We start from the raw sequence: 61,849 nt of genomic DNA, 5'->3' as shown, positions 1-61,849 counted from the left end.
TTTGGGCTAAATTCTCCATTTAAATACAAAAAGATTATAGATTTAAATTTGGTTTAAATCTAAATTCATTTGTTATTATAATTATTTTATATTTTAAATTTTTTTTATTTATAGTTATTTAAAATTATAGCCACTGTAACTCATGTTCTTTTATGGTTTTCAAATTTATTTAATTTGCCCAACCTTATTTTATTTATCCAAAATTTGAAATTCTAAATTTAATTATAAATGTGTAACTTTTGCCTAAGAAAATTAGAATGGAGTTTTATGATCTTTGATCTTAATCACTCGTACATTTTAAACCTTGTGTTGATAAGATGTGTCAAAATATTTTTTATAATATATTTATTTACACGGTTTTTTTATAGCCTTTTATTCAAAAAAAATTTATTTTACATAAACAGTTTGACCACGTTTTTGGCAATCAAATTCTTGGGCTTCCGCAAACATGTCTCGTAGGCCTCCGCACTTGCAAGTCACAAGCTGGTTGGCAGGAAATAAATAAATAAATCTCGAGCTCAAATGAAGGAATTAGGCCTCTACAAACGTCTTAGCTTTGTCAAAGCCCAATAAAAAAAAAAACTAATGCAAATAGTTTTTACAGTCTAAAGTACACTGAACCTTGTTCTCGGTGCCGTCAGATGATGGTTCAGTTTGATTTGATCAATTAAATTTTTGTTTTATCTCATCTTCCTTTCTTTTTAAAGATAAAGTTTATCTCATGTTCCAAAGCTATTTGTTGCAGGTCTCAAGTGTCGGCGTCTAGAATCATAGATCTATGATATTAAGATTGCGTTACACAGGTGCAATGGCATTGAACCAAACATGCCCTATCCTAGCTTGTGGCCTTTTCTTTTTTCTTTTAATGGTATTCATCCACCTTAAGTAAGTGGACATTAATAAAATTTAGACACTTTTCTCTTCTCTCACCAAAAAAAAAAAAAACAATGGAATTGCTTGATGACATTTTTATATTGAACGAGTCAACTTACAAGAGAATTGAATAATTTTTTTTTCCTTTATTAAGTTTAAATTTATCAGGATCATCTTATCATGATTCTTGTGTGCAACTAACTCTATATATTAACTTGGAATAAATTTAATTAATAAGTGCACAACTAACTACGATTTTGATTTTTATAGGAGTGACTTTATTTCTTGAATTACGCATTATCTTCAAACAACTCGCCTCAACACCTCCTGAAAGATTGGGATTAGTATTTTGTGTGGGAAGCTGTGGCAAGTTAAGAATTGTAGAATCTTTAATGACGAATCTTTCGCTGTGAATGCTATTCTCTCATACGTTTGGACAGTTACTAAGCATACTTTAAAAGCTTTCTCTAAGATTAACTCTCTGATGTAATTTCCTTCTCTTTGTTTTTTCCTAGGCTTTTAAGCTCTCCTTGTACACTCTTGTTTTGAATAATATATTTACATCCATTTCAAAGATCCAAATGTTCATGTTAATTACTTTGCTGTAACAATTTGTTTTACCTTACAAGTATCCTAGTAATCTAACAGTGGGTCTTGAATACCTTTTATCTCTTTTTTAGTTTCCTGCAGATCTGTATGTTAAAGAAAAATTTAAGATAGCCTCCTAGATACATACACTATTTATCATCCCAAGGCCCACTAATATTGCAAATTGCATATATTATAATTTCACAGCAACACGACCTCGACAATATCTATATGATCATGCGGATGTCATTCTAACAACAAATGATCAGAATGACCGTTAACCACTCGACAATTCTTCCGAACCTCACCGCAATGACCGGATTGTAAGTCGCCCATTTTTAGCATCCCGTTGACAAAATCTTTAAAGAATTGACTTTGATCCCTACTATAGAGTTCCACGTACCCTCTAGTCTTAGGGAAAGTGAAGAGTGTTTGATCCGAGTTCAAAAAGCCTCTACCGGCAACCAAGTCCTTGAAGTATTGATTGTCAAACACACATGGAGTGGCATCAAGATCGCCAGTGACATTCTGGTCCACGTTGAGAGGGCATAGCTTGTCTAGCTTCTCTCTGAAGCCTGGTTCAATGGCAGGGTCAGGTTTTCCAGAACCAGACTGGTTGTAGAGCCTGAACATGATGGAGAAGCAACGAGCTTGGCCTATGGAGTGAGAACCTGAGAGGGCTACGAGGTCTCTGATGCTTAGGTTGAACTTCCTGAAGAGATCGACGAGGGCACTTGCATTGGCTCTTGGACTGGGCATTATGTTGTTTGAGTCTTCTTGGCTTGCTGTTAAGCTGTCTAGTCGTCCCAGTCTTACTTTCCAATCAGGTCCTCCTGCCTGCAACACATGTTTAAATACTCTAATTAATTTGTTATTGACTGACTCGTGATAAAATGAAATTATTTAACTAATGATTTTGAAACGAGAAATTAATTAAAATTTGGGTTAGTTGCGGAGGGGAACAAGTCATTGAGAAACGCCAAAGCAAATACGTTTGATGGAGAATGGCATTTTTGTCCTTCTATAGGCAAAATTACATAAATATCCATAGATTCACTCATTGCGATCCGTGCGAATGCAGACGGACTCAGTAAAGATGGGGGTTACTCATACAAATAATTTACGGGAGTTGATTTTAACCTTTGAAACCTTATAAAAAGTTATGTGCAATTCAGGATCTCATGGGAAACCAAAAACATTTAATAGACTTTGTTTCGCCTTCAAATTTTAATAGATTTTAAGTTATTTCATTTTAAGATGGTGGAGTATGGATGGATATTACCATTTGTTTACTATATACTGTTTTTTGAAATTAAATATTCATTACTATTATTTTATTTTAAACATATATCATTCAAAATTTATTTCTAGTTAGTTCAGTCCCAGATCACAAATAGATGTCTCCTTGACCCATTATTATACAGGGCATCGAAAAATCAAAATAAAAATTTTAAAGACAATTGATGATTAATTACAGTTAACAGATCTGTGTTTACTTTAGGAAGGAAGATTTCAGGGGCCCAAAAAAAAAAAAGTTTAGGAAGGAAGGTGAAGCTAGTAAGTACCAGTGCGACGGCGTCTCTGGCAGCCATTATTACGATATCTGCGCAAGAAACGACTCCGGGGCATGCCTTTTCCAGTTCTTCCTTTGCTTCGTCAATCACTTCATAGGATCTCAGCGAATTTATGTTCGACAGTGCCAATTTCTCTCCAAGCATCGTCGGGGTGTCATCTAGCAGCATCGAACCGTCACATCCCTTCACGAATCAAGGTTTTCATCAGATTCAACCAATTCTTATTTTCATACTGTTTCAAGATTTCCGGCTCGTCGTATTTAAGATTTCTCAAGGGAATCAAATGCAGCTTACAAGCAACGGGTCGAAATTTTAGATAGGACAGAAGTGAGACTGTAAAATTTGAATTGAATTTACTTTGGACGGTGAAAGAGTACTAGTGAGCGACTCACGTTGACGAAGCAATCGTGAAACTGGAATCGCATGACCGAGGCCACACTTCGTGGCTCCCTGATTAGTGCTTTCCTCATGACGCCTCGGACAATCGATTCAGCGTCAGGGCACGTGCTGTGGTAAAAGCCAGGTCGGAGATCCGCAGAAATCACCGTCGCAGCGTGCAGGAGAAAGATGAGAAGCAGAGATATTGTCGCCATGGTCGGTAGTTCCTACTCCAAGAGAAGTTGATTGGAAGCGCCTCTATGAACTCTATAAATTGAAGCCGGGGATACCGGTCTGGCTGGAATTTCGTGACGGAGCGAATGAATGTTCGACGAGTGTAATGAATGCATGTGAGGTAATGAATCACCACTACCGACGCTGCGATACAGTCACAGGGCATGATCAGTTACAAATATGGAAACATGACAAAAATGGACCTGTTTATTATTTAAAGAATTAAATGTTTAAAAATATATTTTTAAATATTTTAAAATATAATTATTATATTTTTTTTAAAAAAATGTCTCTATTTATAATAATTTTGTATTTGTGGTAGGGTGTTTCATACTTTATATAAGAATAGATATCAAAAAATATATTTAGTTTAAAAGTAAATAATTATTTTATTGAAAGTAAAATTCTGTTAAAAATATCTTATATTTTTAAATTGAAGGAGTACTTATTATCCAAATAAAAATATATTTCCTTCATCTATATTATTGAACACTCTCAGCTATTTCATAATTTTTTTAATATCATAAAAAAATAAAATGTATTTTTATTTTTATTTTTAATTTTAAATAATAATATAACTATATTAAATATTTTCATGCTAATTAACAAGAGATAAAATTAAAAAAATAATTTAATTATTATAAGATATTATATATTTTAAAGTATAAATTACTTTTAAAAAATATTTTGTAAATTGGACGGGAGGGAGTATAATTTAAAGTGTTGCTTGTGAGTGGGGGGCACATGATGCTTTCGTTTTCAAGGATCTGATGCTTTTGCTTATACCATATCCATAGGATGAGGATGAATGTGGCGAGGAACTACTGGTTTGGCTGCAATTTGCGCCCCGGAGTCAGCAAAGCGGAGTGCTGCTTTTATAGCAATCGGTTATGCTGATCTGAATCGGATTCAGTATGGTGCGTCTGATTTCAATCTTTTTCTCTTCTGAAAAAGGAAAAGATCTGAAGGGAGAATGAGAACTTTAATAAATCTCACATTCATGCGTGAATTTATTTTAATCTTTTTGATAGGTGCTTTTCAGGATGGAAAGTCCAAGATTGATAGCGGCCATGAAAGTGCCGATTATGTACAGTCTGAAGATTTTGTATGAGATCTCAGTGGTTTATTTTACGTAAGTGACCTTGTTGATTTTACGTAAGGATTGAACCCTATGTTCTGCTTATTAAAAAAAAAAAAAAAAAAAGACTCCCTTGTTCTCCGAAGGGTTAAAATTTTAAAATAAACATTGTGAAAATTTGTAGGTGTCCATTGCTGTTTGCTTGAAGGAATCCTTTTTATGGAAACAAAAAATGATAGACTGAATGCGTAAATGAATGGAAATAAGAATGGGTTTTGATAAAATAAGGTAATTTATGTTTAAAGAAATAGTCTGTTCCAAATTTGTGTGTGGTTGAATAAAAATAATATAGAATTTAAAAAAAAAAGTATTGATGAAATCACCATGATGCCTGATTGCCTTTTAATTTTCTTATGGAGTAATCTATAATTTATCAATAATATTAAATATAAATAAGTTTTGTTCTGTTCATGACTTCTTATAATAAAAAGTGAACAAGTATAGAATAAAGATGTGAATAGCTTTGATATGGTAGAATATTGAACTGACTGACTAGCATTGACTGCACTGCAAGAAAAAGAAAAAAAAAAAAGAAAGAAAGAAAGAAAAGAAAAAAGTGCACCCAAATCAAGGACCACAGCGAATATTTAGTGGACTATTAGTTACAACTTATGATTTTGATTTTATTTACAATATTGATATTTTTAGTAATTTTTCAGATGTTAAATTTTTTATTTTTAATATTTAAGATAAAAAATATGGTTAAATTAGCAATTCATCTCCGGCATCTCTCGTTCCATTAATGTAGATTGCCAACTCATTCCAACAAGTGTCTGATCCCATTGAAATTGGGTAAGTTATCAAATTTAGAATAGAGGATGGCATGTAATGGAATTTTAATTAGAGCACCAACCTGCATAGAGAAGAAAAGTCAAGGGGACATGCCATGGTGGGGTTTGATCTGAATCTGATGGATAAGGCATGGGACATTCTTTTGACTTTACCTTATCAAATATCTGGTGGGAGAGCCAACCACTTTCCTCCTTTCTAGTCAAATTTGCTGATCATCGTGAAAGCCACTGCCTCCCAAAGGCAAACAAGAGCTGTGCAACTTCTAAAAGATGAGCAGGATAAGATGTTGGCGCAATTACTCAATTGTGTGTGGCCATCATCCACTCTAAGAACAAAAAGTATCCTTTATCAACATCACAGTTTTATCTCTCAAAATACTGGGAAGAAGACGAAGATATTATTGCTTAGAACAACCTAGAATCAAGTAAATAACAGCTCACAGGTTGCATATTATTGCGTTCTGTAGATAATCTTCGTATCCACTATCTTACTACATCAAAATGAATTATATGAACAAATAACATTTCACAAAATCCTTCATCCACAAGTTGATCGATGTCAAAACGCTATTTTGAAGAGATAAGTATGCCTATCCTATTACAATACCATACAAAGCTTTGCCAGAATAAAGTGAAACATCTTTGAGCACGTCCATCTTTCAACAACTCAGTGTCCAGAAAATACATTTTATTTTTCGTGAAGGCTCCTTTATCCCCCTTGCAAATGTTGATTAAAAGTTGACATTCCAGGCAAATAGTCCACTTTTTCCTATGCAGCCAAAGATCCTGAAGCAGCCTTCCTCGGGTCTAACAAATTTGTAATTGCACTATCAATTTGAGCAAATACTTCCTCCTTGGAGACATTTCCATTAATCTGAAAGACCACGAGCAAATGCGACGTGATTCATCACCAAAATATCGTATAAACAGCAGAGCCAACTCAACTACATATTTTACATTTTAAGAAACAAAGTGTTACAATCAACAAAAATATTCAGGCATCCACGACCAGATTAAATCATCCAGTTTTCAATGAGGATAGCAAGCCACTAAAAACATGGCTGCAGAAGGACTGAGTACCATTTGGGATCTTAGCCCAACATTTCCAGTAGTGTTTACCTAGAAAAGTAAGGGACAAAAAGCAAAGAGGGAAGAGAGCAAATCATACATAATAGGCACAGAAATAGGAAAAATTGTAGAATCCCATCATTTCCACATCATCCATAATAAAACCGTGTCACAGAGATACCCATACCCAAATATTGTGACAACACGACCTAAAAATTGAAGTCTATTTAAACAATCAGTAGCTATAGTATTGGGCAACCCTCAGGACAATATACTTAATCTCACAGGAGAAAAAACATTAGCATATGTGCAGCTGGACATACACGCTGTTAACTATTCTGTCATTGCACCTGCATGTATGTATGTCCATGCATGTACGGGGTCTTTTTTTTTTTTTTTGTGGGTGGGGGATGGGGGCATTTTGTAACGTACCTTAACGGTTATATTTTCATACATTGAAAGGACAGCCTCTACATTTTGATGATGGGTGTGCAATCGCAACTTAACCTAAGTCAAACCAAACAAGAAAGTAAATGAAAACTTATAGTAGGGCGTAATTGACTGTTCACTCAACTCCAAGCTAACTGCAAAAAACTGGGAAACTCTAAATGTCATTAAACAAAAAAAGCATTTTGTAACAGAACACTTAGAATCATGATGGACACAAAGCATGAGAAAATTTATGGTAACATATTCATGCCTTCTCTTCAGTATCATCAAAACGTTGGGTAAGCCTTGCTGCAATTTCCTCATTCTCTGGGGGGGAATACTTCAAATGATATATCTTTCCAGTAACAGGATCCAATCTTCGTCCAACTACTCTCTCCACAAGAACATCTTCAGAAACCTAAAAATTAAAGTAAAAGGTTGTAACAAAAGCATTTGCATTTGGCCACTTGAGCTAGGAGTGGTGGGGTGTGGCTAGAGACCAAAGGTTCAAGCATTTGCATTTGAAATTTCTTTGTTAGATTTATGATCCCAAGTTGCTTCCTCTCCAGCGAAGTCAAACCCATGTCACTTTTTGTTCATAGCATAAACTATTTGCATGTCAATGTTCCTAGAACCAACTATTATATTGGTCTTGCTTTCTATTTCTTAATTACTTTCTTTTCTAAATTGTGGGGGTCACTCAATGTTAAGTGTCTTGTGTGAAAGTGAATCATATTTAAATAGATAGCAAACTTCTCTTCACTGTCACTTTGTCAGTTCACATTGTGGTTCTCGGTTTTCTCTTTGGCATTAGCTGCCTCATGCCGGAAAGGATGCATGACTTCATTTGGGGATGAAAGAAGTACCATGATCACAAAATTGATAACATCAGTTTGACTCCTCGAGGGTTTCTTATAGTATCATCGCTGGTCTGGATAAACAATTTACTCGAGGAAAAAATAATTATTGACTCAGAGATGAGAAGTACTATTGTTAGTTTATATAGAATGTGATAAATTTTAGGATTAATGATATCAAGCCTTGAAACAACAAATCCTTACCTCTAGAAGAATAAAAAGATCTGGTTCAAACCCAAATTTCTTGAGTGCAGTTGCTTGTGATAAGCTCCTGGGATATCCATCCAAAAGCCAGCCATTCTCTTTAGAATCTGGCTTCAAAAGACGATCCTTGACCATCTACAGCATAAACATCAACATATCACAGATATGAAAAGCACTATTTGAATTTAATCTTTTTCTCCCTACCATGACAACTATTTCATCTGGGACCAATCGTCCTTTCTCCATATATTCTTTTGCTCGCTTTCCATTTTCACTTCCTGTTGCAATTTCTGCCCTAAGTAAATCTCCAGCAGCAATATGCACCAAACCATACTGCATATATGATGAGCACTTGATTCAATCTGGCTTTTCCAAGGAAAACCAGAAATAAGAGACTTAACTCATAGTCAGTAACTTTTTTTAAAATCTTAAAAACAGAGGCACACAATCAAGCACAGGGAAACTGGAAACATAAGATAGGGGCAACCGTGCAAAGGCATACCCAGGATAGTCAACTAAAGATTTTTAGTTTTTTGAACTATGATAATTTATTCAGCATAAAAAAGTGGAATTCCAAGATCAAACCCAAACCCATATAAATTGGTGTGGAGGATTCCTTGAAACATCATACAATCAAATCAAACTATTTCTTTGCAGTTGCAGTGTAGGCATATCGTTCTTATCATCTAGAAGAAAAAAGAAAGAGCAGAAGGATGCATTGGCCAAAGCAAATTAAGGTTAATGTGATCTCTTAATCACAACCCTTTTTCCTTCCATCAACCAAGTTATTGACTTGAAAACTATTGTCTCTGCGCAGTATAAAAATGAAAATCAAGCAACAAAAGGAATTTGTGAACTCTAGTTCATTAAGTGAATTCAAAATACTAATGAAGGGTCTTCAAAAAGGCCCAAAAAACTGACCGCCAGTCCATCTTCTAGAGTATATGGTTTAAACAGAAGAAACTTTAGTGGGACTGCTAAGTATTCCATTCATTTTCTTCTCTTTTTATTTTCAACTAGTTATTTTATCTTCTGTGATAATCGAGAACATAAAAAGTTGATAGGATAAACAATCAAATACTCTACTTATTTAAAAGTTTCTGATCTAAATGATGGCATAAAAGTTATCAAAATGTTTGTCCAATCAACAGTCATGTTTCGTAGGGAATATGAACAAAAACAATGGTAGCGAGGAAACTAAATTGACTAATATGAATAAGCAATGAACACAAATTATCCTAGTTTTTCCTCAGCATAAAAGTGCAGACTTTGCATTGGATCACGTTTTCCAAATAATTAAGGCAAACTAACGGATGTCTTTACTGAAATATAGAATGAAAACTCCACGGTAGCCTACACCGCAATACAAAAGGCTGTAGAGAGATGAAATGATTTAGAGTTGCACATATATACAAGTAAGAAAATCAATAAGACTATTCTGCCTTGTTCGAATGGGAGTACTACTGGCAAAAGTAAATTACATACCTTCTTGGTGATAAGCTCGCATTGTGTTCCCTTACCAGATGCAGGAGCTCCGGAAATCATAATCTTCGGCGGTTCCGGCTTTATAGATGCAACAATCTGCATAGTTTACAGAGATTGTCAGACACAGAAAAGACAGTCGTATATGGAAAGTATTACTAATCCTTTCTTCTTTGTTCCCCATCCAATACCTAACGTTAACTCAAGTCATCATATCAAGCCTATGAAGATAATAATGGCATTAACATGATGCTTCGAAAGAGCAAATTACCTTGAAAGGACCGTGGATTTCTCATTATGCAGAGCTTAAGATTGAAACCTCATATTTCAAAATGTTTTGAGCAATTAGAACATTTCACATGAACCCAGCACTAACTAATCTAACATTCCCCAGAGGGGATAGGAAGAAAACCAACATTCATTGGAAAAGCGAACTTAGATGAGAACCTTCACATACCGCAGAATTGACAGCCTTCGCCGTCGAAGACTTATTCAAGTGAAATCTGATTGAGGCCTCGGTGCTAAATCCATAATCCAATGAACAAAAGAAAGAAAGGTGAGAAGAAAGAGACTTGGATAAGTTCGCAGAGCAGCAAACGGGCGATAGAGTAGAAGAAGCGCGAGGCTGATTTGGATTTGCGAGTGCTGGGAAATTTACAATGCACGCCATATTCGTTCGCTTTGCTTGCTATTGGGATTTATTTTCGCTTTCAATCGGATACTCCGAGATAGGGAAATTCAATTCTCTGGATCTCAACGACGAAGAGTGACAACCTCGGAATCAATTCGCCGTTATTACTTTTGATAAAATTCAACGGAAAATGAAAATCTCCTGCGCCAGCGATTCGGATCAGATTGGCGGCTCTTGGCGCTCAGTGTTTTCCTCAAATTTTCAAGGCGAGCGGTGGAATTGGCAAAAGAAAATTAAAAAGTCAAGCAAAGGAGTTATTTTTTAATATAGGTTAAGTGAAAAGGCCTTTTTAAAAAAAAAATAATTGTTCGGTGATTGGTTAAAATATGCAGAAATTTTGAATATTAAGCGCAGTATTTGTGATTAATTTAATCAGTACATTATTTAATATTTAATGTTGGTCATGTTTCATCTGCCCGGCTTTTTATTTGAGTGAGATTTCGGGCCGTTTGGATAACTATCAAGAACATGTTCAAATCATATTTCAGTTGTATTTTTATCAAATTTAACAAATAGTTAAATTTTTTAAATATATTTTTACCAAATATAAACTGAAAACCATATTTACACTTTATCAAGAATGATTTTTATTGGTCATAATTATATAATATGTAATGTTAGAGAAGTGCTATATGATTGGCTGGCGGCCTCATCTTTCAAGGGTGTGGATCTAAATGGTTGGGTTCTCAACCTACACTCCCTCTCTTGTAAAGTCAGTAATTCAGACTAAGTTCAACAAAGTATTTTAAATTCATTTAAAAATAATTAAAGTTAAGTTTAATTATATAAATTTTTTTAAAATATTAGAATACTTTAAATCCAACTTTTGAAATTTTTATCTCTATATACATAAAATTGGTAAATTTGATCAAATTCGATGAGTTAATCTAAATTTGATCGAAAAAAATTAGAACCAAATTTAATTATATAAACTTTTTTAAAAAAAATATTTTAAATTTGATTTAAATAAATTCGATACGTTGGAATTATTGACTGTACTCTTTTGATTATTTTGGTAAAAAATTCAGAGTCTTCTCAAATGATTTGATGATTTTCTAACAGCCTGCTCTTAATCGTTATGGGGAAGGCATTGGTTAATTTTAGTTCAGTTATTTTGTCCTTTTCGAACGTCTTTGTCCTTGGGCTCATGACTCTTCACTTTTTGTAGTTATGAATGGAAGATATTTCCTTCGTTGCTTTTTTTTTTTTTAACTAGTTTTGATGCAAATGCAATTTCTGTTTTTATATAAAAACTTAAAAAATCAAACTAAGTTATCATTATTTTATAACGAGTCTTGTTATTTGGAGGGTAAAAGTGAGTCTTGGTATTCTTAGAATTTAAAGTGACTCGTAATAGAACTTAATAAATAAAGGGTTTTCACTTTTTTGGAGTGGATGGAACAAAGTGTACTTGTTGGCAAAAGAAAAAAACCAAAAACAAAGCGTCCTTTATTTTTATTTTTTTGAGTTGAAGAGAAATTATATTAGATAAATGGTAAAAAGAAAAGTGTAAAAAGCCATGAAGAAAATAAAATTCTAGACAAGAATATCTCAAGTAGAGGGTATGGGGAAGGGAAACACATGGAAGGGGGGCAGAAAAAGCAAAGCGAGGGAGAATTTGAAGAGAAGAGAGGAGAGGATATGAGATATCAAAATTGTAAATTGACTGCGCAACTTGGCTATTATATTATTGGAATCTGAAAATGGAATCTCCAATGACAAGTAATGCGCAAATCTTCAGATGGAAGTTGGTAATTGGCATTACATGCAATGATCCATAAAATAGATGAGCGAAGGGGAGGGTTGTAGAAATTGGAAGAAGAAGAAAAATTCTTTTCTTCAACTAATTGTTTGCAAGATTGAACTATGAAAATCAAGCAAACTGAGTAGTTAGATATCTTTCTTTTCTTATTCTACTTATCCCATGTGGATGGGAGATGACTTCAGCTACTTACCAAAGACAAATTAGGTTCCTGTTAAGACTCGTTAACATCAAGATTTAAAGAATAATCTAATTTACATATATTCACAGAGTGTCCTTTATTTTATTTTATTTTATTTTTTTGTAATAAAGTGTCCTCTAATATTAACTAGATCTATTCCCCATAAAGAAAAATAGAAATTTAAAATTTAAAAAATAATTTATTTTAGTGTGCTTAGAATTTGTTATTTATTTAAATTAAACCTAAACAAAAACTTATCTTGTTTAAAATTTTATTGTTTATATGCATGTTAAAAATAGGAAAAACGTTATTCTAAATCTCTATACTTTACTTAAATTTTGGTATAAGTTGCTGTATTTTGTTTTCGATGCTCCAAGTCTTTGCACTTTTCTCCACCTGCAACATTAGTTCCTATATTTTTAAAGAAACATTAATGTGATACAAATAGTGTTAATAATGCAAACATGTCAAATAACATCGTTAATTTTATGCTTACATATCAAACTAATACTGACATAAAATTTTTAATAAATAAAAGAAAAGGCCCTACAATAGATGAAATAAAAAAGCTAATCTAAACTCTTTAAATGATAAGCAAAATGTACAAATTTAATGTATAGCCTTTTCTTTTTAATTAAAAACTCCATATCAGCACCACTTTGACACGTAAGTACAAAATTAATGATACTAATTGATATGTCAACATTATTAATATTATTTATGCCACATCAACATCTCTTTAAAAATGTAGGGACTGATATTGTAGATGAAAAACAAGTATAAGGACCTGAAATATTGAAAAAGAATGCAAGAATCTATATCAAAATCTAAATAAAGTGCAAGAACCAAAAATAGTGCTTTTTCCTTAAAAATATAAACAATAATTTAATTTATTTAAGAGTAAAATATACTGATCATTCTTCTATTCTGCCTCAATTACACATACCCACTCTCTATTTTGAAAACTCATGTAAACATCCCATAAAATTAAAATATATGTTATAAAAACCTCCATTGTATATTTAAGATTTCTTTATATCGATTCAACCGTTAGTTAATTATTGGTTTTAACTTTAAAACTTTTAATTTGACTAAAATACCCCTTTTAACATAAGAATAATCTAAAAATCTATATTTGCCAAAAAATATTTTTTCCATACAACTAAAAAAATATAATAAATACATTTTTGAATATTTATTATGTTATAAAATGCATTAATTTTTATTGTATTATAACATTTTATAATTTTAATTTTTAACAAATTTACAGAAACTTATTTATGTTTTTTAAATAGCTAAAATTTCAAACACATATTTTTGTTCATCACATAACATAAAAATTATATAAGTTTGAGATATTATATAAATAATTTAAATTTAAAATTTAAAATTCATAAATATGTTTTTTATACTGAAATTATGTAACTGTCAAAATAGTATAATCTATGATTTATTAGATTGAGGGGTACATTAATAAATAATTTTTTTAATATAAATTTTAATTTGCAAATAAGTTTTTAAAATATTTTTAGAATGTTTCTTAGGAAGTTAATAGACTTGACTAAATTGTATATTTTTAAAATAGAAAGAAGGTTTGTGCAATTAAGATAAAAAAAAGGGTCATCAAAGTATTTTATTTTTAATTTAAAATGTGTTGTATCAGGGATGAATATGCCAGTTTCTCGCCATGCTTGTGCTCTTCTCGTGATTAATAGGAGAAAAATTTTTAGATCGAATTAAAAAGGGAGAAATTTGCTACTAGTCCTACCCTGCATAATTAATTGAAGAAGAAAATTTATCCACCAACAAATATTATTAGAGGTATTTAGCAAGTGCCACGTGATCTTTCAAAGTCTAAAAAAATTAAAATTTATTAGAATTTATCCCCTAACAAATTATGCCGGTGGAACTAAATAATAAGTGTCGTACTCAAAAATGCGACACGAACGGTACGAGAGCGGAGGTTCCCTAATGGAGTCACCAACTATCACACCCGAAAATGCGAGCGGACAGTGCAAGAGCTGAGGTTCTGACCTTCGAAAGGAAGATCAAAAAAATGAAAGTTGCCACCAAAATTTTGAAGAAAATCTCGAAAAACAGTTTAAAAGTGGATAAGGGTGGTTTGCGAAAATAGAAAATAGGTTCGGAAGTTGATTGAGTGTGAGAAAGGTGTTAGGCACCCCACAACACCCGTTCGTAAGAACGGTTACCTGAAATTTGTTGTGCTATATAAATACGATTTTAAAATTATTTTAATTATCCTTTTTATATTCATATGTTTGATATAAAAATAATATGAATTAAGTGAGAAATGTTTATTTATTTACAGGAAGGACTTGACTCAAAATCTGACTCTGAGGCCTACGTACCTTGTGATAAGGATCAAAGTCCACGTAATTCGAGTTTAAAAATTTGTTGATAAAAATATTTGTTTGAAGAGAAATTAATTAGAAATAATTCACCATTTTACAAATAAAATAATTTCTGCAATTTTGATATGTATGTTTTAAATTGCAAAAAATAATTTAATTTCAACTATTTTCTCAATTTTTTAAATTTCTGGAATAAAGAAAAGAAAAGGGTTTAAAAATTATTTTTATTTTTTTATTTTTATATTTATGATAGGAATTTAATCGCAATACCTGTAGAGTCTTATTGGCTCATACAGTAATACAATTATTCTTTATATCTGTAGAGAATCCAAACTCTCACATGATAAAAGAGTTTAACAACTTAGTTTATTTACTTAAATTTTTAAATATTAATAATATCATTATTTTTTTAGTGCATTCATACATATATACTTTTTTAAAAAAAGACTCTTAATCATCATACCTGCAAAGCCTTATTAACTTTTATAGTAATAAGATTATCCTAAATATTTGCGAAAATTCAAAATCCTCACAATATAAAGGATTAAATATTATATATTTTAATACGTAATTATACAATTTGTATTTTAAATATAGAAATCTTAATTGCTATACCTGCGAAGTCTTATTGACTTTCACGATAAGATAATTATTCTAGAGATATATGGACATTTAAAAATCTCATATGACCAAAAGACATAATTGGTAAATATAATTATAATCTAAATTTATTAATTAAATTAATTAAAATTATAAAAACCATATTATATTTTATTTACAAAAATTTATTTATTTATTTACTATATACAAAGTGATAATCACATCATCTACGAGAATTTATTATCCCACACGATGATGTATTTAATTTAAATCTCAACAAAAATTTTTAAAATCTCTCATTAGACTTAAATATTTTATTAATTTAAATTATATATAAAAAAATTAATTTTAATGACGAGCTTTTAAAACTCATATTATTATATATGTTTATATATATAAATTATATTTTCATATATGTAAAATCTTATTGACTTAAATGACATAAAATCACTTTAATTGTCTACGTAAATTTTTAAAATCTCATACGACAAATAAATCAAATGCCACATATGTTAATATTATGATCAAACCATATCCAAAACAATCAGCATGAAATTAACAAATTTTCATGATTAATAAGCAAGCATAATGATAAATTTTCAAACACTGAGAAATTAGTAATTCAATCAAACTATATTCTTTGATCATTAAGGAGTATAGGATCATATCTAGTCTCATATATAGTTGGACCGTGATCCATGAAAACTTGAAATAAAAATATGATTCAAACCCACAACCTTTAACCGATGCTTTAAAACTTGAGAACATACTCTTATATTTTCTAATATATCATCAAACACTAAATTTGCATAGTTCTCATAATGCAAGCAGTAAGATCATGAAGTCACAATTTTAAAGAACTAGATTATTAATTCATCTTTAAACATTTAAATGAATTTAAATATGCATTAATCATTAAGTCCCAACAAATAATCACTCAATACATGCCTGTAGTAAAAAAAATTAAACCCCAAAAATGCGACAGTAAGTTTATCTATATAATTACGTTTAGTTTTATTGTAGGTTCCACACGATCCTACACAATATAGAAATTTTAAAAAATTAGAAATTCATCATTAATGCCAGTGTAGATTTATGGTCGAATAAACACTTTTTACTTTTTTATCTTATAAAACATAGAGCACCAAATGATAAGATCTCACACATATTATTTTAATTATGAATTTCATATATATCAGTAATTTTTCACTGTAAACCTCACGCTTATTTTTAAAATTAGATTAAAAAATTTTGAGGTCATCCCACAATAGATTTACGATGGGATAAACACATTTTATATTATTATCTCATACATGTACAAATATAAACATCAAATAATAAGGTCTCACACATATTATTTTTGCTATGGGTCTCACATTTACTACTATTTTTTTACTATAAATGACACACTTATTTTTACATTGCGGATTCCACATGATATTGTTGTTGTTCATCTCACTATATATTTACAACGGGACAAAGACATTTTAGATTATTATCTTATACATGTAAAAAAATATGAGCACCAAATGATATAGCCTCACACCTATTATTTTTATTATGGATCTCACTCTTACCATTATTTTATTCACAATAAACCCAACACTCATTCTTATATTGTGGGTCGCACAACAACAAATTGAAAAGTACTGTTCATCCCCCCTTAGATTTACCGTGGGATGATGTACTTTACTATATATAATTAGATTTATTCTCGTACAATATACTGGATATTTTAATACTTAAATGATAAAAATAAAGAATAATTTATTTTTGCATGCTCAAAATAACATATTTTGTTAATTGACCTAAATTAAAAATTAAATAATAATTTTTTCTATAGTAAAAATTGTTTTGCTCATACATTAAAGATAAAAGTAATTACTTATTTATCTTGAACTGTGTTATTTCCGGAATACATTTTTATTTTTATTTTCCTTTAAATAATATGCAGAAAAATTTTGAAATCAAGTTAAAAAATATACTTCTTACCAAGTCCCCCATAATTAACCAAAGAAAAAAATTGCCCCTAAGAAATATCCATGAATCTATTATTGGATGTCTTGTGTGAATTAAAATTTAAGCAACAATTTTTATTTTGCAAGACAATACCCTTATCATAAGGGTAACTTTTTAATATGCATTCGGATATTATTTATATTAAAAAATATAAATAGTATTTTTTTAAAAAATTTCTCACCTCATGCAAGGTAAAATATAATTAATTTATTTTCTTTCATGATTTGTTGGCCCATGCATCATCCTAAGGAAAACAAAATGTTTACTATAACAAAATTGTATTTTATAATTTATGTCATAATAGTATTTATAAATTACAATTATAGCCAAAAGTAAAAGTAAATAAAAAATATGTATACACTAAATAATGATTTTAAATTAAGAAAATAGCATAGCTAATATTATAGTACTATCTCTTATCTTATATATTAACCACTTTTAACTATTCTTTCAATCCTTAGCTATAGGGTATTTTTTCAAAATTATATTTTATCCTTAAATATAAGGAATGCCATGATAAATTTGAGTGATTGAATAAATTTGCCTTTATTGTCTTGGAAAGGGGGAAGGGATATTAATTGTCAATTTTACCCACTTTCATGATATTAGTTGTAATATTATTAGAGATAAAATTAAAAAAATATTATAATTTTTTGTGTTTTTCACTAAATACCAAACTTTTATTGATATGTATGATTTAATTAAATACACCTTATATATAAAGACGAAGGACTTACCTCACCATAATTAAGGGAACATGGTTAAATAATTAGTTTTGTTGGAAAAATAAAAAAATAAGTTATCTTCATTAAATGCATTATATTTAAAAGATAATTTCTCTTTTATATGTAACTTTTTCCTCTATTTATAAAAAATATTAAAGGGTAAAATTGGAAAAAATGATTCATTTGTTCATGCAAAAAAAACTTAGACTGTCAATTATTTATAAAATTTAATTCATGTATATAATAGATGGTAGTATTATTTATCAACTACTTGTACTGCATAACAAAAAAAAAAAACAATTAAACTAAGAGAAGTTTACTAGGTGCACAAGAAAAGTAAGTTTTATTTTATGCCTACGAAGAAGTGCCTTCAATTGTCAAGTGAATTAGTTCAGATTAAAGGCTTGGAACACCAAAGCCCACGAAAGAAAATAAATTTCTATTTAATAAATTAAAATTTAGAATTTATGTATTGCCTACCAGAAATTTAAATTTAAATAACATATTGTCTTATTTTTTTTTATCTATGTACATATTGAAAACATATATAACATACACCATAAATATTAAAAAACTTGTTAATCAATGTTTGTTAAAATTATAACGAATAATTTATCATTATAAGATGTGTTATTCACTCATAAATTAAAATTTAAATAATCAAAAATTTAAGTTTATAAGTTGTTATCTTGCATTGTATTTTATTCTACTAGTTATTATTCCCTCCATTAAAAAATATAAAGCATTTTTAACCGAATCTCACTCTAATAAAGTGATTACCTACTTTCAAACTAATCCTATCTTTTTATATTTATCCTTATTAAATAACATATAATAAATATAAAGTCACTATCAATATGGGCACTTTTGAAAAAAAGGCAATGATTATACCTCAAAAGACTAAAAATATTTTATATTTTTTAACATCCAACTCCTTAAGAAATGCATTATATTTTTGAATGGAGGAAGTATCTTATATGTATAAAAATACAATCAACACTTGATAGGTCTTTTACTTGACATTTTTACTATAAACCACACATGGTCCTTTAACGTGCAAATTTTTTTAAAAAAATAAGCCAATGTTCATCCTATATAAATATAATTTATTACCTTGTATATTTTAAAAATAAAATTAAAAAAATTTTTATGTAAAATTTGTTATTCCATGCTAGTTAAAATTTAAAAAAATAAAAATTATCCATTAAATTATATACATATTTTTATAATTTATATAAATTTAGTTTGTAATTTTATTGCAATAAAAATTCTATTTTATAATTATTATTTAAATTTATACTTTCTAATACAATTAATTATATTATATATATACAAAATACAAGCAATAAATTATAAGTAAATCTTCTTCCTCTACAAAAAATATTAAGCCTGGTATTATTTTTTATTTCAACTCTCATATCCACAAATATTTTTTATTATGGGCCCCACACCAATTTTTTTGTTATGAGTCGCATGATAATTTTTTTTAAAAAAAATTCATGGTTAACCAAGTGGCATATACATAGATAGATAGATGGTGATTCTTCATATATTCATCTTGACTTGTTAATTTTAATTTAAACATTTTAAGCAATCAAACATACAAAATTTGTTAGGTTTGTGTAGATACTCATAAATTAATATGTGTGTGTAGACATTTTTTTTGGGGTTGAATGTTAAAAAGTATAAGTTATTTTTAGTTTTTTAATGTGTAACTATTACTTATTTTTTTAAAATATCTCTATTAAATAAATCACTTTATATTTTTTAGAGTGAAACACTCTATTAAATAGAAATAAATATAAAAAGATATAGTTAATTTAAAAACAAATAATTATTTTATTGGAGGTAAGATTTGACTAAAAATATCTTACCTTTTTGAACGAAAAAAGTATATTTTAATAAAACATATAAACATTTTCCCTCAAATAATCATTGTTTAAAATATAGTAAATTAATGTTTGTAAAAAATATTTTTTCATTTTACATCTTGTATTTATTAACCTAAACTTTCATGTTTGCTAATTTATAGACTTCTTCTCACTCTTTGTAAATTATAATTATGAATAAAAGGAAAACAATAATCCACATCTAAAAGGAGTATATATTTACATGTTGAATTTTATTAATTAGCATATAGATTATTGTTAAAGGGTGCTTACAATACTATATTCAAAAATATTTATACCAAAATGTTATACATCAAAAACTATTTACCACAATACTATAAAGTATTGTTTGGTTGGGGGGAGGGGAGGGGAGGGGAGGCTCCCCTCTCCTTGTTTGGTTAGGTGGAGAAAAATTTCTCCTCTTCGAGAGGGGGGAGCCCCCCTCCCTTCTCCTTAAATGAAATAAAGCCTAAATCAATGACTTAGTTTACATCAAATCATTTTTTTTTCTTTTGACAACACGACTCAGTTGAGATAATAGCCAATTATTTAGGCATCATTTTTTTATTTTATTCATTGAGTGGCAGTTTTGCCACCCTATTTACTCCCTTCTCTTACCCTATTACCCCTATCCCTTAAAATGTATATTTTTTTTCAATTACTAGTTTTTAAAATTAATAATATATAGTATGGTGGTCAACTTGCTTGCATGGTATAGTATATAGGAAGAAAAAATATGTATATATATATATATATATCTTTACATTTTTAATATATAAATAAATAATTTTTAAATATAATTATACATATATTAAAACAAATTATATATTTGTGCACTTTTTCATTTGTGAGTACTTGTAAAACAAATCATATGCCTTTCTCTTGTCCTGACCAGAGCTAGCACTTGTAAAATGTTAAATAGAGGGGTGAGTACAACTACTCAATAACCAAGGTTAATCTAACCTATACAGTTGTAAATTAATAAATTATAGATACAAATGAAAATTAAATAACTTCACGGGCATCACACATATATTTTATAATTATAGTCTTGGCCATAAACTAACAACCATGTGACCAAGCACTAATGCATATTATCGCATTTTATTTCAAAAGTGCATATCTCGGGGTCACAATAATAACAATCATGCACCCCTAATGAAAACACGCTGGATCACAATAATAACAATTATGTGGTCAGAAATATAATGCAGGATAACTGATGCTAACCTTATACTCTCTTGATACCTCCGACATGAAACTGGTAACTATTCAAAAGCTACATCTAAAACTCAGGCTAATCAAACATTCCATTAGTGAGGAGCTATCGAGTTAGGGTTAACTTACTTACTTATATTATGCGATTTCTGCCAATAGTAACAACCATCGGGTGTTATGCCCTTAATCTAGCCTCCTTGTGAACTAGTAGAGACTAGTTAGGTTTGAGTCCTTAAAAAATAAGTGGGACAATCTCAAATCAATTATGGGACAATGGCCACCTCCCGATTCCAACAATAAGCCATCATTACCACGTAGATTTGCCAATCTACTCCTTCCTATAGGCAAACTCCCGTCATAATGATCATGACATGCACAAATAACAAGATGTATGCCATTTAAATAACAGTAATCACATCATATCATGCTCACATAATTCTCTTTCTCTACTATAATCCACATATCACAATTGTATTCATCATACTCCACATGCCTAATATCACATGTTCATCGATTTTACAATTACATGCTTTCATTCATCAATAATCATATGAATATACATATGTAACATTCTTAACAATCTATTACAATCTCACACACATAATTCATCACGTTGTCGATATTGCATTAATGGATTCTCAACTACCCAAATAAACTTTCAAATGAATTGGTTCAACTAATAAATAATTAACATACAACCACACAATGGTTTTACTTCGATTACCTAAAACTTTTGAAAGGTTTTTACCTCTCAATCATAACTTACTTGTCAAACTAAATTCAAGCTCATCGATGGTTTATGAGGTTAGTCTGCAATTATATTAACACCCATTACTATAATTATTAAAATCATTATTTTTAATATCTAATTTCATACTTTAATAATTAAATTTCTCAACAACAAGATCAACCTCACATTCAATAAATTCCTCAACTTTCATTAATTTCATTTAGCCTTCAACAACTTAAATAATCACTAATATATCATCTAACAATCTAAAATTATCATCAATGTCACAACTTCCTCACTTTCAACTCTTAAATTTCAACACTTTAATCACTCAAAACTCTCAACTCAAGGGTTTAACCATCATATTAGGTTTATTAACTCCCATTAGCTCAAACTAACTTCATCGAACCCATCTACCATCACCAACGACTTCCAATAATCCTAACTTTCATCACTAATGGCATTTAAATGCACAAATTCGTTCATAATTGAGAGCCCACTCTTATGAACTCATAAGACCATTATATTTAGGTTTAGATAACTCAAACAACTTCTATTAATTCCATTTAGACTAATGAGTTTGAATTCATAGCCTTACATTTGAAAATCATCATCTCGCAACTTCAAATCTTACTTTTAAAATGTATAGAGAGAAGAAAAAAGGACAACAAAGGCATATTTAGGTAAAATAAAGCTTTAATTACTTTCAAAATATTTAAAAGTTGATGCCCCAATTGTGAGAAGACTCTCTTCGTTACCCTCCCTCTATTTTTGGCTTATTTCTCCCTGTTTTGGACATTTTTGTGTTTTTAAAGAAAACTAGTTCTGAAAATTATGTTGCAATATGAATTTTATGTTGTAGCATAATATACAGTGGGTAAAAATTTAATTTTTTTCTACAATTTAAGTTTGAGAGACTTAATTCACTTTCGAACCTAATCCAAAAATTAAAACTAAACTCAATAGCCGTCTCTGACTATTCTCAAATTTATTTATATTTAAATTTATAAATTTATCCTTCACTGGCTTAATTAATCAAAGAAATAATTTTTGAAATGTTATATACCCAGGGGATGCTTTTGATATACTATTCATTTAATGCAATTGTATATTTTAAGATTCAAATTCAAGATCCTAAAATTAATTGATCAAACTATCTTAACTAGTTGAACAAGAACTTCTAAATTTCACTTTTGTTGTCACAAGTGAATCTTATTATCCAATCTTACATGCATAATCTATTGTTTCTACTCAAATTAATTCAATTTTTATATATTTAATTAGTTGAAATATATCACAAATATTATTTAAATAAAAAGTATTAAATGAAAAAAATATAAAAATTAAATGAACAATATACACTTCGAAATAAAAATTTTTAAAAAATATATAAAATATGACTTAAGCATAAACCTAGTTATACATCTAAATAATTATATTTATATCTTTCGCCAACTTCAACACGATACATAAATGCATAAAAATCAAGGGGTTGAGAATGGGGGCTTGTATTGGCAAAAAAAAAAAAAAAAAGAATCGGGGTTTGGGCTAGGTCGGGGGAGATGGGTATAGGGATAATAGGGTTCGGGAAGGGAGTAAGTAGGGTGGTAAAATTGTCACACTTGATCAATTAAAAAAATAAAATAAAATTGAAGCCGTTGATATCACCTCAACTAAGTTGCGTGTGTCGGAAAGGAGGGGGAAAAAAAAGTGGCCGGAAATTGGTTTGATGCACTCCAAGTCATTAATTTATAATACTCCTTCCTTTTAAATTATAAAATATTTTTAAATAAAATTTTACATATCAATAAATTTTATTAAATATACTTAACAATTTTATTTTTTTAAAATAAAAATATAAATTTTAAAAAATATTCATCATTTAGCATATTCAAAAGAAAAGAGACGAAAATTAATTATAAAAAGAGGAAAGATAATATTAAAATTAACATATTTAATAAAATTTTAATCTAATTAAAGTATCTTATATTTTAGGATGGAGAAACTTTTTTAAAAGTGCCATATATTTGGGACGGAGTTAGTACTATGATAAATAATCATTAATACATACTTCCTCCGTTTAAAAATGTTAGGTATTTTTAGCTTTTCAAGGTGTAATCATTATTTTTTTTAAAGTGCCCCCTATTGATAATGACTTTATATTTATTATAGAGTGTTAGGGGTAAATATGAAAAGATATAATTAATTAAAAAGCATGAAATTACTTTATTGAGAGGTGAGATTCGATTAAAAATGCTTTATATTTTTAAATTGAGGAAGTAACATTTTGATAATAAGTATTTGCTAATATAGTATGGTGGTCAAAAAGCCCATATTAACAGTTTAATATTTTATAAGTTAAAAATAATTTTCAATGTCATTTATTGTTAAGTTTAATTAAAAGTAATTTTTTTAAAATTATTTTTAATAAATTTAATGAAAATTTAAAAAATAATACTGTTTTAAAAAATAAAAGTTATAGAAAATATTAATAACATATTAATGAAATTGTAGTTTTTTTTCCTAAATTTTTTTTTGAGCAAAAGTAGCTTTTCCTAAATTAAAAACTAAAGAATGGGAGAGGGGAAGCCGATGAAACGATCAAGCCCTCAACTTGGCCAGAGAATCTCGCACGTCGCACCTCATTCGTGGTTCCTGAAGCTTCAGATTTTGATCCGCCAACGATGGCCGCCAGACCCATGGGCGCCACCAGGCAGTTAGCTGTGTCTTCCCCTTCCACCACTGCCACAACCACCATAACCATTCATACCAGTGATCCATCCTCTTCGTCTCAGAACCAATCACAACAACAGCATCAACAGGCCGAAGTCCTTTTCCTTCCCCTTAATCGCAAGAAGAAAAAGGTCACCTGGAAAGAGGGCACCGTGGATAACGAATTTATGCAGAAGAAGAGCTCCAAGAAGTGCTGTATCTTTCACAAACAGAAACCCTTTGACGAAGACGATAGCGATGAAGATGACGAGCACGGCGATCATCCTGATAAACATCCCCATGACCATGGTGATGGTGGGTGCTGTTCTGCGAATCATGATCAAGCTGGTCCCAGCGATTAGGGTTATAGATTTATAACATTTTTTAACCATTTATGAAATATCATCAAAGGGTTTTTTTTTTCTCGTCTTCTTTTTCGTTAAGAAAAGGTTGAATGGCCTACAAAATTCTTCAATATTTGAGCCTCGGATTGTTCTGTATATTAACCTATTGAAGTTTTGTGAAGAAAGGATTATATGTTTAGTATTCAAGCAAGGATGATATGTTTCGCTAATTTTTATGCTGAAAACTGCAAGATCATTCCCTTTTCTAAGATTTTATGGAAGGCTTTTGTTATTGAGCAATGCGTTGTTATTATGTTCTCATGAGTGAATGAACGTAATGACAGAGTGCAAGCATTATTTTGAGAATAGATATGAGTGTTTGATATATTCAGGAAACTATGTTGTGCTATGTCCATGTACTAATTTCTGAGAAGGTTTCCTTCAATGTTTGCTCCTGTTTTAGTGCATTTTGCTTATCATACAATTTTAGATGTTATCGTGTGCTTAAGGGCATTCTTCGTATCCTTTTGTTTTATTGGCCTATCATTCTTTGTATTTGAAAGATCTGTCCTTCACTCTCGCTTGCATATTTTTAGTTCTGAATCATCATGATTGCCTGCTGTTTTTTTTAAAATTGGAATGAGCTTCATATTCGCATGAAGCTTAAGATGTACAAAGCCCTAAATGAGTCGCATTTTTCATGCCTCATGGCATTTGAATAGTGGAGCGCCCTATACTTTTTAACATTTTTTCATGGATTGGTTATTGATTATACCTTTTCATTTTTCTTGTTTAGTTTTCCCCCTGATAATTGATGTGCTGGCTGTAGCAAGAAGCTTCATATTCGTATGAAGCTCAAATTGTAAATTCTTCATGCCTCATGGCATGTGACTAGTGTGGCGCCCTATATTTTTTTTTTTATAATATTTTTTCATTGATTGGCTATTGATTATTCCTTCTCAGTTTTCTGGTTTAGTTTTTTCCCCTGATAATTGATATGTTGGCATTAGAAACCATATAGTAAGCCCATAGCCTTATTATTTCTTTGTAGTTTGTTGTCACTATGCGAGTTAGTGGCAACAATTGTTATTACTCTATCTGGACAATCTTCCACTTCTATTTCAGTTCAATGCTGTGTTCTTCTCACTATGGATGAAATGTAGATCTTTTTGAGAGTTTCTGGCATATGATTAAGGAGGTGCTGAAAGACCTTACGACAGTGAGGAAAGGGATTAGAAGTTCTCTTATGCTATGAGTAACAATTATTAGTGTGTTCAAACATAGAATGATAAGAGTTAGAAGCGAGGAGAGAGATTATACTCTTTCTCTCTTAAAAAAAAATTGCAAATTCTTTTGTTGGATCATTTATTTTAAAGCAGGTGAAAACTGAAATAAGAAAAGTTTCTTCTTGCTAAAAGTCGTTTAATTCATTTAGGATTGGGAGTTAACTGCCTAATATCATTTTTCTGTATTCCATTCATTGCATAACATTCTTTTTCTTCTTTTTGGTCTTATAAATATTTTTCTTCTGATATCCTGCAGTGTATTTTCCTCATGGAATGAATAGGAGCATTATTAGTTTATTTATTAGTGAAGATTGTGCACGTCAATCTATTTCTTAGTAAACTAGTAACTGTAACAGATATTTACAAGTCCAAGGTCATGAAGATGAAAATTGAGATCTGATAGCATACCCCTATTTGTTTCTCGGCACGAGTTTTCTTAGTTGGAAGCATGTATTAATGATTACTGAATATTTGATTCAACTATGATCTCTATTCAATTAGAGTTAACTGAGATTTACCGGAAACTTCTCTTACTGTGGCTGGTTTTATTTTACAATGCAAGAGCAACTAGGAAGCACAGTAGAGCTCAAGATTTTCACTTCTCTGTTCAACTTAGTAGTTATTGGGTTTCCTTTTGCAGTAGCTATTTCTTTTTGGGTGACTCTCATTCTCCACCTTTCTTATGGAGTTGTGCTCAGCATTGTGGATGTAATTATTGTGTTAGATACAGAGATCTATAGGATACTGTCATTGGTATTGTAAGTAGGTGCCAAAGGTGATTGATTGAAGGAATTCATTATGAGGATCATATTTGCTGTGTCGAGTGATACCTCTGCTTCTGTTGGTGAAGAGGATACATGAAAAATTTCAAAGTTAAGGATGTATTTGCTTTATTTTTTATGCTTTCGTGCATCTGTGCAGTTTTTTTTTGGGGGAATAATAGATGGTCTTGCAATGTTAGAGACTTAAGAGGTATATTATGTGGTGAACATTGGATATGTGATTCGTTAACATGATGTTGATAACCCTTCAGTATTCTATTACGTGGTTTCTACATAAGTTGGTCTGTTACGCGGATCTATCTTGGGAAAATCACACTAAAAGCCCTAAGTATTAAATGATTCTAAATTCATCCTGCAAGACTAAGGAACTAAAATGAATTCTCTACGTTTTAAATTATAAAATACTTTTAAAAAAGATTGAGTGTTTTAAGATATAAGATATTTTGATAAAAATAAAGTTTTATTAATAATGCTTTTTTATTATTATTTTTTTCATATATTCTCTCTTTTTAATATTCTTTTATTAATAGAGTATTAAATAAAGGGTATTTTGAAAGTATATTTTTGTCTTGAAAAAGCAAGGTTGTAAAGTGTATTTAATAAAATTTATTAATATGTGAGATTTTTTTTTTAAAGTGTCTTATAATTTAAAACGGGGGTAATTAAATTTTAATGTGAAAAGATAAAAAAAAAATTCATTGTCACTGGCCATTGGAGCTCCAGTGCCGGTCACCGGACTAATGAGGAAGACAAATTAATTTTTTCTTAAGGTAGCCAAGGAGAGTTTGAACTCACATCCTCCTCCTGACCATCAAAAAGATAACTAGCCACTAGACTACCAATTCTTTTGAGTTATGTAATTCAAATCTTTATATATATTTTAAACTTTGGTTTTACTTTTCGTATCAATACTCATTAGAAGTTTAATGATTACTTGTTATTTTATAAATGGATATTTGTTAAATTATTAATGAGACTTGTTAAAAATTTAATATGCATTGATTTTTATAAATATTTGCTTGTTTTTATTATTAAAAATGACAAGTCTCCATTTGTAATTTAACAAATAACTATTTATAAAATGACAAGTCTTATTACTAGTTTTGAAAAATTTATCTTGATAATTTGACCAACAAAGTCCTCATTAATAATTTAACAAGTAATTATTTGTGAAATAACAAGTTTTATTACTGATTTTAAAAAAAATTTAATAACTTGATAAGTAAATTTTAGTAAAATAATAAGTTGATATAAGTTTTTAACATATAAGCTTTTGGCAATAAAAATAGGTAAACATTTATAAAAATTACTCTATATTAAATTTATTTAATAAGTCCTTATTGATAATTTATCAAACAACCATTTGTGAAATGATAAGTTTCATTACTAGCTTTAAAAATTTCTCTTGATTATTTGACAAGTAAATTTTAGTAAAATAATAAATATACATAAGCTTTTGACATGTAAGCTTTTAGTAATAAAAATAAGTAGACATTTATTAAAATCACTCCATATTAATTTTTTTTAACAAGTTTTCATTGATAAGTTAACAAGCAACTATTTGTGAAATGACAAGTTTCATTACTAACTTAAAAAATTTTTGTTGATAATTCGATAAACAAGTTTTCATTGATAATTTAACAAGTAATTATTTATAAAATATCAAGTTCTGTTACTGGATTTGAAAAACTCTCCTAGTAATTTGACAGGTAAATTTTAGTAAACTAACAAGTTCATATAAGCTTTTGACATATAAGTTTTTGATAATAAAAACAAAAAATATTTATAAAAACCACTCCATGTTAATTTTTTTAATAGGTCCCCATTGTTAATGTAACAAGTAACTATTTGTGAAATAATAAATCTCATTACTAACTTTAAAAATTTTTCTTAATAATTTGACAAGTAAATTTTAGTAAAATAATAAGTTCATGTAAACTTTTGACGTATCAATATGAACTTGTTACATGTACAATACAAATCTTGATATATTTTTCACTTTGTTTTCACTTTTCATTCCGATATTTGTCAAGAATTTAATAGTTGCTTATCATTTCGCAAATAGCTATTTATTAAATTACTAATGAGACTAGTTAAAAAAATTTAATATGCACTAAATTTTATAAATATTTACTCGTTTTTGTTACTAAAAGCTCACATGTCAAAAGCTTATGTTTTTATTTTGTTAAAATTTACTTGTCAAATTATTAAGAGAATTTTTTAAAACTAGTAATGGGACTTGTCACTTGACAAATAGTTACTTGTTAAATTAACAATGGAGATTTGTTAAAGAAATTTAATATGAAGTAATTTTTATAAATGTTTACTTATTTTTATTATAAAAACTTACATGTCAATAACTTATATGAACTTCTTATTGTATTAAATTTTCTTGTCAACTTATTAAAAGAAATTTTTAAAGTTAGTAATAGAACTTATTATTTCACAAAATGGTTACTTGTTAAATTATCAATAAAGACTTGTCATTTTTGGTAATAAAAACAAAAAAAATATTTTTAAAAATCAGTGCATATTAAATTTTTTAACAAATCTCATTAATAATTTAAGAAGTAGCCATTTATAAAATGACAAGTAACCATTAAGCTTTTGATAAGTATTAGAATGAAAAGTAAAAATAAAGTTTAAAAAATATATAAAAATTTATATTATATAATTAAAAAGAATTATTAGCCTACTGGCTAATTATTTTTTTGGTGGCCAAAGAGATGTGGGTTCAAACCCCCCTGGCCACCAGTAAAAAAATTTAATTTGTCTCTCTAGTTGGTTTGGTGACTAGCGCCAGAGCTCCGACAAGTGGTGATAGAGAGGATTTTTTTTAAAAAAATGAGGGACAGTTTTATTTTTTCACACTAAAATTTAATTGTATTTCGATCCCTTGATCCTACAGAGTGAATTCAAAATTATTTGGTTCTTACTAGTAAATAAAATTCTCCAGAGTTCATTCAATGTGATTCTTCCATCTTCCTTCATGTGCAGATAAGAAGATGTAATAAGACATGAAAGCTTGGTTTACAATTTGGATGTGAGCTGTCATTTTGTGTTTTTAACCTTTTCAAATTGCAATAAGTTAGTGGATTCAGATAAACAAAAGAGTTTGTGGCCAAAATTTTGCTATACCAAACCCAACCCCCCCCCCCCCCGGCCCCCACCCCCCCCCCAGAAAAAAAAAACCCACATAGGAAAAGGCGCCTACCTTCTCTTTTGACCGTTGAATTACTATTAAGGGATGCCTTTTGTCCTCTTGGGTTCATGATATAGCTGCATAATAATAATAATAATAATAATAATATATTACTTGTGACTTCTTATTGACTTGTGTTGGCATTAAATAATAATAATAACAATAATAATACATTACTTGTGACTTCTTATTGACTTGTATTGGCATTAACATTCATGATGATAATTATTCATCAATCCACTTGAGCTTCTCTCCTATAAAATCAAGCAGAACACACAAAAATTGTTTGATTTTAATTGCGGTAAAAATAAAAATATTAAAAAAAAATCTCAAATCGCATGGATGACCAGGTCAGACACAGTACATATACATACAAAATGGACCCCAAAACATTCGATTTCGATCCAATAATACTGGATACAAAATAACTTTATTAGAAAAAAGAATATACACGCAAATTCCCGTGCATATCGTCTCTAGAGGAACAAAATTCTCTACTATACATATCTTTGTGTATATTGATCCAATAAAAATAACAACGTGAACAAATAAAAAATGAATCACAACCAATAACAGGTCATCATATGTGGAAGGAGGAGCTTAAAATGCAGTAACTATGGCTCTGTCAAATACCTTTCTTCCATTAGTCTGTCAACATCCCAACCATCAACTTTTCAAAAACTAGAATCATTTCTCATTATTTGGAGTTGGCTTGACCATTAAGCCAAGGGTGTTCTAAGCACTGTTGTGCTGTCGGCCGCTTCTCTGGTGAAAAATCCAGAAGGGGGCCAATAAATTCTGAAAACTCACGAGCATCACTCTCTGAAAACTTGTATTTATCAATCAAAAATTTGTCAAGTGGCCAGAATTTCAGCCTCCTAATTCTTTTTAGATCCCCATGCCTGTCAAAGAAATCCCTGGATTTTGCTCCACTAACGGCAACCTGCATCCCGCAAGCATTAGGAATGCCACAATAACTTCAAGAACTATGCTAAGAGAGTAGAAATATGAACATTCACCTTCCGGGCATCTTTCCAAGGAGTTCCATCATCAGGGCAAGGTGGTCCTGACGTCAACACAATGTACAGCATTAATGCAATCAAAACCAACGTTTAATTTACCACTTAAACTAAGAATTTGACAATAACTCTTCCCTTCTCTTTTCTGAACAAATCAAAGAATAATTCAAATTCCAGATGTAAAGGTGCTTGCACTCATTGCATGCTTATTGATTGCGTGACATAACGGTAATCAGGAAAAACAATTAAAAAAATAAAAAGAAACTAAAAGTCTATATTGCATGCCTCATGCCAACTATTTCAAGATGTATAAGAAAACCAGGCCAGAAACTACCTAAAGCACAACAATTATTCTATTTTTATTTCACAGGGTTGGGAAAGGTTCATAAATGGATACAACAATGTCTTACAAAAAGTTATATAACCTGCACATTAATATCACAAAATACAGACATCAGAGGAAAATTTCAGTATGACTCCAACCAACATTTCATGAAGTGTCTGGATGGAGACTAGAGTAGTATGCTGATGTTCGATTCCACATGGGGTATGGGGCAGTATAAGATGCTCATTAGGTAGTTAAGTGGGTTAGTTCTCCCACCTTAGTAGCTAGTTGGAAGTTCACTTGAGGGTCTATCAGTTGGTATTAAACTACTAATTGACAGCTCAAGAAAGGGTCATCTATAGGGAGTTCTGATTACTGAGAAAGTTGAGTGAAGTATCGCAAAATGAAACCCTCATGACATTGAATCTACAAAGGCAGCCAATTGATGGAGACCAAGGTAAATATGAGATGCATAATCCCCTATTAAATAGTATGGGATGCTCTATGGGATTAAGTAGGATGGTTCAACCACCTTGATAGCCATCTTCAGAGAAGGGTCCCCCACTCCACTTGGATGCCCATCATGTTCTAATTAATAACATCTATTAAATCATTTTAGATGTGATTAAGTAATGAGACTCCACTGGTTTGAAGTCCATACAAAGCTATTCTCAATTCATCAAGAAGTTTTTCCTCTTGTATGAACATATGAGCATAAAATTTCTATTCAACTCTCAAAATTAGTGAACCCAGATACTTCTATATTGCAGTAAGCAAGTCTAAGGAACCGATCAGCCCATGCACAAACAATATCATAATTTTACTCATGCATGAAATAGGGAGATAATATTTCTACTAAACTAGAAAGTGCAAACCATCATACCTCATCCTCACTAAAACCTTGTCCAGACTTGGGAGTAAACATCATATCACCCGTGGCGAGCTCAAAAGCAATGCAAGCAAAAGACCACATGTCAACAGAGAACGAATACCCAGCCTGCAATATAACTTCAGGAGCTCTATACTGCCTCGTCTGGATTTCTTCTGCAAATGGCTTATCTGCCCAGCATGCATTTCCAAAATCGACTATCTTGCATTGCACATCAACTCCATCAACATTTCTGTTGGGTTTTGGAACCACTCCAACTTCTCCCAATGATGAAGTTCTTCCTGATATTTTAGCAACTGCCCTTCTTGCTCTCCTTTTCAGCTTTTTCTCAATGACACTTGAAAATCCGACATTCATGCTTCCCTCAGGCCTCTCCAGGATCGGGCTTTGTCCAGATCTAAGAGGGTCTTTAGCAGGATCAATGGTGGATAAGAGAAGGACATTTTCAGGCTTTAGGTCTGAGTGGATTATTCCAAGTTCTCTATGCAAGTAATCCAAACCAATCAAAATGCATTTACAAATTTCTCTAAGTTTATTCATTGGGAGGCCTTTGTAATGTCTATATCTGATCAGACGAAGCAAGCTATCACCAAGCATCTCAAGGACCATGCAATGGTGCTGCCCATTTGGGCCTGAGTGCTTAAAGTGGTCGATCAATTGGACAACACACTTTGAATTTGAAGGGTCGCCCTCAGCAATGGATGAAAGAACATTTATCTCATGAAGGGCAGCGTCGGCAAACTGGGCTGCACTTTTCTGAATTTTGAGGGCAACATATGTCTGAAAACCACAAAGTTCACATTAGAATATATTTGATGTAAGCAATAAAGGTCCACCAAATAAAATAAACTTAACAGGACCACTGGCTGGTGGCAAAATCAATGATAGTACATGCATATGTGTTTGGCCACTATAGAAGATGTTTTATTTGAACATGGATACATGAAGAAAGATCGTGGATAAAGGACAACGCTTGGCCATAACTCCTGCACTAGTGCATGAGGGATCGTGCATGACAGAGGACCCATCCCACCTGGATCAATGCCAAATTCAAGCATCGATGTAAGTTCTACATCAAATAAAGTGGCCTGAGGTAGCAAAAGTTGTAAATCCATGACCCTGGCGATTGTTCGTTTTAAAGCCTCTAAACACTCTGTTTTGCCTAATCCAAATAAGAATTCAGATCGACATTTTGGTGAATATAGGTACTGAAGACTCAAGCATCAATTTTAGACTGAAGCATAGCACAAATAAATACTCTATAACCGTTGGACATGAATCTTCTGCTGCCACCCAGATCTGTTGCTGCAGCAAAGCAGCAAAGGATCCAGATCCATTAGCATCAGCATGTGAGAAGCTAACATGCAGACAGCAAAACCAGGTGACTGCATTTATGATGACCATCGGCCATTTTTAGTATTCCAACAAGCAAAATTTGTGTTCTTGTGAGACATGTTGACAACTACATACACCAGTTGAGAAAGAAGGTACAGTAGAGTCACTAGATGAAAACAAGATTTGCCAGTTATCCATATTTCCATCCCAAAACCAATTAATCTACGTTCGATTCGTTCAATAGAATGATATAAATAAGATAGAAAAAGAAATATATAAAATGCTTAAAAGCTGCGGTAAGGGAAAATCAAAACACAGACGCAGAGAGAAAAGAAAATGCAAAAATAAAATCTATTACAGATCAAAACAAAATAACTGCAGATGTTGGAATATGGATCAATACAGTGTCGGTGGAAGAAATGTCAAAGGAAGATCTAGGAACCTTCACCATTGGGAAACCCAAAAAAAAAAAATCAATTTATTGCCTCTGCCTAAATAAGAATACATATGCATCAGCAACAAAATTATTCATCACTCTACTCCTATAGATTCAAAACAGATTGCATCAACAGAAATAGTGAAGTTTCACATCTGGGACACGAATCATACGCCAAACCAATCAAAAGATGAAGGACAAGCGACTATTAGTAGGAACAAACATACAGAATACCTCTCTCTGAAGAAACTATTAGTAGGATACGAAATTCAGAAAATACAGCGGGGGATAGAAAAGCGAGGATCAAACATACAGAATTGCGAGTATCGAATGCGAGCCAGACGGTAGAAAACTGACCCCAGCCCAGCTTTCTCTGTGCTATGTACCTCCCACCGGCGAACTGATCGCCAACCCTGACGGCGTGGTACCCTCCCTTTCTGTAGGAATCGAAGCCCTCATCCTCTTCCTCGGACCCTGATGACGACGAGCAAGACATCTCCTCTTTTCAAAAGTTTTCTTGTAAATTATCCGTAAAAAGAGTCTGATCTGAATCGAATTAAGAAATGATTTGACTGTTGATTGAAATTGCCTGGACGTAGGATTTCTAGGACTTGACCAAATTTGAAGCTTTGATTTGGGGAAAAGGAAATAAAGAAGGAAAGAGAGAAAAGTGCCAATATTTGTGAGGCGTGACAAGAGAAGCTCTTCAATCTTTCCACTTTTTTCTCCACCTTCCTTCCTTCTTCGCTTCTTTGTCTTGTGTCTGAATGTGGGTCTTACATTTACCGTACAAACCTATTTTCAAATCTCACCTGGGTACGTGTATCTTTACAGTTATAGCCCTGTGCCCAACAAATTCCACATATGCCGTGTCTGCTCCTTTTGTTTCATACCTACTTGTATTTATTAACACGCATGATGGCGATTATTAGCCAAGATTTGTTCTTAACCTCTGATGACCCATCTTATGTAGTGGATCAATTTGTTCTTTATTGTTTTTCACAAGTTTTAGGATGAAAATATTTAGCTCTTGACCAAAAATCAATTATAGTAAGAAGAATTTATGATTACTTGTTTTTCGAAAACAAGTTACTTAGGATGAATTATTCAAAGAAATGATATGAATTGTTTTCCCCCTTTGAAAAATCTTCTGACCTGAATTTTCCCTTTGAAATTATCTTAAGCAGGGAAATGCTAACTATTGCTGACTGAGACATTCTACGACCTTTATTTTCATGAGAGAAGACTCGCTTTGAATGCTATGATTGTCTATTTCTTCTAGTTCGGAAAAAAGGGGGGGGGGGTTATAAGAGAATCAAAGATTAAAAAAATAATAGTCGTCACTGGCTTTGGGACATCATCAACCTTTTATTTCATGATTCAACAATTACTAGTTCACAACAACATCTACTATCCAGCTCATGTGATCCCTTTGAATTGTATGGAATCTCAGACAAGACTAAAATCCTCCCTTAGATGGTATTAAGGGCTGGGATTTCATACTAGACCAGACTGAAACTTGTTTGGACTCTAAACAACACTGAAACCCTCCCTTCGATTGTATAAAGGGATGGGAATACATTGACTAGACACGACTGAAACTCTCGTATGGAATTGAATCCCAACAAGACTTGAGGGAAATCGTCCATTGGATTGGTTGTGAACAGAACAGCTGAGAATCTAAAGAGGACAGGACTGAAAACTCCTGTAAATCCAAACCCAACTTCACGGCCTGTTGTGGGTTAATAGTTATAAATATCAAACTGCAAAGTGATATGTTTTCAGCCCAATTAAGCCTTAGGCGCAAAAATCTCCGCCAAAGAAGACCAAGTTCCTGAGACTGCCACAATGAATCCAAAAACCACAATTGCACCATTACAAATCATAGATCTCCAACCCAACTCTTCCTTGAACGCTAAATAATAGAACATTGCAGGCAATACAAAGCTCAGCACAACACACACACTGCTTCCTACTAGTGAAAGAAAATCTGCAAAATTTGGCACCAAAAGTGCCACCAAGCTGACCCCTAACACCATCAACCACCTCAGCCACAAGCAGTACCTAGAATCACACAGCCTTCTTTCCACAACTTCATACACAGGGTTCATCATCAATGGAAAAGTGAAGAACAGGTTGATACAGAGTCCTAATTGAACCAGAGTGCTCACTAGTCCTTGTCCCAGATTGGTGGTGATGATATCTTTGGTTTCATTCCCGAAAGCAAAGTAACCAAGAGCACCAAATGCTCCAAACAGAAGAGAAATCACCGTCATGCCCAAACCTAAGACTCTTCCAAATTTCTCTTTGTCTTTAGCCTCTGATTCCAACGGCAAAATCATCCCAATTCCTTCAAAAGCATAGACTGCTACACCAACACCGTAGAAAAAGACAGAGAAACCCCCAAATGCTTCTAAAGCGGGTCTATGCTTCATAAAGACAAACACATCCTCCACCATAACTACACTCTTCGCTGCTATATCGACCGCATCAGCGATTATGCTTAAAGGAGCCAAGTGGGTCAAAGTTCGAATTGAATTCAACCCTAACTGAAACGGAAAGCAACCCCAGAGAAATAGGACTTTCGGGGATAAACTTAAAAAGGGGGATGTTTGTGTGCTATGGTTAACTAGATGTGCTAGGGTGTTGGAAATGAAGATCAGGTAGCTCACGCAGAACCCAGCTTGAGAAAGAACGATCATGGCGTCGACGGAGAATCTGCCGATGGGACCACAGATGGCGAAGCCTAGATCGCCGAAGGAGTTGATTTTGGAGAAACCAGTGATCGATTCGAGCTTACGGCGAGTGTAGACCAGGAGCATCATACAGTGATAGGTGAGAAAGGCAACGGCGAAGATCATGAGTAAGCCCGTGACCCATCCCGTTCGCTTGAAGCAATAGGGCAGACCAAGGACTCCAGCACCTACAATGGCGATGAAGATGTTGGCGAAGGTCTTGAAGTTGGTGGAAAGAGGAGGCGATTTCGTGAGAAGAGGAGTATCTTCTCGAGGGTATGGTGGCAAAGAGTAGGACGATGAACTTGCTTGATTCTCAAACCCCATTGGACTGGATTTCTGGGTTGTATTGTTGAAAATCTATGAATGGCTGCTTTTGATTTTCAATGTCCAATACTGAGAGAATGAATGGTAAATCTGTAGAAGGAAAAGGGGCAAAAAAAAAAAAAAAAAACAAGAAGAAGAATGGAATTCGGAATCGTACAGTGAGCAGCTAACAAACAGAGAGATGATCGTGGTTGGAGGAGAGGAAGGCAAAAAAGCTGAAGATTGGGATGAGAGGAAATCTCGTGAGGAACGTGATATGATGATCACGCTCCAGATAGGAGGAAGCCAATACGAAGTTGGATGGTGGGCTAAATTTAACAAGTTCGATGAATCGTTGAGCGAAGCAGTAAACGAGAAGATACTTTGATCAACATTTATTTATTTTATATATATATATATATATATATATATTGGCCACGTGTTTGTGATATATTTAATAATTAGTAATATCAAGTTGTCGACAAGTTGTCAATGAGTTAAAAAAAAAAATCAAATATTATAAGTTATAAAATTATGAACAAATAAATTGCCTGCTGATACGTGACAGAAGTGACGTGAATTTCCCCATCATACACTTTACTTTGTAAAAATATTAATGTAAAATGAAAATCTTTGAACAGTAAATATGGAAGTTTGAATGGTAAATTTTTCAATTTTTTTATTACATGAAATATTTGGATTTTTTTAATAAGATGCTAAAAATATTATACCACTGTTTAGAATTTTTTTAAAAAAAAGTATGATAATTTAAGATAACCTTTTTACCAAAAAAAATAATAGCTTAAAATAGCCTTTCAAACTATCTTAACTCTATTTTTTGTGATCTCTAATTTATGAGATCAATGATGAAATGATTTAATATAAGAAAATACTTTTATAAAATTATCAGTCTCTCTCAATTTTTCGTCTTCCTTCATTTTAAAAGTGTAAGAACATAATTATAACGCATTGAAATCTAATAATTTTTAAATAACAATTAAAAACAAAATTATTAATTATCACAATAAAATTCTCAAATAATAAAGTGTTTCATTTTAATTATTACACTCTGTTCCGTTTCATTACATAATAACCCCTACAATGTTATAGTAAATTAATGGCCACTGGACCAAATGTTGTTAAAATCACTATTCAAGTTACGGTTTTGCACTTGCATGTTTGAATCTGGTTAAATCTTATATCAACTCATCTAAAATCTAAAAACGTGAATTTATCTTGATTAACAAGAATTATGTGGCCTAGTGCAATAGTCAAGTTTTTAAAGACTGAATTTTAATAGATTTAAAATTATAAGAATTAGATTGCGCAAAATCAAATTTGAAGACTACATTAAGTTTGAAGGACCGAATTTCTAATGAATTAAAAATACATTAATCAAATAATTAATTTTTTATTTAAATGTATTTAAAATCTTGATTTTTTTATTATGATAATGACGATTTCTCATATTTATTTTGCGCGAACAAGCATAGTCACACAACCACACCATTAATTTATTTGTGATTCGACGTCAGACTCGTGAATTGTGAATTTCTACTTCTGATTTCTGAAGAATCAATAGTTAGTCTAATTTTAAAATCAGCGAGTTGTTGTAATTTTTCTTAATAGTATAATACAGATAATAATGCTCCATTTATTTTAAATTATAAAATATTTTTAAAAAAATTATCTTAAAATATAAGACACTTTAAATAAATTAAAATTTCATTAAATATACTAATTACAATATTATCCTTCCTCTTTCTATAATTAATTTTTGTTCCTTCTCTTTTTAATATATTAAATTATGAGTATTTTAAAAAATTTATATTTTTATTTTGAAAAGATAAAGTTATTAGTTATATTTAATAAAATTTATTGATATGTAAAATTTTATATAAAAATATCTTATAATTTAAAATAGAGGGAGTATCATGATGCTTTGCAATACTTTTGGGGAACACCATCCATCTTGCTTTTTTTTTTTAAAAAAAAAAGAATCCAGCACATTTTTCTGGTGCATTATAAAATGCTTATCTCTAATTTTAAAAAAACATAATCTTCAGTCCTCTAATTTTATCGGGTTTTTTTTTAATTCCTATAATTTTTTAATTATTTTTAATTCATATAGAAACTAAACCCATTAAAAAAAAGAAAACTATAGGATATGAAAAATGAAGATCACTCAATTTTTTTAAAAATTATAGAGACTAAAAATATTGAAAAAATATAAGAACTAAAAATAAATTTGATAAATTATAAGGATTAAATATTATATTTTTTCTTAATTTTAAAACAAATAAATTATTTTCGAGACAATTAGACGATGAAGAATTCAAACGTTCAGGAGCTTCAGACACTTTAAAGACAAATTCAAATTGAAAAAGAAAAAGACTTCTCTCCCAATTGATTCCAGAGAATCTTCGCAAAGTGTATTCTCTACCATCTTCATTGGCCCCTTGATTTGTTTTGGTTTTTTTTTTTTTTAAAGAAATTGACATAAATTATCAATGACGCTTAAAAGACTTTCAAAGTTACAAAACTTCCGCAAAACAGAGTTAGCATTGTGCTTTCAAACTACTACTGCTACTAATACTTTTCAAAGTCATCACAAGTGGTTCTTAAAATTATGGATTCAAAATATTTGTAATATTTCAATAAAATTGCCGTATACGTAGAAAATTATTTATCCTCAGAAGTACATTATTTATAAAGTATGAGTAACGTCTCAGGCTTGTACATTGAGAATGACAAGCTGGTGGAAAAGGGGGAAAGAGTGAATGGCTTTAGGTCCCAGGAGGTAGATTTAGTGATAGTTAGGTTCTTGCATAATTTTTTGAAAAACAAGTTATAAATATCAATTTAAAGAATTATAAATTTAAGAGTCTCAATTATAGATAAAATATTTGTGTTTTAAATGTAACTTTTAATTTGCAATTGAGATTTCTATTTGTGTTGTAATTGTTTGAATATAGGGTTAAAATATATTTTTATTTCACAACTTTTTTATTAGGAGTAATGAGTATTTTGTACTAATAAGTTTGGCAATTTTACCTCTGAATTATGTTTTCAAGGAAAAAAAATTTTTTTGTTAGTTGACTGTTAATTTTTTCATTTTCTGCTGATGTGGCATGCACATGGAGCTCACTTATTGTGACAAGTAAGACTAACAATGTCTTTTGATACTAATTTATTTTTAAATTATTTTTTCAAGAGCATTGAGCATCTTATAATCTTTTTTTATGGGCGTTGGATGTTTTGAAATCTTACTAAAATAAAATTTAATAATATTGTCAAAATATGATCTTAATATTTAATAATTAAAATATTATTATTGATAAATATTAATTCAAAAATTATAAATTATTTTTAAATATTAACAGTTAAATTAGCTTTTTAAAAATTTATAGATGACTTTTAATATTTTTATATATCGATCGTATTTTTAATATTGATTGAATTCTTTAAGTTTTTTTATGTCATTCTTTATAATTTTTTTTATCAAATAATAATATTCTTTTAAAATATTACACCACTCAATTTAATATTTCAATATCTTTTATATTTTGACATTTTGTATTAAAAACAAAAAGAATAAACCTTCAAATTAATAAAGAAAATTTTTTCATCTCATCTCTCCATTATTATCTTATTAAGTAACATTTTTGTGACACATTAATTGAATAAGTGATATCTTTTAAATAAATATTTTTATTAGCAAATTATTGATCTTGATTTGTTATATTTTTAATTTTACAATTAACACTGTTGCATAGTGCGTATAGGCAGTATTAAATTTGAGTAGGGCAGTATTTTAAAGAAAGATTGTTAATTGACCAAAAAAATTACAAAAAATGGCCTAAAAATTTAAAGAACACAACTAATATTAAAAATATAGGTAAGTTTTGATATGCACTAAAAGTGTAACGATTTGAATATTATCTTGAAGAGAAGCTTGGATATCAATATATATATATATATATATATATATATATATATATAAAAGAGAAATCATTTATAAATTTAAGATAAAGTTAGTTTGAGCATAGTTGTGAAACTCTTAAGTTAACTTTATAAGTTTAACATTTTTACTTTACAAAATCATATCAACTCACTCATACACTCAAACTATATACAAACTTGGTTAAATTCATGAGTTTACTTTTGAATTTATCATTTTAATATTTTTAACTTATAAAATCATGTTAATTAATTTATAAATTTAGACTAGATGCAAGTTTAATTAAATTTGTTAAGCTCGTCAATTTTTTTTTTAGTTGAGCGAGTTAAGTATATACTATGAAAAATTTAATTCATAAAAGTTATAAGACCTAATTTAAAAAAAAAACTTGACATGCAAAAACTAATAATAATAAAAAAGAAAACAAAAATACTAAAAATAAGTTCCCATGTTTTAAAATTTTAATGTCTTGTATATGATAATTTAGGAATATAGATGGGTTTAATTTCAATAATTTATATTTTTAATATATTTAAATTAAATTATAATTATATTTTAATGGTTATTTATCAATAGGAGTAAACGCTTATGAGTTTACGATTTGAGTTTGTAATACGAGTTTACATTCCTGTCATGATTTTATTTAAACTTATGAGTTTAACAACCTTGATACTCAATACTCTTAAAAAAAGAGTTTGAAAGTAAATTAACACCAAAAGATATAGTTAGAGCCTTCCCTATTATTATATGTGGATTTCATACATATGTCACGTCAATAGTAAAAAAAGATTAACGATTAACTAACAAAAGAGATTATTTGCTCGTAAAAAAATAATTTAGAGATAAAATTGCCTAACATACCAGTATCTAGTGTTTCTTGAAAAAAAATTCACAAATAAAAATACACATTAACTCTTGAATATAAATATCTACACTTTATTTTTTAAAAATTATGCTAGGGATCTAACTGTTCTTAAGTCAATCTCTTGAATCTTAACTGTTATCTTCGTTTTTTTTTTTTTTAAAAAAGGTCACATCCGTTTACTCTTAAAATCGCGAAACATTTTGCCAGGATGGGATCAAGATTTTATTTCATTCACCGCTAAATACAAGTCTTAATAAATCCCTTCTCATCCATCGAATAGAATGGAATCTATGGATAAATGGTGTATTGTTTCTTACTTTTCATATCTTCCCAATATGTTGTCTCTTTTAATTATCAATCTAGTGTTAATTTTACTCTCTTTTCATCCTTGTTTTCGTGTAGTTCTCGCATCCTAATTTTAAATTAAGCTTAAATATAAGCCCTTGTTTAATTGACAGAGCAAGTAAACTAAGTTCCTTTCATTTAATTCAGTATAATTACTATTGGCATTTATAAAGTAAGATCCAATATCAATACTGACATTGATTTCAAAAGTGTTATAATCATGGTGCTCAAATTTTTTGAGGATTAATCTCACAGGTGCCAGCTATAAAAATACCCTAGACAACATAAAAAAAAGGTGTTATAATCATATCCTATTTCATATTCATATTTTTAACAAGTAGTACTGTTATTTATATTTAGATTTCATGCCATACATATATGCATGATCCGATGCCCAATTTGCCCACAATCTTTAAATATTTTTTTTAAAAAAATTAATCTTTTAATCCTTTAACTTTTAATTTATTTGTAACTCAGTCATTCAACTATGACTTGATGTGACTCAATCCCTTAACTTTTAACTTCTTTATAACTTAATCCTCATTTTTCAATTTTTTTTCAAGAATCATCCTTATCAAATAAGAAAGATAAAATAAATATTCATATATTACTCTAAAATATCATCTTCTTACTTTTTGACGTGAAATTTAAGTTAATATGAAAAAAGAGAGCTAACAAAAATTGGAGGACTAAATGATAAATAAGACAAAAATTGAATGATTAAGTTATAAGCGAATTAAAAATGGAAAGATTGAGTTGTAGTAAGTTATAATTGAGAGATTGAGTTATAAATAAATAAAAAATTAAAGAATTAAAAGATTGATTTTTTTTTTATTTTTTGTCCAAGCTATAAATATAAAACTCATCGAAGAATCGTCCAAATAATTCGCCCTAGAGCGATTGAATCAATATCTCTTTCGCGAATTTATTTCTATTATTTTTTGTGCACAAGATATCTCAAGTTGGTTGCCAACCACTCCGTTTTAATTGCGATATATGAGGAAAAACTAAATAAATTTTAGGAGATAATTATTAATATAAAATATAAAATTTACACAAAAAGGTATTATGTATAAGTCAATAAGTCATGTAGTTTTTCCATCTACTATTTAGTATTTATTATTTTTTTATTTTAAATTATAAAATATTTTTAAATAAAATCTCATATATTAATAAACTTCATTAAATATATTTAACAATATTATTTTTTAAAATAAAAATATAAATTTTAAAAAATACTCATCATTTAATATATTAAAAATAAAAGAGATGAAAATTAATTATAGAGAGAGAAAAAGTAATATTAAAATTAATGTATTTAATAAAATTTTTATTTACTCAAATTATCTTATATTTTAGGATGAAGAAACTCTTTTAAAAAAACTTTATAATTTGGGATAGAAGGCATAATATCTACTACTAATATTTAAAATGATTAAATGAGTGGCTTAAATTGTGAAAAATGTTTTTAAGATATTATGTGATCCAAGTTTTGGTGACGTAATTGAATATTTGACTATGAATTATCTAAAATGAAATTTTGAATTGAGTAATAAAATTAGTTTTATGACTACGTATCTAATGCATGGTGTATCATGTTCATGTATGGATCCAGACGCGTGGTCTTTCTTAAATATTATAATTTTATGTTAGACGCGCTGTCGCTTTGCCCATTCACACCACAGCTTTGCTTTGTCCAGATCATTGCCAATGTCGTTTACTAATCATCGTCCCAAATAAAAAACAAGATAAGGGCACGTCGTTTAACGATTTGTGTATTGTGTGGTTGCAGTGTTGCACTGTAAACTACATAAAGAACGCGCGCAAGAAACGTGTGTCTGCTGCGCATGAAATTGGATTAAAAATTAAAAAAAATTTAAAATCCGGTTAAAAACGAATTAAGAAAATCTTATTTGAATTTAAAATGTTAAATAATAATAGAAACAGAATATAAATAAATAACTAGATGTTACACTGCGCGGGACATTAATTCATTTAAGGGATATGGATAGAATGGAAGAGATACTGTAATGACTTCAATTTTAAAAAAAGGATAGAAAAATAGTATTATAAAATTTTAATAGAGAAGACATGTAAAAGAAAAAAGACAAAACATGATGTAGATCCTCTAAGAATTTGTTTAAAGATCCCAAGATATAGTCAAAAGTCGCACCCACTGAAAGTGGAAAAAAAAAAGATTATTGATCGATGAATTAAAACTCTAAGAAGACTCGTCCTTAGATGCCATATTATAAACATGGCACCGCAAGAGAAAACCAATATTTTCACAGAACTCTTGTATTCAACCATGAACACAACCCATAAGTAATCAACTTACAAAAAAATATCAATTTTTATTTAATTCTCTTCTTCCCAAAATAGTTTACAATATGAGCCTTTAAATAAGAAAAGAATAATCCTGCTATATGTTATACTCTTTGCAAGATAAATAATCCCTTTGAATTAAAAAATAAATAATCCCTTAAATCCTAGTTGAGATAGTTGAGCCCACAATGCCTACTTAATTGGCACCCAACTAGAAAAACAAAACAAATGATAAAATAAAGATAATTCGCTTAATTTAATATCTTAACAATATTCTAATTTAAATACACAAAAAATTAAGAGAATTAGAAAATCATTTAAATAATTCAAAATAATTAAATGGTCCTTTAAATCTCCTTAATAAATATAATCCCTTAAATCGTAAAAGACTCTTTTAAATAATAAAATTACTTAGAAAATAAAAAATAAGATGAATAAATTGGAAGCTCTCTTGAATGAGATCTTTTATTGTATACTTCTATGCATATTGATTAGAAATTGAACACTTCGTGAATTTCCATTTGAAATACAGTTACCACACGAGCCGTCGTGTAGGATATCATTTGGAGTGCCACGTATACTTTTCAAATCTCTTTTCTGGTAGCATTTCTCTCACTTGATTGGTATCATATAAAATGATAGAATTGCCCTCCAGGTTTGTGTCAAGAAAATAAATTAAAACTTCTAATCTCACTTCTCCATTTTATTTACAATCGAACTCATTAAAAATTTCATTATCTCCTTCCAGTCCCTTGAACCAAACAAACTATAATCATATTTGTTTTGTTCTAGAATTTGTTTCTTCCTTATTGTATAAAAAACTTATTTTCTTTTAGAATTTGCCACCGGTATTAAATTTTTTAGTCTTTTTTATACACTTCTTTTTTTGTCATCAAATGACTTATTTTAGAATTTTACCCTACGCATCTTAAAAATATATAGAACAATTTATTATTTCGAGGGGATGTGATCAGCACAAAAATTTAAATTTAAATGGATTTTATTTTATAATTTATTATCTAGCATACATAGAAAAAACAAATTATTTATTTAAGGATTTCTTAGCCTTGCTTATATTAAAATATAAATAATACCTTATCTTATTTTAAAATATTTGATCGATTAAAATAACTTGTTCCATTTTATAATTTATTATTTCGTGCGCAGTAAAAAATTATTTAAAACTTATTACCACATGCATTCTATGTATAAAAAAATTTATTTCTTTTATGTAAAAATATAATCAACATTTATTTATTTATTTCAAAATTATTATTCGTATTTCCTTCAAACCACAATATAAATCATGAATTAGTGAAGTCATGTTTTTTAAAAAATCTTACTTGAGTTTAATTAAATAATAATAGAAACAGAATATAAATAAATAAATAATTCCCTTCTCCGCATCATTATAAACACAGCGAAAAAATGATAAAATAATTAATGTGATGGATAGCTTGCAGGCTCGGTCCAAATATGTCACATCTGGGACAATTGTCAAAACAGCTTACAACAGGCCAGGCCCTTATCACTGACGTTCCTATCAAGAAGCGTTTTTTCTCTTAAAAAAAAAAATAAAAGAAGAGAGGCCCAACAATACATTTGCGAAAATATGTTTCATGTATCATAAAGTATAGTACTACAAACGTGTAACGTTACTAATTTGAAGAAAATACATATGTCAAACTAGTCAGAAAAATTCCCCTACGATTTGTATAAACGAAACTATGTACAAATCACAAGAAAAGTGTGAGCATCTATAGACATAAAGAAATGAAAGAATTCAAGAGAGGACGCCCTTGAGAAGGTCCAAGCCTTCAGCTGAGATGCTCCTCCTCTTGTGCAACACAGGAACTTGCAGCTTGGGAGGAGGATGCTGGGAGAAACAGACAACGACAACAGTTAGATTGTCGCATGTATTACGTTGGAGCGCTTCTATGACGAGCGCTTTCGCACACCTCGCAGGATCGTTGTGTTTCATCAGCTCTTTCCTCACTGTCGTCACCGCACACTGGCTGCTCATCACGTCCCACAACCCATCACACCCCATTATTAAGTACTCGTCGTCTTGCGTTAACTCCACCTCTTCGATCTCTGGTTCTGAGATTAGTGGGCTCTTCGATCCTTTTGACCCCTTGATGTGCCAGTCTCCTAGAGCCCTTGCCACCGACAGCTGGCCGTTCAGGTATCCGTCGTAGATCACTCCGCCCAGTTTCTCGATTCTTAATCTCTCCGATGTGCAGTTTGGCTTGTGATCTTTTGATAGTTCAATGGCTCTGCCTCGTTTTCCCAACACAGCTCGAGAATCGCCTATATTAGCTATCATCATACTTCTGCCAGCATGAAAAAAACATGCCAATTACTTACACACACACGCGCTATAGATTATTTTATATACAGAAAGTAGAAAAGTAAGTCTATAGGCATCTTGATTGTGTTTTGGTTGTAGTCTCTATAGCTTTATTATATTTTGTTGTTGTTCTTTCTTTTAATTTTATCTGTCTACAATTTTAATTACCATAGTTTTAAAAATGGACAAAAGAACCATGACTTGTCGTCTCAAAAGAATTAATTTTACTGATATATGCTCTATTAACCCTCGCTGTTGACGTGTACTTAATATTGTGTTCGTTCCTCATATTCTGTTTAATCTAAATATATATACAACGAAGCTTTTTCCCTCTTATCTTTTATTTTTAATCACACACAGTCAATTTATTTTTATGTCAGCAAAGAGGCTAACAAGATCATAAAAAAATTAACTCTGTCAGTGCCATGGCATGGCATAATGTTACATGCATTTTTTAAATTATAAAAGCAAATATTGCAGATAGATTAAAGTAAAGAAACTGTGGACATGTACAGCGAAATAAACCTATATAAACTAAATACAATCACATTACAGGAACCTACTGCTGTATGTATTTATACGTGTATATATATATATATATATATAGACACTATGGTGGTTATCACGTACGTACCTTCCCATCATGAGGGCTATCAAAGCAGTGGTGCCTGAAGACATATCAAGAGAAATGGCATCTGCTAATGCGTGATCCACCTTCACAAATGAACTCTTGATAGCCTTTCTGATGCTGCAAGGGAAGTTTGAGTCCGCAGTGATAAACTTGAGGATGTTCTTTCTCGTAAACAATGCTGCATCCGTGCCTCCGTGCCCATCAAATATCTGTCATCAATGTTAATAATATATAAAGAACCGCCTCTGTAAGTATAGACAATACAAGGCAACAGAGACGATGCTGCAATAACTTTGAACCTATACACAGATTTGATTCAGATATATACATATATAGAAATATTACCCCATAAAAAGCTCCAGGAGAAGGAAGGCGACTTCCTGGAGGAACATGTTCATGGAGATCATCGACAGCGATGAATTCATCCTCCATGTACTGCTTCGGTCCTTTTTCAGAACAGCTTCCAGATCGAAATATAGGCCAAAACTCCGATTTCTCCTCCGTCGTCGTGGCCGCTGTTTTCAATTCTACACTCACAATATCTGCTTCCTAGACACAACACAATCCAACATAAAGCAATATGCTTGTAAGACTGCAAAATCTGTGGAACGATATATAAAATAGGAAAAAATTGGACAAACCGAATCGGCAAGGAAGGTAGAACTAGCGCAATGACGCATGGCGGAAGCGTCTCTAGGAGGCTTGCCACTACAAGACTGATTTAAATTAGTGCCTCCATTAGGATCCTCCATGAATGCACCTCCATCATTGCTGCCGCCACTTTTCATCGTCGTCGGCGTTTGATGAGGAGGAGACAAGAAATCAGTCCCAGCTGGGGCAGTAATCGTTTTCCCATATAGAACACCGTCACATATAATGATGAAGGAGCGAGTATTAAATATTCCACTTGAATGCGATCATGAGAATGAAGAATGAGATCGAAGTGAAGAAGAAAATGGTTTGATTAGGGTTGGGATGTGAATGGAGAGAGGGAGAGAGAGGGGTGATGATAAATGAAGGGAGAAGGGAAGAGTGAGAGAAGTGGAAGGAAGGTGAATGGCAATGGCAAGTTTCACGGACGCCATTGTAGGAGAGGCTGAGAGTGACACGTGGCTCCCTCACCACGCCATCTCTCTTTCACTACTTTACCGGATGCCCTTGTGTCTCTCTTTTTGATCCTTCTAATTAAGCCACCCTTCTTGTGCTGCCCAGTTTCTCTTCCACCTATAATAATGCTTTTTATCTATTTCTCAGTTAAGACTTCTAATTTTTAATCATTAATATATATGCCTAGTTATGATTGATCTTTGGTTCTTTTACTGCCACCGGTATCTTCATAAATTCTTCTCACCTGTACTTGACGATTTGTGTGGCTTGAACGGAGTATTGAGTTCAGCTTCTATGCTCTTCGCGTGGGATAAGATTTGGATGCATGGCTGAGGTATTTAGTTTAAACGGTTGATATTTAAAACTTTTAATTGTTAAAGTTATAAGATATTTTTGCACTTGAACTATTTGGGTAGGAGCATTAGCTGGCACTAAACCTTTTCGTGAATCATGTTTCTGGTTCTGTTGGGTTTGCTAAGCGAGGTATTGGTTGCTTTTGTTGTGCTTTGTTTATAGTTTTCTTTTCACCATTACTTGGTCCATTTTGTGTTCGGGTTTGATGAGCTTCATGGATTTTTTGTATTCAGTTTCTTTATTAGTGACAGTACTATTCTTAACCAAAAAGACGACAGTTCTATTCAGGCGCAAAAAAAAAAAAATGTTATACTTTTTTGTTGTGCCATATTTTCTGTCCACAATTAAAAATAGTAAAATATTGTTCTAATAATTAACAAATTAATTTTGACCATTAATTGATTAAAAAATTAAAAAAGTACAAAAACAAAAAAAACACAACAGTTACCAAATAAAATCCTTAAAAATTTTCTAAATTACAAATAAATATAAAGACACCAATATAAACATACTAACACATTATTATGTAATTGTGAATGTGAGTTGGGTAATCTTTCAACAACGCGACGAATTAAGGTTTAAATTTTTGCTAAAAAGGTGCCTATATTTAGCATCTAGTTATGTTTCAAATATAATTACCTTTAATAAAAAAATACTTATTAATAAAAAATTATTATTTATTTACAATATTTTTTGACTTTTGTGCATTCTAAATATAAAGAATCCTCATTTTATTTCTAAACTTATTACTTATAAAATAATTAAAAGATAATTTGAAAATCATATAAATATAAAATATGCTAATATGACATCTTAAAAATGTAATGTAAACATAATTTTTAAATATTAGTAGTCATGGTCATGACATGTTTTGATTTTTTAACAAAATAAAAAGAAGCATGACAAAAAAATGGAAAAAAACAAATGAATTTTTGTTTTTAAAAAAGGAAATGGTGGGTCTATGAGAACAGTGATATTTTGTATATTTTGCTATATATAAAAAAAATAAGATAAGATAGCACGCCACTAGGTTTAGGTCATTCTGGTTATGTCATGCGTTGACTGGTGAGTGGGGTTGTTGTCACATAGCACGCCAAATGTATGTACACAAACACACACACACACACACATTATAGCACTTTTAGTATAATAATCAGTAATCACTTCAAGACTCAGGGGTATTGACGTGTTTAGTAATTTTTGTCATATCTTGACCTCTTGAAACGTTTAAAAAACGAATAGGCTTTTTAAGGCGTGCTATTAACTCTATATGCACTTAACACCCCGTAGGAATCATCTCTGCGTTGTTCAGCTTACCAAAATACTGGAAGTATTGGAAGGTTAAATTGGTCAAGGTAGTTAATTTGTTAATTATCTAATTTGATCCTTAGATCCTATATATAGGGTTGAGTATAGTGTATTGAGGTAGGGAGGTATATTGTATAACCTCACCTCACTCCATGTGGGGTTAGTTCTCATCACCCTTTAGTTAAGGGTAGGTTGATGTTTTTGATCTATTTGTTAATATTGATTTATTGTTGAGATCAGTTTTGGGTTTATTGTTTGTGCTGTTAACCCATATAGTTTTGTTCAAGTTGATTGGAAGAAGCACCGGCCACGGGGAATGAAAATGCTAGAGACGCGTCTTCTATTATAAAGAAGGCCTAATAATGAGCCCAAAAAATTAAAAATGATGAGAATGGATTGAATGAACAAACCTTTTTCGTGATCATGTAATCTGGTCATATGTAAGATATAAATGCAATGTATTTCGGTAGCATATGAAATTAAACGAAGCACGATTGGTTTGATCGAGTAGAATAGAAGATAGTCAAGATACTCGATGCCTTTTCATTAAGAAAGGTCTCATATTCAAATCATGTTCAGGACAGTTGATCGCATTTATGACGCAACATTGCTCGACTCTACCGATTGCCTAATGATGACAATTATGGGAAAAACATAAGGCCAGTTTTTTTTTTTTATCAGAATGAAATTAAAAGAAAAAGAATGTGTTTGACAGTGAACAAAACACTAAAATAAAGCTGTGAATTGATAAAGAGGTGAGAGTCTTGAGGTGATGAAAATACGGAAATGGGGATTTAATGACTTTATTGATAATCCCCTTTCTTACCTCTCAATCACCCTATAAGTTTAGTTTTTTTTTCATTGTATCCATTTTTCTATCGTTTCTCAGGTTTATTTTAGTTCATTTTGTTCTATATAAATCATTTCACTCATTTTCAATGACCAAACAGGTTCATACTCTTTTGTAATTCTTTTATTTTTAAAATTCTTGAGCCCACTTTTCTACATAAATTAAATAATTATATGTCTTATCAATTTACAAGAATATCATCAATTTTTGTTATTCATGTCAGTCGATCGATTTTAATAGCATTACTTTCTCTTTAAACAATATAAATCAAATCAATAAAAATTAAATTTGTTGGGGGATCGAATTGAATATTAAGATATATAATGAATGATTAAGAGTTCTATCATCCATTATATACAATCTCATATTTCATGAATTTTTCTGCATTTTCTATGAATATACTATATGTATTTTTATATTTATAAATGTAGAATATTCAACCAATAGATGTTAGGTTTAGCAGAAGGGGCTAATCTTTTATAACATGATGAATCAAGGTTTGAATCAATTTTAAAAAAGATATTCATATTTAGTGCCTGATCATGCATAATGATAATTGATGAATATGGAAGTGATATGTTTAGAAGCTTTTACTGGATAAGCAGAACTATCATTATGTTAATTAGACACTTGCAATAACACACTTCATAACGATTTGTCTCGTATATGTTCAACGCATTGGACATGTAGTGAAAGATGAGGCACCGAGCACTAGGATGCTATAGATTAAGGCATGTGATGATCACTAAGCACTAATTAATTTCTCGCTGTAATCAGAGTTCAATGCCAAGAAGGGTATGTGTGTGTGTGTGTGGAGCTATATTAAGAATTTAATTATGATGATCAAGATTAACTTCAATCTCAAACCAAATCAATTAGAAATCAGTCTTCCTTGAAATTTATAGATTTTGTTAATTAATGGAGCATTAATTAAGATATTTAAATAATTATTCTAAAAACGGTGTGTTGCACACATTCAGCACCAACGATAACTTACTCTCATGCCCCCACCCCTAACACAGTAACACACACATTAGCGAAGGCAAACACTAATTAGTGTGGCACTATATAATATATGGTTCCGCATTCTGTACTCATCATCCAAGGGGTGATCTAGACCCCTCATTTTATCTAAAAATAATTTCTGTCATTGATTTTAAATAAATTTTTAAATATTTTATTTGTAAAAATAAAAATTATAAAAAATTTTATTGTTAAACTTGGATTGCTTTCGGTGCTCATTACATGATGATCACTATCATACACATCACTTCTGACGAGCTAGATCTAGACAAACCAAGTTTAAATTTTTATTTTTATTTTATATTTATCAAAATAAAAATGCATAAAAAGATCAATTTTTTTAATAAATCTGTTAATAATCAATCTTATTAGAATATATTTAATCTGAATGGTCCAATTTAATAGAAAATTTTTTATGTCTTTTATAAATTGACCATCCAGATATATTCTATACAGTCCAAATATAATATGAATAATTTAATTTAATATTAATTTTTTAAATTTTTATAAATTAATTATCTAGATATATTTTAGACACTCAAGATTTAAAAATAATTTTTTTATAATTTTTATGTTTATAAATATAATATTTAAAAATTAATTTAAAATTAATGATAAAAATTATTTTGAGATAAAATGAAGGGCCAAGATCACCTTGAAGTGTGCTCATCAGATCCTATAATACATATAGTTAGCTCACAGAGCTGTGATGTAATTGGAAAGCTATCCTTTCAAAAGACTTTCAATGGCTTGTACTGGAAGAGGAAAAAAAGGTTACAAAAGAAAGTGACTTGCTATTTCACCCCACTAAGAAAAGGCTAATACTAAATGAGCATTAAAGATCCTTTAATATATAGGACAATATGATTAAAATGTTACATGAGATCTAACCAACCCACAAAACGATGACATCATTAATTAGATGTACAATACCACCAGTCTGGAAATTTGTCGCGACGCGGAGGAGAGGGGTTCCGGCGTTCCGCTCACCTGGCCTGGTTCCAGGAAAGACGGCAGAAACGCTCCTGTTTAGATGACCGAGGATGGTGACACGTGTGAAGATTGTATATGAGGGACACGTGGAAGCCAGCAATGACGTGGGAGGGAGGGGTACGATGGCACGTGAAATAAGCCCCACTCCCTATCATTCGGATCTATAGCGTAGGAGCCGTTCCTGACAGCTGGTCCTGATGATATCCGAATTTAAATTCAATACCTGTGCTTGCTATAAGCACTGACTATCTGTATTTTTTTAAATTATTAAAATTTATATTAATAATTATAAATTTATATTTTATTTAAAATTAATAAATGAGTAAGTTATTTCACTGTTGATTTAAATTTTAACAATCTAAATAACAAAGCCGTTCAACACTTGTGTTAAATACAGTCACGAATCTAAACCCGATGATATCCCCGTCCTCCCAAAAGCGACACACGATGTCCTCTTAGGCTTCCGCCAGAAGAGAAGACGTACCGTGCTTTGTTTTGGTTGTGGAATCCTTCATGTTTTTGGTTGTTTTTGTTGATGGAGTGGTGGTTCATGGCTAAAAAATAATCAGATCTTCATAGCCAATTTTGTGGTGGTGGCATTTCTGGGGTGCTAGTGATAGATGTCTCTTGAACCATAGCTCATCGTCTTTGTTTCTTTTTCCTCTTGCCGTGTCTATTTTGCTGGCGTTCATTGTTGTGTGCGCTACTGTGGGATTCGCTTATGGCGGCTCTTCCCTAACCTCTTTGATTGCTTCCTTATAAAGGTGGGACCCCTTGGGTGGCTCCATACCATCTAAATTTTAACATACATGGTTTAAATTTAAAATATTATTATATATTATATTTATTTAAATAAAAATTACAAAATAATTTTAATAAATTTTTTATTTTTAATTTAGTTTAAATTTAATTTAAAGGGTCTAATTTAAGATTAAAGTTTTTATAATTAATGTATGGACTATGCGGAGTATATCTGGATAATCAATATATAATAATATAATATATATATCATATTAAAAATAAAAAATTTATTAAATTTATTTTATAAATTTTATTTTAATAAATATAATATGTAATAATATAATAATAAAATTTAAATTTAAACTATTCATATCTCATCTCAAGAATGAGCACTTGAGATGAGTAAGAAAATCAATTCCCTCCAAACCCCCAAACCCGTTGTTGGCGTTTTTTCTCTTCTTTGGATTCTGGTGTGTAACACCCTAAAAAATACAAACTGATTTTTCACAAATTATTAAAATCATTATTATGGTAAAAAATTTTCTTACCATGATACATCCAAGACATAACACAAGTCTTAAAATATTTAAAAAGGTAATTAAAATTATGAGGGATAGACATAATCCTCATGGCATGATATTCAAATCAGATCATAAATCAAGAGGGACAGACATAATCCTCTTGGTCATATAAATACTTTTAATAAAAAGGATTAGAGTTTACATGCTTCACAAAGAAGATATGTCCTAAGTTGGCACAAGATACATTGTATAATTCAAAATAAGAGGCAACATAAAAGATGGTGTCTCATATACCACAGTTACACTTCTGGTGCTTTCTCGGCCGGACTCGCTCCTGTAAAAATATTAACCACGGGGAATGAGACTTAAAAGTTGTAACAGCCCTCTGGGTCACCCCGCCTCCCCGAGGTTTTTTCCCAGCGCTGGACACTCTCCCCCCAGGTCCCACAACAGGACGACCCCACCCTTTACGGTGAGCATCAGGAGACAAAGGCTTCCCCGCAGTAGTATGCGGATTATTCCCCTTGCGGAGAGCTCCCCAGATTCGAACCACAAACCTCTCCTACATAGCGAATGTTGAGGCAGAGTCTGGTACCATTGAACGGTGGGGTGACCCAGAGGGCTGTTACAAAAGTCCCAATAATCAAAAATTAATATGTAATGATGCATGCGGTTGTAACTAATCATGCGATTGCTAAATGGGCACACAAAATATTTAACCAAACAATATTTTCAAATAAACCGAACAAGTATTTAATTTGCATGATTGCACCTTATATCCTCCTTTCGCCATGCTCGGATGCCAAATCACCGAGCCAAAGGTGAGTTGGACCAAGCGACACGCCACTCATTGGGTCCAATGAGGGCTTACCACGTGGTAATAATTAATTGAACAGAAATTCCCATTAACACCATACATTAAAATACCCTGACAAGTCATGCATCATTCAAATATCCAAATAGAAATATATCCAAACAATACTATCTCATCATGACAAAAATAAATTTTTAACCCACTTGGCAATAATTTCAAACAAGTATATACAGTATTTATTTTCAATAATTCATAATTTTTCCAACAATAAAACAACACATAACCATTCACAAACACACCCATCACAACACATTAATAATGGTTACCTTGTGTCTTGAATAATAAGTTCCCCTTCACAATTTCTCTTTCACTACTATCTTTGTCAACACAATCTACATAGTTATTTCATAATATTATATATTAATTTTACATTAAAATAAATAACTCTAATTTAAAGAGTTAGAAAGTCTTAGATCTATAATCTATATTAACACTAATTTAAGATTTATGCCTCATTTAACTTCCTAAATTCTTTTCTAAAATTCTCGTACCCTAATAAACTATTTTTAAGCCTCAAATTACTTCTAGTATCACAATTTCATCCTTCTATATTCTAAAAATTTATCCAAAAATAAATTAAAAATTTTAGAATTTTCCATAACCTCAAAAATACTTATTCATACTTAAATAAATATTTAATAATCAGAGGTTCATCCCTACATCTCAGATTCAACATAAATTCAACCATATAGATCTAGAGTTTAACTCAAAAATTCTTAAACATGAGTTTCAACCTCAAGAAAATATTCTATAATATTTATTACATCCCTAAGAGCTTTAACCTATATTTTTAATCCATTAGATTAACTATCCTATAGAAAAATCTTAATCAAAATATTTACTCTATTCTGCAAAATAATCATATCACTAGAAAGCTAATATTATTTAAAAAATAACTATAAAATTAATTTTGTACTTAAATAATTTTTTAAATGCTAATCTAAACAGGAAAGTTGGAACATACCTAAAGAAAAAGAAAATAATCCCCCCTTGCGAGAAGACGCCGAGCAACGTGAGAGGAAGAGAGAAAAATAATATAAAAATGGGATTTTAGGTCCCACAATTATATAAAAAAAAATTATAGGTCTGAATTTAATTATTCAAACCTTTAGGCCATTACTTACAATTTCATAAATTGCACCTTGGACCATTAGTTACAATTTTCACAAATTGCAAAAATATTTTTTTTACTTCCTTCTGCGTCTCCTCGCCTGTGCCTCCTCCTTTTATATGTGAGGAGGCACCTCACCTTCCCACATCTAATCAATGTGGGACTTCTACAGTGTCCTTTTTTTTTCTTTCTTTTTTTTTTTAACTCACACACACACATAATTTTTTTTTTTAAATCTTAAAATTATATCTTAACAAAATATTTTTTATATAATTTTAAACTTAAATTTTTAATTCATAATTAAATTTCTAAACATATTATTATTTCTGAATAATCTCAAATAATATAAATTTTTATTATTATTATTTTTTTAAAATTCAAGATGTTATATGGTGCAGCTGCATGCTACGACAGGGGTGTTTCTTGTGTCTCCCTTGTTTTGTTGTTTAGGGTTGGGATTTTTGTGGCCTTTTTTTGTTTCTAGACTGTTGCTTATCCTTATATTCGTTTGTTTTGGTTTCTAACAATTTACTTTTCCTTTGGTAAAAATTAAATAAATTAGAATATAGACATATCTTACTGGCTACTTTAACCTTAAGAGAGGGCCAAAAGAGAGTTTTTTTTAATAATTTAATAAAATAAAGTATCATTAAATCGGTAGATAAGATCCAGTCCCTCTATTAAAAAATATAAGACATTTTTAATTAAAACTCACTTCTTAATAAAGTAGTTACCTACTTTTCAATTAACTCTATCTTTTTATATCTACTCCTATTAAACATCCTATAATAAATATAAAGTTATTATTAATAAATTTTTTTTAAAAAACAATGATTACACTTTAAAAGATTTAAAATATATTATATTTTTTAATATTTAACTCATCAAAAAATACTTTATATTTTAAATAGAAGGAGTAAATATTTCGAAAAATTAAAGTGTGATATAAGTGGAGGGTAACGTTTTCAAAAAATCACCGATATTGACAAGCGTTACATAACAGAGAAATATGGGGTAAATAAATAAATAAATAAAACAGGAAGTCTGATTACTATTTTCACCTAATAAAAAAGGGCCGATAGGATGAAAACATTAAAAATTGTCTTATAACATTTGTATGTTTAAAATGGTAGAAAATATTAAATTAGCTAATATTCCATAATACGTTGTTATTCTTATAAAATTAACAATAGGTTTGTGATAAGAATTTAATATCAAGGCTAATGTTCCTGTGATCTAGTGACATGAATGAAAATTTTATGTAAGCAAAAATCATGGGTTCGATCTTGATTGTAAACTCAAGCCATCAATCTTATAAAATAATTTATTTAGTATTAATTCGACCTGTGATAAATCATAAATTAGCTGCTTTAAAAGTCATATTATTAAATGGAAAAATGGGGCCAAAAGGCACCCTTGTTAGTTAATGGGGATCGCTTTCATTCCCGACCATTTTACTGCTCTCACATACTTATCCACAGAAATTTAAGAAAATAAATTTTTAAATAAATTAAAAAAAATATATCCAATAATTTTTAAATAAAAATTACAACACTGACCATTGGGTAATGATATATAAAATAAATATTATACCTTTGAATTTTTGTATAAGAAAAGAATAGTCTCTCCCACCAAATGCAATATTGTAGATTTTTCCGTGTTTGTTCTTAAGAATGAAGGCATATAGGCTGTATCATAGAGACAGTGTATAAAATAAGATTAGATGTGGCACACAGCATTGTGAAGCGCATAACTAGAAAGGATATGTGAAAACACGTACTCTGTCCTTTTTCCGTGCAATTTTCTCACCAAATTCTCGCCTTCCAAACTACTGAAGGTGCGATGAAACTAAGAAACGTGTAACCTTCTATCAACAATTTTAATATTCACATTTTTAACACTTTATGTAAAATTTTTTTGTACACTGACATTATATGACTTGTCGTCTGCACGGTATCTCCGTCGCCTTTTATTATAAAAAAAAAAAGGAAACGTGTAACCGTATGTCTTAATGACTTTCACGCGTGCTGCTGATTTTGGAGATTTTTTAATCATCCATTATAAGCACATTTCTTAATAAGAGTTGTAAACTTAATTTACTATTGTAAGATATTATAAATATTTTCTGCTATATCTTATCCCCATTAATAATGACGAAGTGCTATTGGCTGGTCAATCAGCCATTATGTATGAATGCCAATGCTTCGGTAGTTTAAAAAAGAAAAGCAAAAGGGGCACTAAACAAGTGCTCGCAGAACTGCACGCACAAAGTTCCAAGAGAATATTGGGGACTGCACTTCAACGTGCGCACACATTGTTGCTTTTTTAAATGCAACATTTTGTTATTTATGTTATCCCACAAAAACCTTTGAATCCATTAATTGGTGAGTTCCAGAACTAGTTGTGTTGTCTTGGAAAAAAAGTGCATACGCGACTAGGTTATTTGAGTCTATTTCGGAATTATTGCTATTTTGGATTCTCTTCCCCAAATCATTCTTTCCCCATTTGTCTGCACTTTTTATTTAAATATAATATTTCCGGCACATTCTTAGGAAATATCATCCTTTTATTATTAATAAATTAAAAGATTCATCATTTAACATTATTCACTGGATCAGGAGTCTCTCCTTTTTTTTCCTCCCTTTCTCTCCATTTCCCCCATCTCCACCATTCAAATTTTTTTATTAAATAATTTTTTTAAATGAAAAAATTAATGAATGGTGAGGATGGAGGAAGTGGAGGAAAATAGAGGAAAAGAAAGTAGAGAGACTCCATTTCCCGTATAAACCACATGCACAAAAATCATAAAATTAAGTAAATTTTAGGTTTTATATACATATATATATGTATATTAATTATTTTTTTTACCAGATATAAATTAACTAATTACTAAGTATGGGCTACATTGCATGAAGTTTGGAGAATAAGCAGAATATTTCTTGGTTTCATATTTAATTTATATTGATAGTCTAGTGAATTTCTAACTGGACTCTTCAAATTTAAAATTTTAAAAGTAATCTTTTCCCAACCGCGACTCTCTAATAATGTTTTGATCATTTTTATAAGCAATCGTTAACTATTTCTCTTAAATCAAGAAAAAAATTTGAAATTTTCAGAATCTATCCAAAGCAGCTTGAAAACTAAAACGTGACAAGCAACAAGTCTTTTATCCCGCCATGGGAGGATGATCAAAGTTGTATTTTTGTAAATAAATCATAGATATTACATAATTTTTGTAAAAAACCTTGTATTAAGAACCAATAATATGGGTTTTATAAATAAGATTGGAGAGAATATTTAAGGGAAAATGACAGCAAGAGCCCTCGAAGAGAATAAAAAAAGCAGTGAGAGCCCAGAATAATTGAAGGTTCATTTATACACAATAAAAGATTTATCGATTGACTTATGTATGGGTGAACCTTTAATTATTTAGGGCTAACATTGGGCAAACGGTTTACGGGCAAGCCCACAAAAGTTGACATTTTTGTGAGTTGGGTTGGGCTAGCCTGCTAGATAAAATGGGTTAAAAATTCAACCCAACCTATTTTCTAGCCGGCTAGCCAACCCATAGGCTGACCCGCAAAAATTTATCAAATTTTTTTAACAATTTAAAATTTATATAATATAATATATATATATATATATATATTTATTTCACATTTTAAAACAAATTAATAATTAAAAAATTTTTAAATAAATAAAATAAACATATAATTCAATCAAGCAAATTTATTTTATTAGATTTTTACTATTGATTATATTATTGCCTAGATGTGTTATCTTTCTTAATGAGAAAGAAAATTTAAATATAAACCCATATTATTTTTTTCAATGAATTTATATTTATAATTTCAATCAATAGATCTTATGAGATTAATTAATAATATATATTCAAAATATTTTTATAAAAACTAGTAAATCATCGATTTACAAACTATAACAAAAATTTTATTTATAAATTATAAAAAATATTTACACTAGATTTTAAATGTAAAGAACACATTTAGGAGTCATAAATTATATATTTAAGAAATATTTTTATTATTGTAGATTTATAAAAAGATATAATGTGATTAAAAATAAAAAAATATTGTTTAAAAAATATATTAGCCCTCAGGCTCACTCATTTTAGCCCGCTAGTTTTGCAGTTGGACTAGCGCAGCCTGTTTTAAAAAATGGGTCAATTTATTCGACCCAACTCGTCAAATTTTGTGGGTTAAATGGACTAACCTACAGGCTCCACATGTTTTCCCAACTTTATTCAGGTTCTCACTGTTTTTTTTTTTTTGTGCCTTCCTATAGGGACTCATTGCCAATCTCCCAATATTTTTTTCTCTATGAATCAAAGTTAAAAAATTGTACACACAACAAAAATTTAGAGTCATATTTTTTTAAAAAAATAGGGAATTGTCTGTATGCAGCAAATTAACAACCACAGCACCCTTTTATTAGCATAACTTAAAAGGGAATGATGACGATGCAGTTTTCTTTTTTTATTTTGGCCAGTGACTAACTGGAAGGTTATTTGGACAAAAATCATACATTTGAAATGAGATGGTTGTTATAATTTCAATGCACGTCAAAGTTATCATATGACACAAAATTGGGAGTCTCGCTTGGAGCTTGCTTTCAATTATGTCTTTTAAATTAGAAAAATTCTATTTTAAGTTCTAAGGGAGGAAGAGATTTCAATAAAATTTGAAGTTAAAGCATATTTACTCTGATTGCCCTTCTTTTCAAAGAGGCTCCTTCCTCCACTGTGACTGCAAGAGTTTACCTCGAGTAACATGAACAAATAAATGAGCCGATCACATTGGACCGTATATTCAAAGAAATAAATAAATATACCGATTTGCTTACTCATCAAATATTAAGCGCAATTTCAATATTATGATTTTCGATGACCCATACCTGGATGCAGAAACCTTACACTTTTTTACATTACCTGATTTTTTTATTTTTGGACAGTTTTTTTGATTTTGAACTAAAAAAAATAACGCAACGATGGTTTTATCAACCACAAAGAAAAGTGATGCTTTGAAATAATCTTATAATTTTTTTGTCATTGTCTTTTGTACTGAGAGAGATTCTTGGTTTTTGCATCATCTAACATATTATATAAACGGCTTTATATACCCAAAAAAAAAATGTGATGCATTTAAATAGTGTTCAATTTTTTTTTCCCATATATGTCTATAGTACCTCTGGGCGATTAGTTTCTCTATTATCGGTTGAGGATATTCTCGGTTCCGCTAATAAAAAACAATATCATTTCATAATGCCAGGCAAAATCAATATCTCCAATTAATATTAAAT

The 61,849-nt window shown here is 30.4% G+C and overlaps 6 protein-coding genes and 1 long non-coding RNA gene across 9 annotated transcripts; 2 read left to right on the top strand and 5 right to left on the bottom strand.

Annotated features, from left to right (window-relative positions):
- Positions 1–1,636: 1,636 nt before the first annotated feature.
- On the bottom strand, positions 1,637–3,800 carry LOC129311260 (peroxidase 17). Its single transcript, XM_054953429.1, has 3 exons — positions 3,428–3,800; positions 3,027–3,218; positions 1,637–2,298 (listed from the first exon to the last, which is right to left on the bottom strand). Exons 1-3 carry the CDS (start codon positions 3,626–3,628, stop codon positions 1,708–1,710), a joined length of 984 nt encoding a protein of 327 aa, XP_054809404.1. The 5' UTR covers positions 3,629–3,800; the 3' UTR covers positions 1,637–1,707.
- On the top strand, positions 3,627–4,853 carry LOC129311262 (uncharacterized). Of its 2 annotated transcripts, none has more exons than XR_008593269.1 (3): positions 3,627–3,768; positions 4,445–4,564; positions 4,690–4,853. It is a non-coding gene; the product is annotated as an uncharacterized LOC129311262 (long non-coding RNA). The 2 variants fall into 2 exon arrangements; XR_008593270.1 differs by having other exon boundaries at positions 4,679–4,853.
- Positions 4,854–5,992: 1,139 nt separating this feature from the next.
- LOC129311261 (adenylate kinase, chloroplastic) lies at positions 5,993–10,537 on the bottom strand. Of its 2 annotated transcripts, XM_054953430.1 has the most exons (7): positions 10,074–10,536; positions 9,620–9,715; positions 8,339–8,467; positions 8,135–8,269; positions 7,345–7,491; positions 7,077–7,151; positions 5,993–6,450 (listed from the first exon to the last, which is right to left on the bottom strand). In XM_054953430.1, exons 1-7 carry the CDS (start codon positions 10,284–10,286, stop codon positions 6,346–6,348), a joined length of 900 nt encoding a protein of 299 aa, XP_054809405.1. In that variant the 5' UTR covers positions 10,287–10,536; the 3' UTR covers positions 5,993–6,345. The 2 variants fall into 2 exon arrangements, with proteins under 2 accessions (XP_054809405.1, XP_054809406.1); XM_054953431.1 differs by lacking the exon at positions 7,077–7,151 and having other exon boundaries at positions 10,074–10,537.
- A 13,857-nt stretch (positions 10,538–24,394) lies between these two features.
- Positions 24,395–25,133, top strand: LOC129311930 (protein phosphatase 1 regulatory subunit INH3-like). Its single transcript, XM_054954434.1, has one exon. It carries the CDS (start codon positions 24,488–24,490, stop codon positions 24,875–24,877), a length of 390 nt encoding a protein of 129 aa, XP_054810409.1. The 5' UTR covers positions 24,395–24,487; the 3' UTR covers positions 24,878–25,133.
- Positions 25,134–30,521: 5,388 nt separating this feature from the next.
- Positions 30,522–35,197, bottom strand: LOC129311140 (uncharacterized). Its single transcript, XM_054953173.1, has 3 exons — positions 34,447–35,197; positions 32,357–33,142; positions 30,522–31,195 (listed from the first exon to the last, which is right to left on the bottom strand). The coding sequence occupies exons 1-3, from the start codon at positions 34,627–34,629 to the stop codon at positions 31,145–31,147; spliced, it is 1,020 nt and encodes a 339-aa protein (XP_054809148.1). The 5' UTR covers positions 34,630–35,197; the 3' UTR covers positions 30,522–31,144.
- A 280-nt stretch (positions 35,198–35,477) lies between these two features.
- On the bottom strand, positions 35,478–37,524 carry LOC129311139 (amino acid transporter AVT3C-like). The gene has a single exon (XM_054953172.1). The coding sequence runs from the start codon at positions 37,193–37,195 to the stop codon at positions 35,924–35,926; it is 1,272 nt and encodes a 423-aa protein (XP_054809147.1). The 5' UTR covers positions 37,196–37,524; the 3' UTR covers positions 35,478–35,923.
- Positions 37,525–46,285: 8,761 nt separating this feature from the next.
- LOC129312059 (probable protein phosphatase 2C 47) lies at positions 46,286–48,773 on the bottom strand. The gene is made up of 4 exons (XM_054954621.1): positions 48,293–48,773; positions 47,997–48,200; positions 47,655–47,860; positions 46,286–47,003 (listed from the first exon to the last, which is right to left on the bottom strand). The coding sequence occupies exons 1-4, from the start codon at positions 48,437–48,439 to the stop codon at positions 46,454–46,456; spliced, it is 1,107 nt and encodes a 368-aa protein (XP_054810596.1). The 5' UTR covers positions 48,440–48,773; the 3' UTR covers positions 46,286–46,453.
- Between the last annotated feature and the right edge of the window lie 13,076 nt (positions 48,774–61,849).

This window comes from Prosopis cineraria, unplaced genomic scaffold, assembly GCF_029017545.1.
Source record: "Prosopis cineraria cultivar Desert tree isolate PC_DT_omini unplaced genomic scaffold, ASM2901754v1 PC5, whole genome shotgun sequence".
Taxonomy (NCBI): Eukaryota; Viridiplantae; Streptophyta; class Magnoliopsida; order Fabales; family Fabaceae; genus Prosopis; species Prosopis cineraria.
Note: the sequence above shows the minus strand (reverse complement) of the source record. Positions and strands in the feature narration are given on the sequence as shown.

Excerpts from the sequence above, each read along its gene's own strand:
- LOC129311260 (XM_054953429.1), bottom strand. The coding sequence starts at position 3,628 with ATGGCGACAATATCTCTGCTTCTCATCTTTCTCCTGCACGCTGCGACG. Across the intron at positions 3,219-3,427 it reads TTCACGATTGCTTCGTCAAC|GGATGTGACGGTTCGATGCT; the intron begins GTGAGTCGCTCA and ends TGATTCGTGAAG. Across the intron at positions 2,299-3,026 it reads CCAGAGACGCCGTCGCACTG|GCAGGAGGACCTGATTGGAA; the intron begins GTACTTACTAGC and ends CATGTGTTGCAG.
- LOC129311261 (XM_054953430.1), bottom strand. The coding sequence starts at position 10,286 with ATGGCGTGCATTGTAAATTTCCCAGCACTCGCAAATCCAAATCAGCCT. Across the intron at positions 9,716-10,073 it reads CGAAGGCTGTCAATTCTGCG|ATTGTTGCATCTATAAAGCC; the intron begins GTATGTGAAGGT and ends TAAACTATGCAG. Across the intron at positions 7,152-7,344 it reads TTGATGATACTGAAGAGAAG|GTTAAGTTGCGATTGCACAC; the intron begins GCATGAATATGT and ends GGTTTGACTTAG.
- LOC129311930 (XM_054954434.1), top strand. The coding sequence starts at position 24,488 with ATGGCCGCCAGACCCATGGGCGCCACCAGGCAGTTAGCTGTGTCTTCC.
- LOC129311140 (XM_054953173.1), bottom strand. The coding sequence starts at position 34,629 with ATGTCTTGCTCGTCGTCATCAGGGTCCGAGGAAGAGGATGAGGGCTTC. Across the intron at positions 33,143-34,446 it reads CATTCGATACTCGCAATTCT|ACATATGTTGCCCTCAAAAT; the intron begins GTATGTTTGATC and ends TGTGGTTTTCAG. Across the intron at positions 31,196-32,356 it reads AAGGTTTTAGTGAGGATGAG|GACCACCTTGCCCTGATGAT; the intron begins GTATGATGGTTT and ends TGTTGACGTCAG.
- LOC129311139 (XM_054953172.1), bottom strand. The coding sequence starts at position 37,195 with ATGGGGTTTGAGAATCAAGCAAGTTCATCGTCCTACTCTTTGCCACCA.
- LOC129312059 (XM_054954621.1), bottom strand. The coding sequence starts at position 48,439 with ATGAAAAGTGGCGGCAGCAATGATGGAGGTGCATTCATGGAGGATCCT. Across the intron at positions 48,201-48,292 it reads CTACCTTCCTTGCCGATTCG|GAAGCAGATATTGTGAGTGT; the intron begins GTTTGTCCAATT and ends TGTTGTGTCTAG. Across the intron at positions 47,004-47,654 it reads ATAGCCCTCATGATGGGAAG|AAGTATGATGATAGCTAATA; the intron begins GTACGTACGTGA and ends TCATGCTGGCAG.